At 42.8% G+C, this 72089-nt stretch overlaps 1 protein-coding gene across 2 annotated transcripts; it reads left to right on the forward strand.

Annotated features, from left to right (window-relative positions):
- Positions 1-27841: 27841 nt before the first annotated feature.
- kcng4a (potassium voltage-gated channel, subfamily G, member 4a) lies at positions 27842-51111 on the forward strand. 2 transcript variants are annotated; one of them, XM_080188077.1, is made up of 3 exons: positions 27842-28302; positions 29541-30332; positions 47696-51111. In XM_080188077.1, the coding sequence occupies exons 2-3, from the start codon at positions 29577-29579 to the stop codon at positions 48449-48451; spliced, it is 1512 nt and encodes a 503-aa protein (XP_080044203.1). In that variant the 5' UTR covers positions 27842-28302; positions 29541-29576; the 3' UTR covers positions 48452-51111. The 2 variants fall into 2 exon arrangements, with proteins under 2 accessions (XP_080044203.1, XP_080044204.1); XM_080188078.1 differs by lacking the exon at positions 27842-28302 and adding an exon at positions 29111-29173.
- The last annotated feature ends 20978 nt before the right edge of the window (positions 51112-72089 follow it).

Raw genomic sequence — 72089 nt, forward strand, 5'->3', positions numbered from 1 at the left:
GTAGCGAGACCCCAAAGGAAACACGCAATGCTGCTCGTTTGTACCTTTGATTCAGTTTAGATTGAATGGGCCTGAGGTTACTGAGTTGAGGAGAGCTCTCCTGCCGTGGGGCTGGGGTGCCACAGATTCACTGAGTTTCTACCTCATTTGTCCTTGTGATAACCCCCAGGACTTGCATGGGGAGTCAGTGATTGAACTCCCTCTAGGGCTCATTGAATATGAACTCCCTGGGGATTGGTAATTAACTCACAAAGTGGAGTTTATGTACTGACCCTGTATAAAGCAGGCCCCTGAGTGGATCCATTGTCCCGGTTGCAACCAGTTTGTTTTCACCACAGGCTTGTGGTTTTGTTTTACTTTATTTTGTGCAATAAAACATCGTTCCTTTACAGCTGACCCCTGGAATTAATATAGTCCTCCCTCAAAATTTCCAGAGTGAATGACTGAGTCCAGCTTCCATTTTTCATTCCCTTCCCCAAACCCAATGGCCAGAACTCTGCCACCAGCCCACCACGGAATTGGAGTGGGCGAGGGTCTGACAACGGAAATCTCGGTTGAACTCAGTAGGGAATTTCCAGTCTCGCCCGAGTGAGGCCGTAAAACCCAATGCAACATCTCAATTTTGGAAACCCACCCAGCTTATATATTTCATGATGAGTTGATTACATGTCTGCTCATCTCATGCATAGATTCTGTTTTGAGCCTGCTAAATGTCCCTTACGTGGTGAAATTAAGATAATTAATTTCAAATGCATTCATTGATGATACATGCTACTGACAGGCTGCTGAGCATTCTGAATAGGGAGGGTTGACAGACAGCACTTATAAGTTCATAAGGTATAGGAACAGAATTAGTCCATTTGGCCCATCGAGTCCGCTCCATCATTCCCATTTTCCTGCCTTCTCCCCATAACTGTTCAACCCATTACCAATTAAAAATCTGCCTAACTTCTCCTTAAATTTAATCACAGTTGTCAGCGTCCACTGCATTTTGGGGTAGCAAATTCCACAGATTCACTGTCCTTTGGGAGAAGTAGTTTTTCCTCAACTGTGTTTTAAATTTGGTACCCCCTATCCTAAGACTAGGACCTCTCATCCTAGAATGTCCTACAAGAGGAAGAACCCACTCCATGTCTACTTTATCCATACCTTTTATCATCTTGTATGCCTCAATTTGATCTCCCCATATTCTTCTAAATTTCAGAGAGTATAGGCTTACAGTGATACCAGTGACATAGGTAGGAAGAAAGATGTATCATGCAGTCAGAATTTAGGGAGCTAGATAGAAAATCAGTAAGCAGGATCTCAAATATGTGACCTCCAGATTATGCCTTGTGCTAGGTGCAAGTGAGTACAGAACTCAGGAGTGAAAGCAGGTGAATGCATGTCTGAAAAGATGGAGCAGGAGTGAGAGTTTAACGTTCTTGGGATATTGCGACCACTTCCGTGGAAGCTGAAATCTGTGAAGACTGAACAGATTGCACCTGAACAGAGCTGCAACTGAGTTTCTTGTGAGGCGTTTTGCTTTTGGGGACATTTAAAATTAACTTGGTCGGGGTGTGAGAACCAGGAGATAATATCTGAGAGGAGTACCATGGTGCGCAAAATACCGGGAGAGAGAGTCTGGTGAACTGGAGCGATGACAATAATCCCTCCCTCAATGTCAGTAAAACAAAGGAGATAGTCATCAACTTCAGGAAACATAGTGGAGGACATGCCCTTGTCTACGTCAACAGAGATGAAGTGGAGATGATCGAGAGCGTTAGGTTTCAAGGTGTTCCAACAATCTGTACTTGTCGCTCCACACTGACACTATAGTTAAGAAAGTTCACTAACTTTCTCAGAAAGCTAAAGAAATTCAGAATGTCCACTACAGCTCTCACCAATTTTTACAAATTCACCATAGAAAGCGTCCTTTCTGGTTTTATCACATCTTGGTATGGCTCCTGCTCTGTCTAAGACCGCAAGAAACTACAAAGGGTTATGAACTTAGTTCAGTTCATCACACAATGTAGCCTCCTATCCAATGACTCCATCTACATTTCCCGCTGCCTTGGGAAAGCAGCCAGCAGGATCATTGACCTCCCCGCAACCCATATTCTCTTCTACCTTCTTCAGTCAAGAAAAAGATGCAAAAATCTGCAAGCATCTACCAACAGACTCAAGAACTCTGATGGCAGCTTTTTCCCTGCTGCCATCAGACTTTTGAATGGTCTTATCATATATTAAGTTGATCTTTCCTTCACCCTGCCTGTAACTGCAACATTACATTCTGCACCCTCTCCTTTCCTTTGCCCCAATGTACTCTATGAACAGTATGTTTTGTCTGTGTAGCACGCAAGAAACAATACTTTTCGCTGTATCTCACTTCATGTGACAATAATATATCAAATCAAATCAAATCAAAGTCAGAAAGCAGAAAAGGAAAGGATAGCAAGTTGGATGGGTCAGAGCAAAAGTGAAAATAATAGAATATAAATCTGGGTTGCTGTGTATGTATACGCATGCACAGAGTGTGGTGAATGAGATTGGTGATTATATGCGCAGATTGCATTGTGGAAATATAATGTTGTGGTTATAACAGAGACATGGCTAAAGAAGGGCAGGACAAACTGTTAAATATTCATGGATAGATGTTTGGGCAAAATGGGAAAGGAGGAAAATGGGATGGGTGGCAGTATTGATTCAGGAGGGCATTGCAGTGCTAAATAAAGAGGGGTCCCATAGGAGTAGAGATGGCAACAATTTGACCAGAGCTAAAGAACAAAAAATGGTGTAATTACATTGCTTAGTGTAGTCTACAGGCCACCAAGTAGTGGGAAAGACATACAGGAACAAAACTGCAAGGAAATTACAGAGACGTGCGAAAATAATAAAGTATTTTTAATGGGAGTCTTTAATTATCTAAAACTAGATTAGTATAATAAAGATGCTATACAAACCAGCCTCCCATCCGTTGACTCTGTCTACACTTCCTGCTGTCTTGACAAAGCAGCCAGCATAATTAAGGACCCCACACACCCTGGACACTCTTTCTTCCACCTTCTTCCATCAGGAAAAAGATACAAAAGTCTGAGGTCATGTGCCAACCATCAGTTTCTTCCCTGCTGCTGTCAGACTTTTGAATGGAACTATCTTGCATTAAGTTGATCTTTTTCTACACTCTAGCTATGACTGTAACACTACATTCTACACTCTCGCTTCCTTCTCTTTGAATGGTATGCTTTGTCTGTAATAGCGCGCAAGGAACAATACTGAATGTTAATACATGTGACAATAATAAATCAACCCAAAATCAAATCAAAATCAAAGTGCAAAGGGTAAAGAGAGGCAAGGGTTCCTGAAGTATGTTGGAATCAAATGTTGGCTGATATGTGGGCTATCTTCAATAAGGAGCAATTTCAGGCACTATCAAGGTATATTCCCTTCAAATGGAAAGGTAGGGAAAACAAAACAATGCTCGCTGAATGGCAAAGGGACAGAAATTAAGATAAGGAAGAAAGAGTGTCAGGTAGAAACTACAATTGAGAACCAGGCTGAATATAAAAGGCTCAGAGTGGAGGTGAAGAAACAAGTAAGAGACCCAACAAGGGAGTATGAAAAGAGACTGGAAAGTAACATAAAAGGGAATCCTAATATTGTCTATAGGCACATAAATACTAAAATGGTGGTAAAAGAGGAATAGGGATGATAACGGACCAATAAGTGAATTTACATATCAAGGCAGAGGATATAGCTGAGCTATCAAATGAATATTTAGCAACTATCTTTATCAATGAAGAAAATACTACCCAGGCCATGGTAAAAGAGGAGGTGATTCAAAAACTGCAACAGTTTAAAATTGTATAAGAGGAGGTATTAATAGGTTATCTGTACTTAAAGCTGATTAGACACCAGCACCGGAATTTTACCGCCCGCCACGGAATCAGAGGGGGCGAGGGGTTGACAACCAAAATGTTTGTTGACTTCGGGTGGGAGTTTCCGGTCTTGCTCGAGCGAGGCTGTATAATCCCACCCCAGAACCGACTACAATGCACCCAAGGATATTGTAAGGAGAATGGAAATTGCAGAGGCACAGGCCATCATTTTTCAGCCTTGTTTAGGCAGAGGGAAGGTGCCAGAGGAATGGGGAATGGCAAACATAGAAACATAGAAAAACTACAGTACAAACAGGGCCTTCGAACCACAAGTTGCACCGAACATGTCCCTACCTTCTAGGCTTACCTATAACCCTCTATCTTACTAAGTTCCATGTACACTTCCAAAAGTCTCTTAAAAGACCCTATCGAATCCACCTCCACTACCATTGCTGGCGACCGATTCCATGCACCCACCACCCTCTGAGCGAAAAACTTACCCCTGACATCTCCTCTGTACCTACTTCTCAGCACCCTAAACCTGTGTCCTCCTGTGGCTCCCATTTCACCCCCGGGGAAAAAGCCTCTGAAAGAATGAGAGGTGGTCTCAGTGAAACATATAGGATTCTTAAGGTGCTTGACAGGGTAAATGCTGAGAGGATGTTTCCCGTCATGGGAGATTCTAGGGCCAGAGGGCATCAGAATAAAGGGGCAACAATTTAAGACAGAGATGAGGAGGAATTTCTTCTCTCAGAGGGTTGTGAGTCTTTGGAACTCCTTGCCACAGAGAGCTGTGGGGGTTGTGTACTTGCGTGCAGTTAAGGCTGAGATAGATGGATTTTTGATCAGTAAGGGAATCAAGAGTTATGAGGAAAAGGCAGGAAAGTGGACCTGAGGAATGTTGTCAGAACAGCCCTGGTCCTATTGAATGATGGAACAGGCTGGGGGTGATGGTGGTGGTGGTGGGGGCGGGTGGGGGTGGGTGGGGGCGGGGTGAATCATCTACTCCTGTTCCTATACCTTATGGTCTAAGACCCATGGGTTCTGAGACTATGGGTTCAAATCCCACCATTGCCTGGTAGAATTTAATTTCAATGAGTACTTCGGGAATTTAAAGCTAGTCTCAGTAATGGTGATTATATCATTATCATGAATTGTTTTAAACACCCTCTGGTTCACTAATGCCTTTTTGGAGAGGAAATCTGCCATCCTTACATGGCCTGGCCTACATGTAACTCCAGACCAACTGCAACGTGGTTGACTCTTTGCTACCTCCTGAACTAACCCAGCAAGCCACTCGCTCCAAGAGCATTTAGGGATGGGCAACAAATGCCGCCTTGGCCGGTGGCACCCCAGGGCATAAAATAATACAATAATACAAACAAATACAGGCAATTCTGCTTTTGGACAAACTATGCAACATGCAGCATTCGTTGTATTCCAGTGATTTAGTTACTTCAGCACAAATTAAAGACAAATCCTGGTATTCACTGCAAAGTTCCACCGGCACAACCAGTAATACACAAAATGCACTCAATTGGCTTTAACAAGCTGGAACTCAGCGGAAGTAAATCCCCGTAACAAGATGAGGAGTCCAGCTGGAGCTGGCACGGAATGCACTGTTGTCTGCAGCGGCAATTGCTGCTGCCATCTCAATTTTTGATGTGCTCTATTAAGATTAATGCCTTTGGCAATGGCAACCAGCCAAAAGCCCAGTGGAGAAATGAGCCTTGATGTAATCCTCATTCCTACTTTTGTGACCAAATTGCTGTCCTTTGAAATGTCCCCAAAGGCTCAGTGAATTGCGAGGGATTTTACAGAGCAGAGCTTGTGTACGCTCTTTCTCAGAAACCACTGATCATCCTTTTTAATTTTGTTTAAGACATTGACATTGCTGACTCGAAAGCAGAAATTATCTTTGCAACGAGGTGTTAATTAAAATGAGTCCCTGCCACTTTCCATCGTAAATAATGTTTAGCAACACTGCCATTTTTCTTTTATATTGGAGCTGTTCTGTTTTCCTGCATTCGTTGATTGCAATTGGATTAGTCAGAAATTAAAAAGCCAGTTATTAATTCAGCCGGAACGTTATTCTTGGTGTGGCATTTTGTCATGTTTATTAATTACTATCATCTCACAGGAGAACAAACCATTACTATTGTCGCGTGAAATAAATCAGTGAATATGAAGGCAAAGTTTGTGTGCATTGGTGTAAAGAGATTTTACATGCACTTAAACCCTCATTAATGGCTGCAGTCTGCAAGCAGCATAGCTCCAACCCTGTGAAAAGCTGCATTTTATGAGCACCTGGGCATTTGAATTCCCAAACACTTTATACTTCTGGCACTTTTTAACCTTTGGTGAAAGTGGATACTTCCATTTTTGTGCTCTATGTTGTGACCGGTGCCCAGATGAAGTTTTCAAAATTTGTTAACCTGGGTAAGATCCCTCAAATTGTTACTGCCTGGCTGGGATATTCCCAAATTGTTCTGCCCCAGGTGAGGTTAGATGAATTGACTCCGTCCCTTTCTTCAACCTGGTCTGCTGGTCACAACAAGATATGATTTCGATTTGACTTGATTTATTGTCACATGCATTGGGATACAGTGAAAATTATTGTTTCTTGCGTGCTATACAGACAAAGCTTACCATTCATAGAGTACATCAGGCAGTAGGAAGGAAGAGAGTGCAGACTGTAGTGTTCCAGTCATAGCTAGGGTGTAGAGAAAGATCAACTTAATATATTGTAGGTCCATTCAAAAGTCTGATGGCAGCCGGGAAGAAGCTGTTCTTGAGTCGGTTGGTACGTGACCTCAGAATTTTGTATCTTTTTCCTGACGGAAGAAGATGGAAGAGAGAACGTCTGGGTTACATGGTGTCCTTAATTATGCTAGCTGCTTTTCCAAGACAGCGGGAAGTGTAGTTGGAGGCTGCTAGTGTGATCAACTTGATTACGTTCACAACCCTTCATAGTTTCTTGTGGTCTTGGTTAGAGCAGGAGCCATACCAAGCTGTGATACAACCAGAAAGGATGCGTTCTACAGTGCATCAGTAAAAATTGGTGAGAGTCGTAGCAGACGTGCTGAATTTCCTTAGCTTCCTGAGAAAGTAAAGGCATTGGTGAGCTGATTAATCCAAAAAGCATTTCTCCCTTTACATTTTTCCCAGTCACAGTATTTATGTTTTAAAAGGGGCTAATTTAACCAGATTTTCTTGAGTTAAAGACAGAGCGAGTTTATTAACTAAAGACAAGAACATAACACAATTCATGCTAATACATTTATACAGGTTAGAAATGAGAATTGAGTAAGTAAACAAAAAGGTAAATAAAATGATCTGTGATTGTGAGGAGCAGAGCATTGAGCGTTGCAGACCTTGTGATTGGAGAATCACTAGCACTGATTCAGCAGATGACTATCAATTTCAAGCTTCCAGTGTTCCACAGTTTGGTGGAGATGCTTCCCTGTTTTTGTCTTTCCTGACTTGTGAAGAATTACCCTTGAAGAATTGTAAAACTGTTTTCGAGGGCTGCATCTGCTGGTCAGCTTCTTCTTTGGTGTCACACACATTCCGACACCTCAGCACCATGGTCATCTGGATTCGAAACAGCAGCTCTTTTCTCTCATCACAGATGCTGCCAGATCTGCTGAGATTTTCAAGCACTTTCTCTTTTGGTTTCATACTTACACAGACCTGGGGCAGCTCTTCAGCTGGCTTTTATCCCAGTCTTCGAACATTCCTGTACATTTCTCACAGGATATCTCCTTGATGAGATGATATCCATTTCCCATTATGTCCCATTGTCTTCATCATAGAATCCTACACTGCAGAAGGAGGCTAATCAGCCCACTGAGTCTGCACCGACCACAATCCCAGCCAGGCCCTATCCCCATAATCCCATGCATTTACCGTAGCTAATGACATTTATCTCTGACATTAAGGGTGCACTTTAGCATGACCAATCCATCTAACATCTACATCTTTAGAATGTTGGAGGAAACCGGAGCACCCAGAGAAAACCCACGCAGACACGGGGAGAATGTGCAAACTCCATACAGGCAGTGACCCAAGCCGGGAATCGAACCCAGGTCCCTGGCGCTGTGAAGCAGCAGTGCTAACCACAGGGCTGTTCTGCTGCCCCATCAGAGATGGTAATTGGTTTCTGGATGTATTCGAAGTATCAGGTCTGGAAACAGGGTGGGATTCCATTGTCTCACACCAGCATTCAGCCAGTGACTGACTTTACATCCTTAGCCATCCCTGGTTGTATGCCATTAAAAAAATTACAGGCTGCATTTAAAGTTCAATTTCCAGAAATTGATATTTTTCCTTAATTATTATGACATTGACAATCAGTTAACTTTCATTGTCTTAGCGCAGAGCTCTGTCCGAACACAAATTGACAGAGCTCTTCTACTTTTGATCTCAGTCAACAATGTAACTCAAGGTCTGATGGCTGGAAATCACACATATCAGATGGTAGACGTAGGCTATTAATGTCTAGCTAAATACTGTGCTGTTGAAGTTAAAGATTTACTCAGTATATTGCACATTGAGTTACATCAATTCTACAGTACAGAAAGAGGCCATTGAGCTCATCATACTTTCTTCTCTTTATATCCTCATGTACTGATCTAGTTTCCCTTTTGATACCTTTGATTTATTATTGTCACATGTATTCGTCTACAGTGAAAAGTATTATTTTTTGTGCCAGATACAGACAAGGCATACCATTCATAGAGAAGGAAAGGCGAGAGTGCAGAATGTAGTGTTACAGTCATAGCTAGGAAAGATCAACTTAGTGCAAGGTAAGTCTATTCAAAAGGCTGGTGGCAGCCTGGAAGAAGCAGTTCTTGAGTTGTTTGATAATTCTTGTTTCTTTTTCCCAACAGAACAAGGTGGAAGAAAAAATGTCCGGGGTGTGTGGGATCCTTGATCATGCTGGCTGCTTTGCCGAGGCAGCGGGAAGTGTAGACAGAGTCAATGGATGGGAGGTTGGTTTGCGTGATGGATTGGGCTACATTCATTACCTTTTATAGTTTTATTGTATTGTTAAAACTAGAAAAGGAAAGAACTGGTATTTATATAGGGCCCTTTCAAGATCTCGATGCACTGCAAAATGTTGTATTTACTACTTTAGAAATATTGAAAATGTGCACAAAGCAAGATCCAAAAGTGAGGCAGATGACCAGATCATTTATCTGAGGAATTAGCTGAGGGATAACTGTGGTCTAGGACAAACTCCCTGCTTTTCTTCAAACAATGACGTGTTGGCCAGATTTTCTGGCCCGCTCGCTCCAAGACTGGAAAATCCCATCCAAATGTAATGGACCATAATCTACCCTGTCCCACCCTAGTCACAAGTAAGGCTTACATTAACACTGCAACGAAATAATTGTGAAGTTCCCTTAGGCACCACACTCCAGCGCCTGTTAGGGTCAATGCACCTAACCAGCACATCTTTCAGGTTGTGGAAGGAAACCGGAGCACTCGGAGGAAACCCACGCAAACACGTATAGGCTCCACACAGGCAGTGACCCAAGTCAGGAATCAAATCGGGGTTCCTGGCACTGTGAAGCAGCAGTACTAACTACTGCGCCATCGTGCCACCCATGAAACTGAGGGTGCTATTGTTTAATATTTCAATTGAAAGATGCACCTCTAACAGTGTAGGACTCTCTCAGTACTGAGCTGTGGTACCAGCCTTGATTATGTACCCAAGTCTACAGCCTTGAAGCCATGACTCCGATGTAGAAAAAAGAGTTTGATCCCTCCTGTACATTACCCTACATGGCACTTCTTACTAGGTCCTATTTTCTGGAACTGCATCCCGAAATCTTTTTGCACTTTTGCTTACCATCATCAACTTTCCCAATTCTTCCTGTTTGCCCTTGCTTTTATTAATTACATTAAAAGCATTGTAGAAATACAAGCTGGTGACATCACTACTACCAATTTGTCAATACCACCATTGATCATAGTTGTAATAACAAGTGGATTCTGTTATGTACTTTGAATCATGCGATGAGAAAATAAGGAAACGAGGTCAGTAAGGTGGCATAGTGGTGACTCCTGCTGTCTCACAGTGCCAGGGACCCGGGTTCAATTCCGGTCTGTCTGTGACTGTGTGGAGTTTGCACATTTTCCCCATGTCTCCATGGGTTTTCTCTGGGTGCTCCTGTTTCCTTCCACAGTCCAATGATGCGCAGGTTAAGTGGATTGGCTATGCTAAGTTGCCCCTTAGTGTCCAAAGATGTGTAGGTTCGGTGGATTGGCTGTGGCAAATACATGGGGTTATGGGAATAGGGCAAAGAAGGAGGGTTTGGGTAACAGGCTCTTTCAGAGAGTCAATGCAGGCTCAATCAGCTGGATAGCCTCTTTCTGCACTGGAAGGATTCTATGGTTGATAAGACGCTGACCCTATTTTGTGAGGAAACAACTATTTTTTCATGTGACTGCATGATTCCCCTGTGAAAACATAACACTCCTCCTTTTACTGCTTTAATGGAATCAGAGTTAAGAATCAGCATAACGACAGCCTCTTGGCTACCAATGCTTTAGCTGCAGCATCACTTGAAGCTGCATTTTTCTACATCTAGGATGTGTGCAATAACAGCAGAAATTTGATTGATGCTACCCTGGGCAAAGAGAAGGAACGTATCTCGGCACAGCTGAGCTGATTTCCCAGAAAGCCAACTTGGCCAGTTTAATTGCCCTGACGTTATTCTGCACATAATTTGCAAGTTGAAGTCAGTCTTGACTACAAAATATTACTCATCAGTTTCAGCTGAATAAGTCTCATTTTAGCATAGCAATGACTAATCTATGCAGGAAAAGATCTCAGGATAACAATGTTCTGTAAAAGCTCTCAAATTCATCCTGGGATCAAAAATATTTTTTGTGTGCAGGCCATTTAGTAAATGGGAGTTAATGTTTTGTACTTTTTCTACACTTACAAACATACATACGAGTTAGGGACAGGAATAGGATCCTCGGCCTTTCCAGCTTGCCTCCGCCAATCAATAAGATCATGGCTGAGCTGACATTATTCTCCAGCCTATCCCCGATAATCTTTCACCCCTTGTTCATCAACAATCTACCTAACTCTGCTATAAAAATGTTTAAAAAACTCTGCTTCTTCTGCCTTTTGAAGAAGAGGGTTCCAAAGACTCACAACCCTCTGAGAGAAAAAAAGTTCTCCCTTCTGTTTTAAATGGGTGACCATTTTGCCAGAATGTTATGGCCGTTCACACCAGGTGGGATTTTCCTATCTGACTTGATGTTTTGTTGCAGTGAACTGAGTTTTGGCTGGGTGCCAACTTGTCCAACCTCACTGCAGTGGCAGCTTGCCCTGAACGGCCGGCAAGATCGTGCCCTTTATTTTTAAACAGTGATCCCTGTTTCTAGATTCTCTTACAAGAGCAAACATCTCCACATCCACCCTGCCAAGACCCTCAGCGGTCTCATATGCAGGAACGCTTTGCTCTGTGAACATTTTATAAGTTTTGGTGCATTGAGAAATTGATAGTTGCAGTTTGGGAGGTATATGTTGGAGTGCTGCTCAGCTAATGAAACAGCTAGTATAAATACCATTATAGCTAAACTGGCGCAAATAGTGCCTGCAGCCTATTCTAGCTTTAGAGTATGCAGCCTCTATGAGAAATGCAGGAAGAGTGCAACAAAACATCAAGCAAGATTTACAGATAGAGATGTATATGTGTAAAGTTTATTTGTTAGTCACAAGTAAAGCTTTCATTAACACTGCAATGAAGTTATTGTGAAATTCCCCTAGTTGCCACAGTCCAGCGCTTGTTCGGGTCAATGTACCTAACCTGCACATCTTTCAGAATGTGGGAGGAAACCCACGCAAACAAGGGGACAATGTGCAAACTGCACACAGAAAGTGACCCAAGCTCAGAACTGAACCCAAGCCCCTGGTGCTGTGAAGCAGTAACCACTGTGCCACCGTGCCACCTGCATAATAACATGGTGAATTGTTCCCTACAGGGCAAAGTCAAACAGCTACAACAACCAGGAAGAATATGAAGCTATCACACAGGAGAACAACATACACCAATACATGCTGGAAAGATACTTGGAACAAATTGCCCATCTTGAAGTATCACAGTGAGTATTTAAAACATGAGTATGTAAAGGAAGCATGCATAGGTTGCTATTATGTAGCCACTGATGACAATCAAAGAAAGTTATCAGATGTTAAAAAGGTTTGCTTCAACATCCAACTAAATATGTAACACAAAGGGAAATAATGAACTAGCACTACAGAAGTAACAATGAACCCAGAATTATACAGCTAATAGACATTGAAATCTGGCTTTAGTCATTCACCGACAATTACAATGCATTAAGTCAGCTACTAAACATACATAAACTTTTTTATAAGCAGACAACTTCAGAATGAAAACCTCTATGCCTAAGGCCATAAAACTGCAATGCTGCCTAAATTGCATAGCAGAATTTAGCCCTTCATTGGAGACACATTTATCACCTTCTTAAAGAAAAGATCACTGCCAACAGAAGACACAGAGCACATATGGTGAAAGTCTTAACAGATCAAATGTCCTACACCCAATGAAGACATAAGCTTACAGGTCATTAGTTACATATGAATTAGGAGCAGCAGTCCCTTGATCCTTGCTCCACTAATTGATAAGACCTCAAGCCTGCCATTTGATAAGTTGGAAGGCAGCATATTGTACTGGTGAATTCCAAGCTAGAGTAGTGGAGTATGCTTGTGGTTAGCATAGGTACAGTTATGTACCTTCTTATGCAAGTGCCTTACAGTGGCTGTGTGCTGTACAATGTGGTTTGCATATTGGCTCTATAACAACAATAACATGGCTAACGATGGATATTGGGGTTCTCACATTGCACTGGAAGGAGTGCAGAGGAGATTCACCAGGATGCTGCCTGGGTTGGAACATTTAAGTTATGAAGAGAGGTTGGATAGACTTGAGTTGTTTTCATTGGAGCAGAGAAGATTGAGCGACAGCCTGATCGAGGTGTACAAGACAATGAGAGACATGGACAGAGTGGATAAGGAGCAGCTGTTTCCCTTAGTTGAAGGGTCAGCCACAAGGGAACAAAGGTTCAAGGTGAGGAGCAGGAGATTTAGGGGCATATGAGGAAAAGCTTTTTTTACTCAGAGGGTGGTGATGGTCTGTAATGCGCTGCCTGGGAGAGTACTAGAGGCAGGTTACCTCACATCCTTTAAAAAGTATCTGGATGAGCACTTGGCATGTCATAACATTCAAGGCTATGGGCCAAGTGCTGGTAAATGGTGGGAGTTCAGGTGTTTCTAATGTTTCTGTGTGGACATGATGGGCCGAAAGGTCTCTTCTTCACTGTATGATTCTATGATTCCATAACAACAACAACTTGCATTCCTAACATGGTTTTGTTAAACATACCAACCTTTGGCTCTTCTTATCACACGCCAGAAGTTTGCTAACCACTTTTGACAAAAAGCTGAATATTCAGCCTCATCACCATCAAGCAGGCAACACCCAGAACTCATGCCTTGGAGGATTTATCTTATTTAAAGAGAAAATAGTAATGGGTCAGGCACACGGGTGTATAAGGTGCAACAATGGCTGTTATATGGAGATGTGAAACAGCCTTGGGCATCTTGAAGCTCCTTTGCGGCTCTAACCCCCTTGTATAAAATGGAGGGTGCGTTGGAAGTAAAATGGATGCAATAGCTACTTGTCTTCTTGCAGATCATTTTGCCAAACATGTTGCTATTAACGTCCAGATGTGCATTATCTCACAGCAAAAATTGACTGACAACTCAATTCACAATAATGGCAAGCTTCAACTTCTGGAACAAATGATTTAGTGAGCCGTGAGTGAGGAATTCAAAGACCTTGCGACAGTGCGGCATGAACAGAGCTGTGTGTGGTCAAGACATTTATCCATTATAGGGGCATGTAGCCAGAAGGACAGGAACAATTTGCCAATGGCCTCTTGTCAAGTATTCAGAGATACCGCGAAAGCAAGCAGAGCCCTACAGCCATAACAGGCTATCTCTGTATCTATGTCACAATGGCACAACCACCTGTGTCCGCTACACAAGGGTTAGTAGCCAGCTGAACCTCAAGCAGATTCATGACACATCTTTCAGACAGACTTTACACATGATACATCAAGCACAGTGGAAATAGCTGATTTGTGAGCATTACATTAAAGACACTTTCATTGTATTTTTAATAAAGATTCAACACATAACGCTAAATCTTGCTGACAGTGTTCACTTACAAAATTAATATTTTCCACATAAGTAGTAGGTTTTTTCTAAAATCAAAAATCATTCAATGAAATATAGTGAAACCTTAAAGATAGAATTGTTCATTCAAAACATAATGAACGCATGCTTTCTGCAGTAGCTTCTGGGCTAGTCCTTCAGCAACATCCTCTGTCTCTCTCTTCTAACCCTGTGATCTGGCTTATAGTTGTTCATATTTCTGAAATGTGCCTCATTTAATAGCTATCTTTTTTTGTCATTGTTACGTTACTATTATTCCATCAATTTATTCTGAGACATCAGAACCATTGTGTGCCCACTCGCTTTTTGATATTCACAAACAATTAACTCCCTGTTTCTTAAACATGTAACATTGTTTGATGTGCTGGGTAGGATACTGGGATTACGTAGTGCTGTCATGAGTCAGACATCGAGTGTATCCTATAACATGAAGGATTTAATCGTCCGATGTGTTTTAACCGGGGAACACATGGGAATCCATGAATTCAACAACATCCATATAGATAAAGATAGTGATGTCTCCAAGACACCTCACAGAAGTTAAATTCGACGACTTAACAACAAGCCAAAAAAAAATTAAGAGGGATGATGAAAAGCTTTGTCAAATAGTTGTTTAAGGAGACTTTGAAAGGAGGAGGCAGAAGTAGAGAGGTGCAAAGGTTTAGCAGGGGAATTTTATAACTTAGGCAGCTAGACAGCTGAAGGCATGGAAACCAATGGTGAGGCAAAAGAAGTGGGGGATATGTAAAAGGTTAGAGTTGGAAGAATGTAAAGTTTTCAGACAGGTTGTAGGATTATTACACATCTCATTACACAGCCTGCAAAAGATAACACTGAAGTGATTTAAACATGGTGATGGAGGAACTGTGAATCTTTTTATATTCTCTGTCCTTTTATAGTTTTTGTATCTGTTATATCTTTTTACATAGTGTGATATAAATTCTTTTTATATGCATTTTGTACATGAAGGATTAATTCTAAATATATGCTTTCCTGAGGAAGCTTGGACTGTGTGACTTGGATTTAAATCACAGTCACACTATAACAAGGATTGCTTGTCCAAACTGATAGTGTATAGACAGGAAAGGAAGTAGGGATAGATATCCAAACTGTGTGGCCAGCTGTGATCAAATGGTATATTTTGAAATGTATAACTGTCTGGACTTTGAAACTATAACTAAATAAGTGTAAAGCTTAATAAGCAGGTCAATGGGTTACATGGGAAAATGGGTTATTTTATGTTAATGATATCCTTTTGTATTGTGACCATTACAAAAGGAATAATAAAATCAAAGTATGGCAGCAATATGAGAACACAGTAAGAGCCCCAGTTACCGGAGATAAAAGAAAACAACTAAGAAAATCTTATAGCTCAGATACGAAAAAGGTTAGAGGCAAGAGGCAAATCTTATAGCTCAGATACGAAAAAGATTAGAGGCAAGGTTATAGGCAAGTGCGAGGTGGTCCACTTTGGTAGGAATAATGGTAGGAAGGACTATTACTTATGGGGCGAAAAACTGCAGCAGGCGACAGTGCAGAGGGACCTCGGGGTCCTTGTGCATGAGTCGCAAAAACCCAGCCTGCAGGTGGTCAGGAAGGCTAATGGGATGCTGGCCTTCATAGCGAGGGGGATTGAATATAAAAGTAGGGAGGTCTTGCTGCGGCTGTATAGGGCATTGGTGAGGCCGCAGCTGGAGTACTGTGTGCAGTTTTGATCACCGTACTTACGCAAGGATATTTTGGCCTTGGAGGGAGTGCAGAGGAGGTTTACTAGGTTGATACCGGAGTTGAGGGGGTTGAGCTGTGAGGAGAGGCTGAATAAACTAGGCTTGTACTCGTTAGAGTTTAGAAGAATGAGGGGAGATCTCATTGAGACATATAAGATGATGAATGGGATGGATAGGATAGAGGTGGAGAGGCTCTTCCTGCTCAGAAAGGACAGTAGGACTAGGGGGCACAGCCTCAAGATAAAGGGGGGGCGGTTTAGAACGGAGTTGAGGAGGAACTTCTTCACTCAAAGGGTGGTGAATCTCTGGAACTCTCTGCCTGTTGAAGTGGTGGAGGCTGCCTCGCTAAATATTTTTAAGACGCGGGTTGATGGGTTTTTGATAAGCGAGGGGATTAAGGGTTATGGGGAAAGGGCGGGAATGTGGAACTGAGACATGACAGATCAGCCATGATCTTATTGAATGGCGGGGCAGGCTTGAAGGGCTGGATGGCCTACTCTTGCTCCTATTTCTTATGTTCTTATGTTCTTATTTCAAAAAGATTTGAGGAGAGAAAAAGGGAACAGGACTTTTGAGCTGTTTGGACCACTGGAAGTCAGTAGGAAGCAAGAACCATCTAAACTCATGTTTATTTATTAGTGTCACAGGTTGGCTTACATTAACACTGCAATGAAGCTACGATGAAAATCCCCTAGTCACCACACTCTGGTGCCTGTTCGGGTACACTGAAGAAGAATTTAGCATGTCCAACTGGAGCACCCAGAGGCAACTCATGCAGATACGTGGAGAATGTGCAGGTGCTGCACAGACAGTGACCCAAGCCAGGAATCGAATCTGGGGTCCCTAGCTCTATGAGGCAGCAGTGCTAATCACAATGTCATCGTGCCACCTTAGGATATCAACTGTCTTTGTTTGTTAAGTAGGACTTCTGTCGCTTAATAAATTGTCCTGAAATCACTGTGTTAAGTGTCTGAAATATGTCCCTGTCTGAAATTTATTGGCTAGATTCTGAGCCAGTGGTGGATTTACACTCTGTGGGCCCCTGCGCTCACCTTCAAATCTTCCCCCCCACCCCCACTGACTTCATGTCCCTCTCCCCAATGATGGAATGCCTCTACCAACCTTGCCCATCTTCACCCCACAGAACGTAACTGCGTTAGTGCCTTCTTAGTTTGTAAAAACATGCTTTTAATTGCTGAATTGAAATCCAAGATATCCTCTTGACAGTAAAGATGATCACTATTTTGTGTGTTTTGAGACGAGCAAACATGGAATTTGCTGATGAGCAACGAGATGGAAGTATCAATCAATGACATCTCTGCAGCACAAGCCAGTGCAGAACAGAGTGAACCAGTCCAGTACAGGAGCAAAAACTCCAATCAATAAGATGTATTCGCTACCATTCAGTATACTTCAGAGGCTCATTCCAGTTTCAAATGTTAATTTCCTTACTTCCTCTCACAAAATCAATGGCATTATTGTTGCAAATTCACGTGAGACGTGAATCCAAGTCCAATGTCTGTGACTCCGTCTAGCAGGATTCTCCAATCCCGCTGCAGTAAAGGGAGTTTTGGCCGAGCACCAAGTTTTCTGTCCTCACTAGCAGTGGTGGTGGAGTGAATGAAAACAGAGACTTCCAGCTTCAGTCTGCACTAATGGTAACACACTGAATTATTGCAATACACATGAATATTAACAAAGTGATCAATTCCCTTTCTGTTGTTACACAGCTTTAATTTAAACATTCCAGTTTAATGAGACAAACAAGGATAGTAATTCAATTATTTCTTTATTTAACACTTCTAGTGCCAACTCAGACATAAACAGTTGCAACGCATTATCTCTTTACTGGACTTTAACTCTAATTTAACATCATCTTTCAATTGAAGTTAACTCTTAAACTGCACTTTACCTGAACATCAAATTTTAACTATTTAACTGAAAATAGATACTACCGAGTTTAGGAAAACCTTGGCCAAGAAATATCCTCTATGTAAAATCTATCTTCTCCTTCTCTGAAGCATCCTTTAGGGCATGTCTTCTTGCAGCAGTTGGTCTCTTTGAGTTATCATTGCCAAATAAAGGCTCATGTGACTCTTTATCCACAATTCTCCACTCGCTTCTAGAAGATTCTCTGTCATCCAGCCAATGAATTGCTCAGAAATTGCATCATTTGATTAGGTCAATCAAATGCAGGCAGAACACCGACAGTGGTCACTTCAAGTCTCATCATACCTCAGCCTCTTAAGTGCATATTGTTTACATTCTGATGCCCACATAAGGAATACTGGCTCCCAAAGGTCTGTACAGAACTCATCCCTGCCAAGGACAAGCTGCTGAATCTGACACTTTCTGTCCTTCGACAAATTCAAGGCCGCTGGCCACAAGAAATCCCAACATAGTGAAAAAACAACTTTCAAGCCACTATTGCCAATATTGTTGTTAATTCATTGTTGCAGCCTTTCTTTCTCCATCCACACTGTTTATAATTAGCACTCTTCTGGAACTAAGCTTGTATTGATTTTCTTTCAATTGGCCCTATGTGGAAAGAAATCAAACAAACAAAGCTCTTGTAGTCTATATTCATCTAGTTGAAGCTTCTACACTTGTAAGAAAAAAAATTGATATGAAAAATATTGGCCTGATAAAAAATAATAATTTAAACTTTATGTTCTAGTTTATAAAGTTATTTTAAGGGAAAAAAATTGTTTTATGGAAAGGCTATGATTTTGATAAACAGCTCAGAAAAATGAACTTACAAATAAGATAGGCTGCTAAATTGTGTTTAAAAATGTCTTGCACCTTTTGCTTTTAGCTAATTAGTGTAAAAGTTTCATGTTACCAAAGGTCTTACATCATTTTTCAATGTTGCCTTAGAAGCGCCTGTCTGAAAACAAATGATTCGCTTTTTCTGAAGAAGACTCATATTCAAGTCGAAATATTAACTCAGTTTCTCTCTCCACAGATGCTGCCAGACTGCTGAGTTTTTCTGTTTTTATTTCAGATTTGCAGTGTCTGCAGCATTTTGCCTTTATGATGGCTTGCTTCTCTTTTGGAGTACAAATAGTTCTATACATCAATGTTTTTGTTATTGAACACTACTTTTTAAGAGCTTTTCCTAAGTTGAAGAGCCACTTCCTTGATGCTAGTCTGGAATATAATTCTGCTTTTGGATATTATTAAAAAACATGCTCCCCAACTTAGGCTTGTTCCAACTATATTCCAATCTTTACTCTATCAGGAGACACTTAACTTAATAAAATAGCTTCAGAAAATGTCTTAGTTGCAATTTGAATATTGATATTCAAATATTATTAGTCTGATTAAAAGAAGTTGGAACGTTTTTGATCTCCCTAGGTTGTAAACCTGAATAATAAGTCTCACAGCACCTGGTTAAAGTCCAATGGATTTATTTGGAATCACGAGCTTTCAGAGTGTTGCTCCTTCAGTCACTCACCTGATGAAGGAGCAGCACTCCAAAAGCTTGTCAATCCAAATAAACCTGTTGGACTTTAATCTGGTTGTGAGACTTCTTATTGTGCCCACCCCAGTCCAATGCCAGCATTTCCACATCATGGTGAACCTGAATGGTTCCTTTGCCTATAGCACTGGAGCTTAACTCCACCTGTGTCTTTTAGGAATGTAATTAAATAAGTTAGTTGTTGAATAGATAAAGACTAAATGATTTATGATCAGAAGTTTCGGGTTTCTACTGAATCATAGTCAATATTGTTGGCTAATGGAATATTAGTGCTTATACTTTGTCGATATGAAAGGTAGTAATTTAATTATACCTGGTATGATATTCCATTCAGTTATATAATAAATGATTTGGCACACAGCAATATCTCATTAGAAACTATTTCTCTATCAGCTGATTCCACATCCTATGGTAATATCAATGTCTTCCACTGCATATCAATAGATGCAGTGGAATGTTATTTCTGAGATGTGTCCAAGAGAATCTGTACAACATCAAACAATCTTCAATTTGACAATGTAGTCTTTAATCTCATGGGTTGCTGAAGGGTATCTGGAGTAATAAATGTTTAATTGTCTTTCAGATTAAAACATTTATAACTTGATAACATTGTAAGATTAAGAGTAAAACATCATTCTTGCATGTTGAAATTTAATTATTAATCAAAAGTTCTGTGGAACGTATCTAGGATATTCTAGTACATTACTATCGACAGTTTTCATTTGCTACATTTTGATGAATTCCTGCACTTTTCAAGGTGAGCGATATCAGAGTTGGAAATGGAAAATCTTTTCCTTTTTGCCCTCCTGTCTCAGTATCAAAAACCTCCAAGGTATCAAGGGTCAAATATTATAGATGTACAGTGGGCGGCATGTTGACAGATAGGTTAGCACTGCTGCCTCACAGCTACAGAAACCTGGGATCGATTCCCAGCTTGGGTCACTGCTTGTGTGAAGTTTGCACAGTTTCCCCTTGTCTGCGTGGGTTTCCTCCAGGTGCTCCGGTTTCCTTCCACCGTCCGTAGTTGCATGGGTTAGGTGCATTTTGCATGTTCTCCCCTTGCCTGCGTGGGTTTCCTCCAGGTGCTTCGGTTTCCTCCCACAGTCTATAGGGGCGCAGGTTAGGTGCATTGGCCATGCTAAATTGCCTATAGTGCATAGAACAGGGGGATTAACAGGGTAAATATGTGGGGTTACAGAGATAGGGCCTAGGTGGGATTGTGGTCAGTGCAGACTCGATGGGCCAAATGGCCTCCTTCTGCACTGTAGGGATTCTATGGATTCTGTGACATATTAGAAATCTATAACAGCAAATAATAGAATAATAGGTTGCATTAGACTTCTGAAAACTCAAAGATATATAACTATGGTCAACATGATTTTGTGCAAAGGAATTCTTGTTTAACCCATTTATTTGGATATTTTTCATGAGGTGACATGTGCTGTGGATACAGGGGAACTGATTAATGTAATGTATTGAAATTTCCAGGCGACATTTGATGGAGTGTCACATCAAAGGTTATTGTGGAAAATAAAAGATTATAGTGGAAGGGGTAACATAGTGACACAGATAGAAACTGCTGCTTAACAGGAAGCAAAGAATGGGCATAATTCTTTTTTTTAAGTTTGGGAAAATGTAATAAGTGATGTGCCACAGGAATCAATGCTGGGAGCTCAACTGTTTACAATTTCTATAAATGACTTTGGAGGAAAGGATTGAAGAGATGGTTGCCAAATTTTCTGATGACACAAAGATAGGTCAGAAAATTTGGCAACTATCTCTTCAATCCCTTCCCCTAAGTCATGAAGAGTTGTGAAAAAGACATAAGGAAGCTATAAAAACACATAGGTAGGTTAAGGGAGTGAACAAAGATCTGGTAAATGCAGTATAAAGTGGGAAAATGTAAAATTATCCATTTTAGCAGAAATAATTAAAAAAGCATATTCTTTAAAGAGTGAGAGCTCTAAGTGCAAAGGGCTTTGGGATCCTAGTCCAGAAATAACAAAGGACCAGTATGCAGATAAAGCAAGGAATTGGGGAAGTTAATGGAATGTCCTTATTATGAGGGGAATTGAATATAAAAGTAGAGAGGTTGGGCTTCAGATGTAGAGGGCACTGGTGAGACCACATTTGGAGTACTGTGTGCAGTATTACAGAGTCTTAGAGATTTACAGAATGGAAGCAGGCCCTTCAGCCCAACTTGTCCATGCCGCCCTTTTTTTAAACCCCTAAGCTAGTCCCAATTGTCTACATTTGGCCCATATCCCTCTATACCCAATTTAGCCATGTAACTGTCTAAATGCTTTTTAAAATTCACAATTGTATCTGCCTCTAATACTACCTCTGGCAGCTTGCTCCAGACACTCATCACCCTCTGTATGTAAAAATTGCCCCTCTGGACCCTTTTGTATCTCTCCCGTCTCACCTTATACCTATGCCCTCTAGGTTTAGACTCCCCTACCTTTGGGAAAATATATTATCTAGCTGATCTATGGCCCTCATTATTTTATAGACCTCTATAAAATCACCCCTTCTATGCTCCAGGGAAAAAAGTCCCAGTCTATCCAGTCTCTCCTTACAACTCAAACTTTCATCAAGTCCCGGTAGCATCCTAGTAAATCTCCTCTGTGCTCTTTCCAGTTTAATAATATCCTTTCCATAATAGGGTGACCAGAACTGTGCACAATATTCCAACTGTGGCCTTACCAATGTCTTGTCCACTTTCAATAAGACGTCCCAACTCCAGTATTCAATATTATGACCAATGAAACCAAGCATGCGGAATACCTTCTTCACCCCTCTGTCCACCTGTGACTCCAATTTCAAGGAGCTATGAACCTATATCCCGAGATCTCTTTGGTCTACATCTCTCTCCAGTGCCCTACCATTAACTGAGTAAGTCCTGCCCTACTTCAATCTACCAAAACGCATCACCTTACATTTATCTAAATTAAATTCCATCTGCCATTCATCAACTCACTGGCCCAATTAATTAAGATCCTGTTGCAATCTGAGATAACCTTCTTCACTGTTCAGTATGCCACAAATCTTGGTGTCATCTGCAAACTTACTAACGATGCCTCTTATTTCCTCATCCAAATCATAAATATAAATGACAAATAGCAGTGGATCCAGCACCGATCCCTGAGGCACACTGCGGGTCACAGGTCTCCAGTTTGAAAAACAACCCTCAACAACCACTCTCTGGCTTCTGTCATCAAGTGAATTTTGTATCCATTTAGCTACCTCACCCTGGATCCCGTGAGATTTAACCTTATGCAACAATCTACTGTGTGGTACCTTGTCAAAGGCCTTGCTAAAGTCCATATAGATAACATCAACTGCACTGCCGTCAACTACCTTTTTAGTTGCCCTTCAAAAAGGTCACCTTACTCAAGGATGTAAATGCATTGGAAGCAATTCAGAAAATGCTTACCAGAATAATATCTGGAATTGGCATGTTGCCTTATGAAGAAAGATTGGACAGGCTAGACTTATATCCACTGGAGTTTAGAAGAGTAAGAGGCAACTTGATTGAAAGATATAAGTTCCTGAGGGGTCTTGACTAGATGGATGTGGAGCGGATGTTTCCTCTTGTGAGAGAATCAAGTACAAGGATGTCACTTTTTAAAAATAAGGTTTTGCCCATTTGAAATGGAGATGAGGTGAAATTCTTTCACTCAGAGGATCATGAGTCTTTGGAACCCTGAACAGAGTTCAGTGGAATCAGAGTCTTTGAAGTGTTTAAGGCAGAGGTGGATAGATTCTTGATAATCAAGGGGGTGATAGGGATTGATCAGGGGTTGGTGGAATACAGAGTTGAAGTTACTATTGGATCACCCGTAATTGTATCAAATGGTGAAGCAGGTTCAAGGGACCCAATGACCTATTCTTGCTCCTTGTTTGTATGTCCATATAGACCAGTTGATTTATCTATTTCTGACTATATATTGTAAAAAGCGAGTGGTTTCTGAAATTTTAGTGGGTTTAGTTTTCATTTGAAAATTCTAGATTTAAATAATATGATACTAAGCAATGGTAGCTTGAATTCTAACAAGAGGAAATATACAATTTATTTACAAAAGTATAAAACCCTGCTGTACCATTCCTCACCCCCGCCTTCCCATTGTCCAACCATTGTTTCAGATCTTTATAAATCCTTACACCCAGGCAAATTAACTGTCTTAACTGTGACAATTGGCTTCGGCTTGCTATGGCAACCTTGACCTCTGATTTCTACCTTTAACCTTTGAGGCCCTGTGGGCAGCAATAACATATCTTCACTACCGCATAACATCTATGGGCATTTGAGACCGATGGGGTCTTTCTCTCTGGCTTTCAGAGCACAATTGCATCTCAATCATCATGGTTTTACTGTCCTCACTTCAAGACTGTGACCACCTGACTCAGTGGAGTATTTCTGCCCTTGAGTCAGAACACAAGTGATAGAAGCAGGAGTAGGCCACCAGGCCATTCAAACCTACTCCACCATTCAATACAATCAGGGCTGATCTATACTTCAACTCCTTTTCTGTGCCATTACCCCATAACCCTCTATCCATGATTTATCAAATATTTATTCACCTCCACTTTAAATACTTCCAATGTTTCAACCTCCACTACCCTTTGGGGCAAAGAATTCCAGAGATTCACCACTCTCTGCAAGAAATTTCAAGCACCACAGTTTTAAATGACCAGCCCTTTGTAGCTATGTCCCCTTGTTCGAGACTCACCCACTAGTGAAAACATCTCACCATCTACCATGCCAAGCCCCCTCTTATATGTTTGAATACAGTCACACCTGTCTCTTTAAGCATTGGTGTGGTATAGTGGCATTGTGATTAGCACTGCTGCCTCATAGCGCCAGGGACCCAAGTTCAATTCCGGTCTCTACGTGTCTGTGTGGGTTTCTTTCAGGTGCTCTTGTTTCCACACACAGTCCAAAGATGCGCAGGTTAGATGAATTGGCCATGCTAAATTGGACTTTCGTATCAAGGCATTAGGAGGGTAAATATGTGGGGTTGTGGATGGGATTGTGGTCAGTGCAGACTCAATGGGCCTAGTGGCCTCCTTTTACTCTGCAGGAACTTGATGATTCTAAACTTCAAGGAATAAAGACCCAGAATATTTAGTTTCTCTTGATAGGGCAACTTACTCATCCTAGGAATAAGTGAATCTCCTTTGGACTGCCTCCAATGTTACTATATCCTTATTAGAGGTTCGGTACAGGTCTCATGCCAAACAATCTCATATATTGTGTCTGTTAGTTGTGGGTATCTTGCTGTATTGTAAAAGGAAAGATGGATCATGGTTGCAGCCTCGCAAGAGAAGGTCCCCCTAGGATAAAAATATCATAAGGGAAATGGCAGTTACTTTAACTTAGCAAAGGGCATGAAGATCTCACATGTCAATCTTCAGTTAGGACCTGCCCTAAGGGGCAGAACACAACACGCAGAGTGATATTTTGAAACCTGGAATGCTCTTAGTCTGAGTTTGGTTGACATTTTTGTTCCTGTGGCTCAGGTTCAATAAAAGCTGCAATTTCTGCCTATTTAAATATCCATTTAGTGAAAGGGCAAAGGCATGTCTACATTAGGTCAATATGGTGACTCTTTGGAATCAATGTTGCTGCACTTCCTCTCATAAATAGGCTTCAAAATGAGAAAGCAACACAATTTAATTCAAGGTTAACTGAAGTGTTGCAATGTGGCACAGTGTTAGCACTGCTGCCTCACAGCGCCAGGAACCTGGGTTCAATTCCAGCCTTGGGTGATTGTCTGTGTGGGGTTGCTCTCTCTGTGTTTGCATGGGTTTCCTCCAGGTGCTCTGGTTTCTTCCCATAGTCCAAAGATGTGCGGGTTAGGTTGATTGACCATGTAAAATTGCCCCTTGGTGTTGAGGGATTAGCAGACTAAATATGTGGGGTTATAGGGATAGGGCCTGGGCAGCATTGTTATCAATGCAGTCATGATGGGCTGGATGGCTTGATGGAGGGGAGATCTCATTGAGACATATAAGATGATGAATGGGATGAATAGGATAGAGGTGGAGAGACTCTTCCCGCTCAAAAAAGACAGTAGGACTAGGGGGCACAGCCTCAAGATAAAGGGGAGGCGGTTTAGAACGGAGTTGAGGAGGAACTTCTTCACTCAAAGGGTGGTGAATCTCTGGAATTCTCTGCCCGTTGAAGTGGTGGAGGCTGCCTTGCTAAATATTTTTAAGAAGCGGGTTGATGGGTTCTTGATAAGAGAGGGGATTAAGGGTTATGGGGAGAGGGCGGGAAAGTGGAACTGAGCCACGACAGATCAGCCATGATCTTATTGAATGGCGGGGCAGGCTCGAAGGGCTAGATGGCCTACTCCTGCTCCTATTTCTTATGTTCTTATGGCTTCTTCCTACACTGTAGGGATTCTATGATTCTATAAGTCTCCAGGAGGCCAGTTGAAAATATATACATGTTTGGCTTTAATATGTCACACAGATCCAGGATAAAAATTGTAGAAATTTCATCAGGTTATACAAATTTAGTGCTTAATTCTAATTTACTATTTTAATACGCCAAGGTTAGATGGGATATTGGAAACATTGGTGCTTTCCTGAAATTGGGTTAAAATACTCCGGACACATTCTGGAGATAAAGATGCAACTTCTTCAGAAAACGAAGTCATAATGAATGAAACTTCATCTTGTGTGTATTTAGCCCTTGTGCGTGGGTTGCTGCTTTCAGTATCGATTTCCATAAGATTACAATCATTTGTTTTAATTAAGAATCGCGGTACATATATCTGCACGATTGGCTTTCTTAATAAGTTTACATTGACTGAATACTCTGACTGTCATTCCCAACTCTTTAGCTTATGCTAATGGACAACTTTGACATGTACAAGTTTCATGTTTGCTGTTCAATAAATGGAAGCGTACATCTCTCCACGTGAAAGCCCATCCTTCAATCGTCCACTTAATTTGTACAAAACACCTTGAATGCTATCGATCTCTCCTTCTCGGTTTACTGTCGGAAAATATGGCTGGACGCAAATTAGGCCTGGAATCTGGCCAAGGCTTTTGTTTCTGGAGGGCGAATAATGAGGTTGTAATTCTACTGAAGCCAAAGCATCTCTGTAAAAGTGCTCCCACAATTGACTGCAGGGACAGTGAAGATACAGGACGTGTCCTGAGAACGGTTCTAATCCCTCTCTGGAGACCAGCAGAGTCACCCAGTGGGGGAACTATGTTAGATATACCTTCATTCTAACAACCACTGCATTTCAAGTCTACTTTGGACGGGTTATTGTGGCAGGGGGACTTTCTAACTGAGAATCTCTCTCTCTCCAGCACCGATTCATAAAAGTGCGGGGGGCAATATTAAATGTGAGTGGAGTTGGTATAAATGTTTTCAGTGTTGATAGACACGTTCGCGATTTTTAAACATTTAACGATATGTGCTGGACGGAATTTCAGCAGAAAAACCTGGGAATGGGCACTGTAGCTGCCCCTTTGCAGAGGGGTATTATTTCACATCCTTCGCTCCAGCTTAAGTTAAAGCGGTAGTGCTGAAGTTTATTAAAGTTAAAAAGATCAAGAAGTCAGTTTCAATGTGCACTCAGCCTTCTACATTTCGGGGTTTTGTTTTTAAATTTTGTTTTAATGCCTCTGAAGTTTGTTTTTGGAGGAGGGAGTGTGGGGTGAGCACGCTTTCTGTACACAGGAGACAGTGTGCAAGGGGTGCCATTACTCACTGTGTACCCTGCACTGGGAAATTTCCCCAGTCTCACCACAGCCGCCCGAACTAAATTCCCTGGGACCGCTACAGGCACCGTGCTGCTAGATTTCCACGTCTGAAATCAGACCCACAACGCCGCCCCCCCACCACCAAAAAAAAGCACACCCACCGCACCAAACTCAACCGAGAGTCAAAATTCTTACAAAGTAGCTCATGGCTAAAACTCCACCTGCCATTTCTCGCCCAGCCCTGTGTAAACGATACTACCAGGAAAAAAAGAACAAAAAGCTTTGACAAAGGGTCATCCGGACTCGAAACGTCAGTTCTTGTCTCTCCTCACAGATGCTGCCAGACCTGCTGAGATTTTCCAGCATTTTCTCTTTTGGTTTCAGCTTCCAGCATCCGCACTAATTTGCTTTTTATCTCACGTAAAAACAGACTCGAGTGATAGGGAAGTGCCCCGAGTTGGAATGCTGCGATCACTGAGGTTTATGAGAAGGAGGTCGTTCGGCCCATTCTGCCTGTACTGGCTCCTTATAAGATCAAAAAAGCAAAACATTGAATCTGAAACAAAAACAAAAAAAAGCTGGAAAACCTCAGCAGATGTGATAGCATCGGTGGAGAGAATAGAGCCGACGTCTCGGGTCTGGGTGACCCTTAGTCAGAGCTGCTGAGATTTTCCGGCATTTCTGTATTCGTTCTCCACAGGAACTCACTCCCTGCTGCCTCTTGCCACGTTGTTAGGACCGCGCAGCCTTCACAGAGAGAGAACGGAGGCAAAGTTTGGGCACTCTGACTAGCTGCACGAACTGTCAATCCCTTTTCCTTTCCACTGGAACCGCTAGCCCAGCCTGTGTGTGTGTATTTGGAGTCAGTGTGAGCGAGATGTGCAGCTCTGGGTACTTTCCCGGCAAAGAAAGAGTGAGGAGCTTTTCCATCGTCCCCCCCTCTCTCTACTGGGACCCCGCTAAACTGGGCTGAATACTGCAGTCGCTGTGTGACAAAGCTACCCCTGCCTGCTGGGGGAAATCTGCGTCACATTTTGAATTATTTGGTGTCTTTTCCACCAAAATTGTGAAGAAGCAGCAAGCCAAGAAACACTGGAGAGAGGGAGGATTACATCCTGTGAACCCAGGCTAGATGGGGTGCCAGGCGGGTACTCTGTACTGCGGATCCTGCAAGTGATCGACCCTGTCTATTTTCACACCGATTCTGCTACTTTCAAAGTGACGGTAAGTTTGGTGTAGCGTTCCCGAAAGCAAATCCCTCCTGGGCTCTTTGCGCACTGTCCCTGCGCCTTTGCATTTTAACCTCAGCGCAATTCAAATGTTGGTGGCTTGCTTTTTCCAAGTCGCTCTCGGAGCTCCCAACACTGGTATTGATCCATTCGCTTCTCAAGACTTGCCGTAAGATGTTAAGTACATGGTATTGATATCGGAGTGTGTGAACATGTGTATGTGTGTGTGTGCGCGCTGGGGGGGATAGGAAAGCGAGCAATCCACTTCTTTGTGTGAAACGTGTTAATTAGCAATTGCTAAATTATTTTTAATTGCGTCCGGGTAAGGAGTATTTAAACGGGAAAGTATCCCAACCTGTCCCCGGTTCTCACTGCGTCTACACTCTCAAAAAAAGACCCCTAAATTCCAGTTTTGGGTCCGAGGATGTGAGAGGCGCAAGGTTGAGGCGCAGCCCGGGGTCAGGCAAGGGTGAGGAAGCCTGATACCACACTTCAGTCGGATTTTATTACTATTCCCGATGATTAGAGTAGGAGGCGATCCAAAAAATAAATAAAACAAGACGCAGGCACAAATCCCTTGAAAACAGGATTTGTTTTGAAAACAGAAGTTGTGCAAGAGAAGACTGCTTCTCTTGCGCAAACACCAGGAAAATTGGTAACTCTGTAAACAAAATGCTGGAGGAAAAATCAATACAAAACAATGTTGCAACTGATCAGTAGGGAAGAGAGAGAGAGAGAGAACTCCACTTTTCAGGTCAGTGACCTTTTTCGTATTTCTGGCGATTTGTCTTGTGAGGTTGGATCTTGCCTGGTTCCCTTGTGGGGACCTTGAGTTGCATTCAACTGGAATTTGGTTTTTGGGGCAAGTAAGGAACTTTAAATTTATTTTTCTTGGGGCAAGTAAGGAATTTTGAATTTGTTCTTTTAAAGGAATTTTAAATTTGTTTTTTGGGGCTAATAAGGAATTTTGAATTTTTTAAAGCGACTTTTAATTTTTTTGGAGCAAGTAAGGGATTCAAAAGTTGTTTCTTTAAGGAATTTTCAGCTTGGAGCAAGTAAGGAATGGATTTGAGTTTGCCTTTGAGCACTGGCTTTGTAACTTTAAGGATGTTCTGTAGGACACTTGTGTCGATGTGAGATCTGGCTACTCACATGTCTCCCGTTATTACTAAGTACCCTTCCCCTGGGGTCTGACTATTGATTTTTTTTTCCCCAATCTTTTTCCTTGTGCAGATGACCTTGCCACCGTTTGGGACTCACTGATTCACAATGCCCATCATTTCCCGGAGCAGCGAGAACGACTACAGTAATCTGAGCGACTCCTCGTCCAGCTCCCTCAATTACCTGGTGCCCAGGAGCCTGGCGGAGAGCCCGCCCGCCAAAGGAGCCTTCTACCGGCGGAGCAGGCGGGTCTCCCGGGCACCTCCGGCGGGCAGCCCCGCCGAGGCGGCAGCCCACATCATCGTGAACGTGGGGGGTGCCAAGTACTGGGTGCCCTGGCGCACGCTGGACGACTTCCCGCTCACCAGGCTGGGCAGGCTGAAGTTTTGCGCCAGCCCCGAGGAGATAGCGCAAGTCTGCGACGACTACGACGAGTCCGCCAACGAGTTCTTCTTCGACCGCAACCCGTGCGCCTTCCGCATGATCATCACCTTCGTGTCGGCCGGCAAGCTGCGCCTGCTGCGGGAGATGTGCGCCGTGTCCTTCCGGGACGAGCTGCTGTACTGGGGGGTGGAGGAGGCTGAGCTGGAGTGGTGCTGCCGCAGGAAACTGCTGCGCAAAGTCCGGGAGCTCGCCGACATCAGGAGGGCAGAGGAGCTGGAAGCAGACAGGGACAGTGCCAGTGACAGCGCTGACAGCACCAGGCTGGGACACTGCATGGACAAGCTGAGAGACATGGTGGAAAACCCCCAGTCAGGAATCCCTGGCAAAGTGTTTGCCTGCCTCTCCATCACATTTGTCACCATAACAGTCATTAGTATTTGCATTAGTACAATGCCAGAATTGAGGGCAGAGGACGAGAGGGTAAGTGTCCTTATTTCATTGTTAAATACACATCTCCAAACCCCCACTGGAGTCTTTCACAGTCATTGCTGGGCCAGAAGGAGGCAAGTTTATACTTTGACTCCATTCTTAAAGTTACAAAGCCAATGCTGAAAGTGGACCTGGCAAACCCAGATCCGTTCCTTGCTTGCTCCAAAAACCAAGGGCAGCACAGTGATTGGCACTGCTGCCTCACAGCACCAGGGACAGGAGTTCAGTTCCCTGCTTGGGTTACCGTCTGTGTGCGGTCTGCATGTTCTTCCCATGTCTGCGTAGGTTTCCTCCGAGTACTCTGATTTCCTCCCACAGTCAAAAAGATGTGCTGGTTAGGTGCATTGGCCATGCTAAATTCTCCCCCTCGTACCCGAACAGGTGACGGAGTGTGGCGACTAGGGGATTTTCACAGTAACTTTATTAACAGTGTTAATGTAAGCCTACTTGTGACTAATAAATAAACTTTTTAAAAAAATTCAAAAACCAATTGATCTAATTTAAGGTCCCCACAAAGAAGACAGACAGATCCAAGCTGACACAATAAAGCATCTTGGACTTGATCTGACACTTGGGATGGAATTTTCCTGTGCCACCCATCATGGGAATTGTAGTGGGCAGGATACGGGCCATGCAAATGTCCGTTGATCTTGGGTGGTATTTTCTGGCATCGAAACGCGCACAGCCAGAAAATCCCACCCTCGATCTTATTGAGTCGATGATTTGATTTGTTATTGTTACATGCACTGGAATACAGTGTAAAAGCATTGTTTCTTGTGCACAAAACAGAGAAAGCATACCATTCACAAAGTACGTGGGGAGAAGGAAAGCTGAGGTTGCAAAATATAGTGTTACAGTTGTAGCTAGGGTGTAGAGAAATATCAGCTTAATATATAATAAGTCCATTCAAAAGTCTGGTGGCAGCAGGGAAGATGTTCTTGAGTCTGACTTGCTTTTTGTAGAACAATCCAATCACGCTCATTCTCCACTCTAACCTCCTGGCTTTAGTTTAACCTTCATTACCAACAACATTTGTCATGAGAAAGTTTTACACTAATGCAATCTCTACATTTTAATTGGTTTCCTCCTATTGGTGTCTGTCTTTGCTTCCAATACATTTATTTGATTTATTAATTTGATATTCCATGGTTTTGTTGGGGGCAGTGGTTAGCACTGCTGCCTCATAGTGCCAGGGACCGGAGTTCAACTTCTAGCTTGGGTCACGTGCAGAGTCTGCGCGTTCTCTCCGTGCCTGTGTGGGTTTCTTCTGAGTGCTCCAGTTTCCTCCTACAGTCCAAAAGACGTACTGGTCAGGTGCATTGGCCATGCTAAATTCTCCCTCAGTGTACTCAAACTGGTGCTGGAGTATGGCAACTAGGGGATTTTCACTGTAACTTCATTGCAGTGTTAATGCAAGTTTATTTGTGACGCTAATGAATAAATAAACTTGTTAAGAATTGTACTAACAGATATCAATGTTGATTGCCAGTAAAAGTGTAATTAGTCTGTTTGAGTTATTTCCCAGGCAAAGATGTTAATTGTTGAAAATAAGGTTGCCAGTGTGATCAAAACGAACATGACATGCCGATTGAAATGTAGAATTCTAATCTGGTGTATTAATTACTTTGATAAGAAACTTTCCACTCTGAATTTAAAGGTGTGGGTCCTGGTGCCACTATGGAGACTTGAGCACATAATCCAGGTAGAGGTTTCAGTGCAGTGTTTTGGGAGTGAGACCCCATAAGATCCTTTTATTATCTTCACCAATCATCTATTTAATTGCTGTTTGAAGGGCCCTGTTATGCAACATTTCAATGCACTGCAACAGAACTACTTCATTAGCTGTGAACCCTTACGGATGTTTCATGGCCAAGCAAGATGCTATATATATACTCCTGCTCATTGCAAAGTTTACAAAAGCTTTAAGCAGCTGCTTGGTGTTACATAACTTGGATATCACTGAACAGAGTGGCATTCCATCAAAAATTTCCACCTTGTACTCATCAGAACAAATGCAAGAACACCAATTACAACATTTTACAATACAGGCGGAAAGGAACGTTGATTCGTTGGCAAGTCAAACATGCTGTTTGATTCAAACAATTGAGCAACACTGTATGAACATCATCATCTGTGTCAAAGTGATGCCAGTTACATAGGCCACACACCCCAATGACTGGTGATCGAATCAAATATATTCCTCTGTCTGTTCAAAATAATCAGAGTATAGGCAGCACTCAACAATGCTCACAAAACGTCTGTTGCTAGCTATGATTCTGTGATTAGGGAGCACTTGCTGAGCAATCCTGGGTGCGTAAATAGCTCCACTAAAAAGCAATTTAAGATAACCAAGAAATGCAAAAAAAAATCTGACAGCACTATTTCAAAGAAGTGTATCAAAGTTATCCTTATTTATCACTTATTCTACACCACACAAACAATTCTTACCTTGTAGTATATGAGATCTTGCTGTGTACAAATTGACTGCCTAAATCACAACAGTTAATACACTTCAATAGTACTTCATTGCCTCTGAATTTGAAACATCCAGAGGTCATGTAAAGTCCTATATGAGGCTTCTGGCAAATTGTTCTAACAAACCTCCATTCTGAATTTCAGATCCAACCAGGTGGGTTTCAGAATATTCATTCAAAGTTAATCCTGTTATAAAATGTTCACCTTGGATTAAACTCATTTTTCTAGTTCTCATTTCACTTATCCTTTGTCAGATTAGTGTCAACCACATTATCGTTGGAGGCAGATTTATCGAACCTGTAGTGGGAGTTTGTTTGACATTGGTCAAATTGTTTTGTCTTGGGATCCTTCACATCTGCCAGAGATCAAGCACTTCAATCCCACCTTTCTATGATGGTTCTGAACCCAGCTTTGAGAAGGGGAAAAAAACAATCACTTGTTCTGAGTATTTTCATTCCTGGATAATTCAGGTTAAACCTGGAAGAATGAGGACACTGTTTTGTTTCTCATTCATTTAAGCCTGCAGATAATGGAGCATAAATCTGACAGTAGTGCCCGATACAAATTGTACAGGGAATGTGAATGATTGCAGCAAATGCTGCCAACGAGAGGCTTGTCTGTCTCATCCAGGCTGTCTCAAAATACAGGCACATTTGCTAAAGTGTATTGGTTTTGATAATTACACTACTTAGCTTGATCATGGAATCCCTGCAGTGCAGAAAGAGGCCAATTGGCCCATTGAGCCTGCACTGACCCTCTGTTGGTAGGTCTTACCAGAGCATCTTACCCAGGCCCATCCCGTGCTCCAACCACGTAACCCCATGCATTTACCCCACTAATCCACCAAATCTACACATCTTGAGACACTTAAAGGACAATTTAGCAAAGCCAACCCTCCTAATCCATGCTTCTTTGGATTGTGGTGAGGGGGGAAACTGGAGCACCTAGAGAAAACCTATACTGACATGGGAAGAATGTGTAAACTCCACACAGACAGCATCCAAGATCAGAATCAAACCTGGGTCCTTGGTGTTGGGAAGCAGCAGTGCTAACCACTGTGCCACTGTGTCAAATACCTCTTCATGCAAATATAAATTGATTCAAAGATCCTTCCAAAGGTTGCTCAACTTTATTTTCGCACAGACGACAGAATCTTGTGGCTCACCCTTCCTGACCCCACTAGCACACTTGATAGTGTTGTTGAGGGCATTTAAATCAAGTGAAAGGAGGGTGTGTGGAGACCCTGCCAATTCCTTGCCTCCATCTCGATTAAATCCATGGCAGGAGTGCCCATGGACGTCTTTCCTGTCACACTGTAACTGAAGCCCTTAAATAGGCAATTGATGCCTACGTAGAGGCCTCAAATCAACCCCGTTAGTATTGACTCCACGGTGGACAGGGGACTCGCCATGTGGGGAGCATGACAAGCAAACCCATACGGGGTTGTTTGCATCTTGGAGGTGAAGACTAGTAGACTGCTGCGGGTGTCCCAAAGGCACTCAGCGTCTTACTGAGAACCACATCAGGAGAGTAGAGGGCCATCCCCTTGACCTTGCTATCGAACTCCTCCCCTGCCCTCCCAGCAACACCTCAGCCTCATAATCCCTCTCCTGCCATCAATGACCTCTGGCCTGGATTCCAGTGACAATCCTAGGCTTCAGCTGGATGTCACGGTGACAATTGTCACTGCTTCCCCTGTGGCAGTGCTGTTCAATACAGTTCCTGGCTTCTGTTTGGCCAGCAGTTCTTGGTGGGCCATGCTTCCACCCACCCTCCCTCGCCCTGGGGTCCTTTTCCAAGGGGAAGGCCCACTGCTAGCCTGTCAAGTGCCTGAGTGAAAGAAAATGCACCAGGTTTTCCCTAAAGGAGGAGATGTGGGACTCTTGCTGGCTCCCCAGCTGCCTGCCTTGTTGCCTTCACAAGATTCTACTCAAAGTCTTGGAATGTTTAAAATCTCATAACAAGGGGAGGCAATGATCTAGTGGTAGTATTGCTAGACCATTAATCCAGAAACTCAGCTAATGTCCTGGGGACCCAGATTCGAATCCTGCCAGGACAGATAGTGGAATTTGAATTCAGTAAAAAAATCTGGAATTAAGAATCTACTGATGACCATGAAACCATTGTCGCTTGTTGGAAAAACCCATCTGGTTTACTGATGTCCTTTAGGGAAGGAAATCTGCCATCCTTATCCAGTATGGCCTACATGTGACTCCAGAGCTACAGCAATGTGACTGAATCTCAACTGCCCTCTGAAATGGCCAAACAAACCATTCAGTTCAAGGGCAACTAGGGAAGAGTAATAAATGCTGGCCAGCCAGTGATGCCCATGTCCCATGAATGAATAAAAAAACACAGTCAAGAAGCTTTCCTAATGGTGAAATAATACTGCAAGCATTTATTTGGTCTTCCTTCCAGTTATAGCAGGAATCATACAGGGTTCTGATGAATTAAGATTTGCAGATACCAAAATTTGAACATAAAAGCCAAACGTTACATACTGGTCCTTAAATTTTAATGATCATTTAATACTGATTAGCATGCTAACAGTTTTGTACATTAAATGATCTAGCATTAAACCTCAAGACATTTTCATCTTTTCTGCACGTGAAACATTGAATGTAAGCACAGACTCCTTAAAGACTCCTTTTAAGGAGTCTTAAAAGGTATCAGTCTTTTCACTTAGAACTCACTTCTATGTCAGAAGGTTATGCATTCAGTCTTCAAAAAATGCACAGAAACTTAGAGTGGAATTTTTCTGCCCCGCCCACCACGGGAATCATAGTAGGCAGGACAGGACAGGAGAAAACCCATTGACTTCAGGTGGGATTTTCTAGTCTTGGGATGAGGAAATTCTCTCTCCTAAGGTGGCACATCAGTGCAGTATTGAGGGCTTGCTGCAATGTTAGGGGGTCTTTCCGGTCAAACCAAGTAGACAAACTCAAATTACATTAGGACAAAGTAAAAGGGGCAGCTCCCCAAAAAGAAAGGGAACAGCCTGAACAGAAACAAAAGTACAAAGGAACTGCAATGTTAGAGGCCCTACCTTTTAGCTGAGACATTAATCTGGGGTCTCATCCCCTATCTCCAAGTGGGCATAAACGATTTCATGACATGATCTGAAGATTAGTAGCAGACATGTCCTAACCAACCTTGTACCTCAACCAATACCACTAATCCTGCTTAGCTGATTGTTTATTGGGGCCATCTTTTATGCAAATCATATGCCTATCAATTACAAAAAGGTGACTTTTAAAACTGCTTCACAGGTTGTGAAGCAGTTAAGGATGTCCTGAGGTTCTGAAAGACACCATATAAATGCAATCTTTTTTTCAAAGAACAGCACCTGTCATCAGCCACTGATGCATATGCCACTTCAGAGCCAACCACTACAGTGGCCCTTCATCTTGGATGGATGAATATTGGAGAATTCTGTCTCTCCTTTTCTTTGACATTGCTGATGACATTAGTCACCATGGCAGCCAGCATTGCTATGACGAAGGGTCATCCAGACGCTAAACTTTGGCTCCATTCTCTCTCCACAGATGTCGTCAGACCTGCTGAGATTTTCCAGCATTTTCTACTTTTGTTTCAGGTTCCAGCATCCGTAGTATTTTGCCTTTAGCCTTACTATGAGATTCATCCCATAATCTGAGTATTTAATTAACAGTATTCTGGAGTCTTAAACAGCAATCCTGCATCCCAAGATCATTTGGGAATACAGTACCATATTCCTCATTGAAGATGTACAAGATTGGTCCTTTTCTACCAACTTGAAAATCTCAGCATTGTGCCCACAAGGTCTGGCATGGCACAGATCATGAACCAAATTTCCCTGCTTCACTTTGTTGCCATTTGGGAGTTCAAGCCTCAAGTCCCCACAGCTGCTTCAGTGGACAGTGTCACTTTCTCATTATTTACAACATAAAAGGCACTTAACTGATGCCAAACAATCTGGAATTTTTTTTGCTCCTAATTTTCTCTTTGACTTTTTTTTCCTTTTTAGTATTGGCAAGATGTGCACATTCAGGGACTGACAATGGTCACACAGTCCAGAATAGCTTTGTTAACTGCCACTCAGTTTTACAGCAATCAGCACAATGGATACCCATTTTACCTCAGGCAGGGAGCCAAGTCCTTGAAGTCAAGGAATGATGCTTTTTGGTTCTATACACTTACTTCACCAATTAACTAACTTTCCATGGATTTCTGATGTGTACTTAGATGCCAGGATCATGGGGTCATGGCCACTTGCTCTTTGAATTTCTCTCTCTTACTGGTGGCCTTTGTTCTGAAATAAAGAATGGAAACCCGTCATGTAAAATACTGTCAATGTGAACCCACATTCTGTCACCATCTGGCAAAGCTGACTGGAGCTTTAAGATATTCAATTTGATTTGATTTATTATTGACGCATGTACTGGGATACAGTGAAACGTATTGTTTTTTGTGTTCTATACAGACAAAACATACCGTTCACAGTGTACATAGGGGAGAAAGAAAGGGGAGAGTGCAGAATATAGTGTTATAGTCATAGCCAGAGTGTAGAGAAAGATCAACTTAATATAAGGTAGGTCCATTCAAATGTCTGATGGCAACAGGGAAGAAGCTGTTCTTGACGCAGTTTGTACGTGATCTCAGACTTTTATATCTTCTCTCCGACTGAAAGAAGATGAAAGAGAGTATGTGCAGAGTCCTTGCTTATGCTGGCTGTTTTTTCTGAGGCAGCGGGAAGTGTAGACAGAATCAATGGATTGGAGGCTAGTTTGCTTGATGGACTGGGCACTGAGACTGGAGCAGTTACTGCACTCCCAGTGCATTTTGAAACCAAAGCTAGATGATCTCAAAATAATGTTTCTCAATTTGTAAGTAATTGTTCTTTTGGATCCCCATGTCTTGCATCAACTTCAGTTGTGAGGGAAGGCTGACAGCGATAGGTTTCGAACAATGTTACTATTCACACAGCTTCTAGGAGAGTTACCCGAATTCTGCACAGATCAGCACTTTGATTGTTCCTTCTGTTTCTGTAATGAAGGACATAGCTTGTTTCAGTAAAGTGCTGAATAACTTTGCAAATTACAAAGCAAATAATGTCAGGAGTTTGGAGTGTTTTGAAAAGGTCAATTCTTGTACTTGCACCAGAATTCTTTATTTAACCACTTTGTGGAATTTTTGAAGTTTCATACAAATAAGCAGACTTTCGCAGTGCCTGGGTAATGATAGAGCAAGAGGCTTTGATAAGTGAAGCGTTGTTATTTCACATGGTTGGGTTACATGACTACTGTTGTGATCAAAGGAAAAGCCTAGAAGAGAAAACAGTTTCATTTCTGAAATATTTCCGTGAATGCCAGAACATCGATGCATTTACAGGCATTTCTGCACATTACTTTTCTCTTAAGAATTGTTAGGAACATGTAAAGATTATTCAGCACAGACATCTATGCATTTATACTGATACAGGGTTTAACAACAATCACATCTTGCAGTTATATTATGCCTTTGGTATAGTACAATGCCTCAAACTTTTTCACAAGAGAGATTATCAAAACAAACTGACAGGTTTTATTCTATCATGGGATACTGGATGTCACTGGTTAGGCCAGCATTTATTGCCCATCCCTAAATACCCTTCAGAAGGCTAAGCTGCCTCATAAACCACTGCAGGTGTAGGTAATACCCACAGTGCTACTGCGAAGCCAGTTCCAGGATTTGACCCAGTGATAGTGACAAAATGGCGATATCATTCCAAGTCTGGATAGTGTGTAGCTTGGAGGGAAACTTGCCTTTTATACAGAATAATTCCAAATGATGCTTCTTGGCTCCAGATCTTTCAGTTCCCTCTCATTCCAAGAAATATTTTTGATTGGTTTGCTAACATACATTGACGCCAATTTCAACAAATCTCAATCTCATTTTCAAATCACTCCATGGTTTTGCCTTACCCTGACTGTGTAATGTACTCCTATCTACCACCCTCAAATTGCACATTCCATTATTCTCCCATTTGCAGCCACACCTTCAGCTGCCTAGTTTATAAGCTCTGTAATTCCCTCACTAAACCTCTTCATCTCCCCACCTTTCCACCTTTATTATTGCTCCTTAACATCCATAGCTTTGACTAAGTTTTGGTCACTTGTCCTTATTTCTCTTTATGTGGCTCAAATCCACAAAAAAAAGGACAAAACCAACCTGGCCAATTACATCTGATAGTCTGCCCTCAATCCTCAGCCTAATACTGGAAGGTGCTGTTACTGTGCTATTAAGTGATATTTAACTGCTCATTGAGGCTCAGTTTGGATTTTGCCAGGGCTGCTCAGCTCCTGGCCTCATCACAGCCTTGGCCAAAACATGGACAAAAGAGCTAAGCTCAAAGGTGGAGGTGAGAGTGAAAGCTCTTGACATCAAGGGTGCTGTGGTGGCACAGTGGTTAGCACTGCTGCCTCACAGCAGCAGGGACCCAGGTTCAATTCTGGCCTCGGATCTGTGTGGAGTTTGCACATTCTCCCCATGTCTGCTGCAGGCACTCTGGTTTCCTCCCACAGTCCAAAGATGTGTGGGTTAGGTTGATTGGCCATGCTAAATTGTCCCTTACTGTCAAGGGGATTAGCAGCGTAAATATGTGGGGTTACAGGAATAGGACCTGGGTGGGATTGTGATCGGTGTAGACTCGATGGGTCAAATAACCTCCTCCTGCACTGTAGGGATTCTATTATTTTATGATCAAAGCATCATTTGATCAGCACTGCCACTTGCAAGTTCCCGTCCTAGCCACACACCATCCAGAATTTATATAGTTTCTAATTCAGATGATGGGAGAGGGGTTTTGATTTGTGATCATTAATCCATTTGAAAAGGGATCATCCAAACAAAAAAAAACCACCAATATGGTGGCACTACAAATAAATCCAATCCCATTCTCATTCAACTTACATGCAAGTGAACTGGATAATACTTAACAGAAAGAAACCATCAAAAACCATGACACCTCACTGAAATTGGCTAATTCAACACAGTTCAGGGATCAAGTGTGTAACTGTCCTCATCTATATAGTTCAGCAACGCACAACAGTATACTTATCCAATATATCACCATTTCTTCACTGTCACTGGGTCAAATCCTGGAACTGCCTTCCTTGCAGCACTGTGGGTATACCTACACCTGCAGTGGTTCATGAAGGCAGCTCAGCCTTCTCAAGGGCTTTTAGGGATGGTCAAGGAATGCTGGCCTACCCAGTGACATCTATATCTTATAATAGAATAAAAAAGTTGTCAGATTCTGCTTGATAATCTCTCTTAGAAGGCTGTTTAAAACATTATATATCTAAAGGCGGTACATAAATGCGAGACGTGATTGTTGTTAAACTCTCACATACACTTCAGTATGTTAGAATGTGACTCTGTCACTATTTGGGGAACACTTTTCAACGAACAATCTCTCTCACATTTACTTAAGGGTTTTTATTTTATTCATGATCTTTATTATATTCAAGATTTTTATTAGTTTCGGGCACGATACAGATTGGATGTTCAAAATCCTGGAAAATCTGAAATCGACAGGACCTCGGTCCCAAAGGCGTCAGATTTGGCACAATGTATCGCTGTCCTTCTAGCTTCCTAAATATTAACTCATACCTCCTGGTATTTATGATCTCTTTTGTCATCCTCTTTCATACTCTTGAGCAGTCTTGTTGAGTTGCCTTGAAAGTCTTTTGCAATGATATTAAGTCCAAGCTCTTTCACCTCTCCTGATACCTTATATTCCTGATACCCAGAATCATCCATATTTATTTAATGAAATGTCAGTGAGCAAAGCTGAATTGAAGTGTCTCCACAGCCATTAGTTGCACAATATGAGTCATGGCACCGGTGGTCCTATATATAAACTTTACTGTATTTCAAAGTAACTATTCGACACGTAGAAACATCAAAGCTGGAAAGTTGTTGGGAAAATATACCATGTTATGATCTTTAGTTTCATGAAGACAACATTGTACTTCACTCTTACATTTCACTTTTTTCTGCTTGATAAAATTCCTTGATAATTTAGTTAATAATGATCATTTTTTTTTGGAGTAATAATTGTTCTTACTTATTACATGGAAAAGCCAGCATTTACCCCTGACAGATTTACACTTGGAGCAAGCTATTTTCTATCTAGTTTATTTCAAACAAAACAAACCTACGACCTCCACCATCTTGAAGGGCAAAAGCAGCAGATGGATGGGAACTATAGTTCCCCTCCAGGTCACACGCACCATCCTAACTTGGAACTATACCGCTGTTCCTTCACTGGGTCAGAGTTCTAGAACTCCATTCCTCACAGCATTGTGCTGTGTTTCTACAACACCTGGACTGCAGCAGCTCAAGAAGGCAGCTCACCACAACCTTCTCAAGGTCAGTTAGGGATGGACGATAAATATTGGCCTCATCAGCAATGCCCACATCCTGTGAAAGAGTTTTAAAACCTTGGCTGGAATTTTGCCATCCTGCCTGCCACGGGAATCAGAGCAGGCGAACGGCAGACCATGGAAGGGCCTGTTGACGTCAGGCAAATTTTTATGGTTTCGGGAAGAGCAAGGCTGTAAAATCCTGCCTGTAATAAAAGCTAAAACAAGCCAAAATTGTTCAATATTTTGCCAGAATAAATCAACTTGTGGAACATTTGCCGTATCAAGTATACTAAACTTGAATACAATAAACAGCGCACAGAAGCTACTTCCATTTATGTGCTGCAGAAAGACTGGGTTTGCTCATTCCATCATTCAACAAAAGTATAATAAAAGAGGTCAATTTGGGATGGGCAATAGACGCTGGCCTAGCCAGTGATGAATTTGATCCACTGAAACTCCTCTGTCATATTGTTCGCCATGGTAGTTCTTTGATTATTGTAATCCAAATTCCACATCTGGTCTCTTTATCCTTTAATAACCTAGCTTCACAACTAAGTATCCATCTCATTTTTAAGCATGACAATTGAGTCTGCATCTGTCTCCTTCTGAGGCAGCACAGATGCAGAGTCCCTCTGTTTGGAAGTATTTTTTAATGGATTCAATTCAAGCCTTCTTCACTCAGATTTCGTAATATATACCCAAGGCTTTCTCATGCCACACATTTGAGAATCTTTGTTGCTTTACAGTAGACAAATTTTAATTGAAGTGTCCTGTTGGGTTAGATGTTTCGCTACTTTGAACTGACGAAGTATCAATCTTTAAATTTCCACTGACACGTCCCCTTTATTTCTGAAAAAATAAACCCAGTGAGCAGCAGGAGACAAACCTTTTTGAATCTATGGAATAAAAACACACCTGAGATACAGAAACCGCTTTCAAAGTGCCTCCAGTTCCTAGACACAAGATATAAACAATTTATGAGTTAATATTTAGGAAGCTAGAAGGACAGCGATACATTGTGCCAAATCTGACGCCTTTGGGACCGAGGTCCTGTCGATTTCAGATTTTCCAGGATTTTGAACATCCAATCTGTATCGTGCCCGAAACTAATAAAAATCTTGAATATAATAAAGATCATGAATAAAATAAAGACTCTTAAGTAAATGTGAGAGAGATTGTTCGTTGAAAAGTGTTCCCCCAAATAGTGACAGTCACTAAATTTCCACTTCCAGGTAGACTTGGAATACTCTGGAAAATGAGATTAATTTTCTGAGATTTGTCATTCACATTGATACTCTTGCCTTTAACACACAGCTAATGTGTCATGTTGAGATCATGCTAGCAGATACTTCAGATAGATCCATCGCATAATACAGCTGACAAGTTCAATTATTAAATGGCCTGCATAGTCTAAGTAAGATAACATTTTCATTTCGGAGTCATTTGAACTGGGGAAATAATGTCATTTAATTTCCATGTGGATCTTTTCAGGCTTCTCAGTCATGCAACGAGAATAGGGCCTGGATGGAATTGTGGTCCGTACAGACTCGATGGGCAGAATGGCCCCCTTCTGTACTGTAGGGATTCCATGATTCTATAACGTGCCACCGAAAATGCTTTTTAAAATAAGCCAGTTTATTGTTAGGGTCCCTATTCAATGTTCCTCTTTCAAAGTAAGCTCTAAGCACAGTAGTTAACTCGACACAATAAGAATGTGACACATGACATGCCCGCACAAATCTGTTACGTGCAAGTCGAACTGTCACTTCTTTGACAGCACAAAATCCGCATTGATCTCCAGATGGTGAAATGGGAGCTGATTTCAATTGATTTTTACTCTTTGGAAATCTGTCATTACTGTGAAATCATAGTCATTCCAATCCCCAAAAGACATGAACTATATTTCAGGATACACATTCATATATGAATTGCTCTATCTGCTATTTTAGTGGAGGTGTAATTCCATTTGTTGTTGTTATTAAGATGTCTAATGTCTCCATTAGGATATCATACAGAGAAATGTTATCTGAAAATATTAAGAGCTTGTCCTCTAATATCATTCTAAAATGTATTACTTTGATGGTAATCTTTGAATTCTCCGCACAATTGAATGTGCAGTTTGGGGGAAACTGGAATATTTAAAATGCAATTGCATTTGTATAATGCATTTCAGAGCCTTCGGATTCTCAAAGTAATTTGCTGGCAACAAGGTACTTTTGAAATGTTTTCTCTGGAAAACACAGCAGCTGATTCACACACAGGATGGCCCACATGCAGTTTTGATATAAATGACTGGATAATCTCTTCAGGTGCTATTGCTTGAGGCTTAGATTTTAACTCATATACAATGTGCTTTGGAATTTTTATATTCATCTGTCAGAACAAATAGATCTTACTGATATCTCTATCCTCAATGATGGAGGAGCCCGGCACGTCAGTGCAAAAGACGCAATTGAAGCATTTGCAACCATCTTCAGTCAGAAGTGCTGATTGGATGATTCATCTCGGCCTCCTCCAGAGATCCCGAGCATCACAGGTGCCAGTTTTCAGCCAATTTGATTCACATGTGATATCAAGAAACAGTTGGAGGTACTGGATACTGAAAAAGGAACGGGCCCTGACAATATTTCGGCAATAATACTGAAGGCTTGTGCTCCAGAACTAGCCGCGCCCCTATCTATGGCGCTGTGATACAGCTACTGCACTGGCATCCATCCGGCAATATGGAAAATTGCCCACGTATGTCCTGTGCAGGATAAATCTAACCCAGCTAATTGGGGCAGCATGGTGGCACAGCGGTTATCGCTGCTGTCTCACACTGCCAGGGAGCCAGGTTCGATTCCCAATTTGGGTCACGGTTTGTATGGAGTTTGCCCATTCTCCCCGTGTCTGTGTGAGGGTGCTCCAGTTTCCCTCCACAGTCTGAAAGACGTGCCGGTTAAGTGCGTTGACCCGAACAGGCACCATAGTGTGGCAACTAAGGGAATTTCACAGTAACTTCATTGCGGTGTCAATGTAAATCTTACTTGTGACGAATAAATAAACTTTACTTCTGGGCCTAGGCTCTGACAAAGGGTCATCTAGACATCTAGACTTGAAATGTTGGCTGTACTACCCCCCCCCCCCCCCCCCCCCCGCAACAGATGCTGTCAGACCTGCTGAGAATTTCCCGCATTTTCTGTTTTTGTTTCAGATTCCAGCATCCACAGTATTTCGCTTTTTTCTGAGCGTACTCTTGATCATTAGCAAAGTGATGGAAAGGGTTGTCAACAGTGCTGTCAAGTGGCACTTACTCAGGAATTACCTGCTTACTGATGCTCAGTTTGGATTCCACCAGGGTTACTCAGCTCCTGGTCTCATAACAGCCTAGGCCCAAACATGGGCAACAAAGCTGAACTCAGCTTTGTTGTCCATGTTTGGGCGGCATGGTAGCACAGTGCTTAGCACTGCTGCTTCACAGCTCCAGGGTCCTGGATTCGATTCCCGGCTTGGGTCACTGCCTGTGTGGACTTTGCACATTCTCCTCGTGTTTGTGTGGGTTTCCTCCCACAGTCCAAAGATGTGCAGGTTAGGTTGATTGGCCTTGCTAAGAAATTGCCCCTTAGTGTCCACGGATGCGTAGGCTAGTGGGATTAGTGGGTATAATATGTAGGGATATTGGGGTAGGGCCTGGGCAGGATTGTGTTTGGTGCAGACTCGATAGGCCGAAGGGCCTCTTTCTGCACTGTAGGGTTCTATGATTCAAAGGGGGCAGTGAAAATGATTGCCCTTTACATCAGGTTAACATTTTACTAAGTGTGGCATCATGAAGCCTTAGAAAAACTTGAGTCAATGGGAATTAAGGGGAATCTCACAACTGGTTGGAATTACATCTGTCACAAAGGGAGATTGTTGTAGTAGTTGGAGGTCTATCATCTCAGTCCTGGAATATCACTGCAGGAGCTCCTTAGGGTAGTGTCCTGGGCCCAACCAATTTCATCTGCTTCATCAATGACCTTCATAAAATCAGAAGTGGGGATGTTTACTGATGATTGCACAATATCCAGCAGCATTTATGATTCCTCAGATATGGAAGCTGCCCATGTCCATATTCAGTAAGACCAGAACAAATTCAGGCCTAGGCTGATATCTGGCAAGTAACATTCATGCCACACAAAGGCAATGACCATCTCCAAGAAAGAATCTAATCATCTCCCCTCAACATTCAATGGAATTGCCATCACTGAATATCTGATTGTCAACATCCTAGTGTTTACCATTGATCAGACACAGAACTGGACCAGCCATGTAAATACCCTGGCTATTAGAGTGGGTCAGGCACCCAAAAACCTGCAGTGAGTAACTCACATCTGACTTCTCAAAACCTGTTCACCATTTGCAGCACACAAGTCAGGTGTAATGAAATATTTTTCACTTGCTTGAATCAGTGCAAGTCCATCAACACTCACAGAAACTCAACACCAGATAGTACAAAGCAGCCTGCTTGATTGAGACCTCATCCATCACCTTACACATTTATTCCCAGCCACCTCCAACACACAGTGTGTACCATCCACAAGATGCACTGGAACAACTCATCAAGGCTCCTACAACTGCATCTTTGCACCTTCCCCTGCTTTCTCTATCACTTAGAAGGGCAAGGGTAGGCGATGTGTGGGGGAGCAGTATCACCTTCAAGTTCTCCTCCAAGCCACACACCATCTTGACTTGGGGAATTATATCACCCCTTCACTGTTACTGGATCAAGGGCAGCTCGGTGGTTAGTACTGCTGCCTCATAGCACCAGGGACCCGAGTTCGATTCCCGGATTGAGTCACTGTCTGTCTGGAGTTTGCACAGTCTCCCCCATGTCTGCATGGGTTTCCTCCGGGTGCTCCAGTTTCCTCCCACACTCCAAAGATGTGTTTGATTGGCCATGCTAAATTGCCCCTTAGTGTCAGGGGTATTAGCAGGGTAAATACATGGAGCTACAGGGATAAGGGCTGGGTGGCATTGTGGTCGGTGCAAACTCGATGCGCTGAATGGCCTCCTTCTACACTGTAGGAATTCTATGAAATCCTGGAACTCCCTTCTTACAAGTGCCTTGGTCGCACCTGCACCGCATAGACAGCAGCGATTGGAGAGGCAGCTCACCTTGACAAGGGCAGTTAGAAATAGCAGTAACAACCACATCCCATGAAAAATTAAATAAAACACAAGATACTGCGATTGCTGGAAATCTGAATGGAAATTTTTAGAAGATCCTACTTTAATATTTCAATTAAAATATAATCCCTCTAAGAGGGAGATGTTTCTTCTGAGGTGCACTTAGATTTCAACCTCGGCCATGTGCTCAAGTGTCTTAATGTGGCCTGAACCCATAGATTTTTGTCATCAGAAACTGTGCTATCACTGAGTTAATGTATTGAGTTTGGTATTATGTTTTTGATTACAGTTTGCAATGTATTTGCCACATATCTTTAAACAATCGTAATGTAAGTCTTAATCAGTAATCAGCAAGTTGAATAAATGATTGTTAGATTTATTATTTCTCAAGTGAAAAATGAGGAAGTATTTGGATTTTTGAACTTAAATTAATGGTTAGCTGTGAAACAATGCCCACCACTGCCCTTGAAGAAAGCTATTTTTGATTGTTTAGCAGCCTGCATGGTTAATATGTAACTGCTTCTAAATCAAGGGGAACCCAATACCATCCAGCAAGGTCCCCAGCAATCATATTGGAGAATTCTGACAGATTGCAAACAAGAAAGTATAACTCACTAATTACCCTTCACTTTTAATTTTCAATGTTAAGGTGAGCGAAATAAAGATTGGGGCATATACATTTGAAGCTGAACTGTCATACTGTTTTATTAAAAACCTGGAATTTTTTTACCATGAAAAATTGACAATATATAAATATAAAATTAGCTTGCCAGCGCCAGAGAGGTTGTTCGTGAGTAGTCATGACTTTGTGTACTGTTAAAAACACCCACTTCCCTAACAAAGGGTCACTTTTTCTGAAGGTTTTAATAGTGATATTACAGCACAAACAGAGGAGATTCTCATCAGTCGGTTCATCCATATGTTGGAATTTTACCACCTTGCCTGCCCAAGGCTCGTAAGATCCTACCCGAGGCCAACGGAGAATGCCGTTCTGCGAGCCTCGCCCATCCCGATTCTGGGGCAGACGAGGCGGTAAAATGCTGGCCTGAGTGTCATTGTTTATGGGGAGCTCAACAATGCACCCTCTGGAGGAAGAGGAAACCACAAACAGTAATGTGGGATTTCCACATTCACCTGCTCGTGTGTGCATGCCAGAGGCTGCTGTCAGTATCACAGGGTAATGACAGCAAATATTCCCAGTATCCCTGTCAATGCAATTGCAAAATCCGGGCCAATGTCTGCGTGGAATTTATTTTTTAAACTGTTGACTGAAGGCTGATTAAGTAAGACATATGTGTTACTAATGCTGTATAATTTTTATTTTTGCATTTTTTTTGTCTGCAGGATAAATGCTCGCAGAGGTGCTATAATATGTTTATAATAGAAACCACCTGTGTGGCCTGGTTCTCCTTGGAGTTTATCCTTCGGTTCATACAGGCACGAAGCAAATGGCAGTTTTTGAGAGGCCCTTTGAATATTATTGACATATTGGCAATTCTCCCATATTATGTCGCACTTGTGGTTGACAAAGGACCTGCAGACAGCAACAATCTTTCAACAAGTAACATCTATTTGGAAAAATTGGGCCTGGTCCTCCGAATATTGCGCGCCCTGAGAATTCTGTATGTCATGCGTCTTGCTAGGCATTCTCTTGGACTTCAGACGTTGGGCCTCACAGTGCACCGCAGTATCCGTGAGTTTGGGCTCCTGCTCCTTTTCCTCTGTGTGTCTGTCACTCTCTTCGCACCACTGGTATTCCTTGCAGAGAATGAGATGGGCAAAGGACAAGACTTTAGCAGCATTCCCGCTTCGTACTGGTGGGCCATCATCTCCATGACGACAGTTGGATATGGTGACATGGTACCTCGAACTATTCCTGGTCAGGTGGTAGCTCTAAGTAGCATCCTTAGCGGAATCCTAATAATGGCATTCCCTGCGACGTCCATTTTCCATGCTTTTTCCCGTGCATACCTGGAGCTCAAACAAGAGCAAGAGAGAGCAGAAGCCCGTCTGAAGTGCATCCAAAAGGCAGCAAAGCAGACACAGAACCAAGATTCAAGTGACACAAAAAAAACAGTTTTTGAGGACCCAGATTGCTAATGAATTTAGTGATGCCAAGAAAATATTCTTTTAATTACTTGTAATTTTATCAATTGATTCAGTGATGTTTCTTACCTGTGCTGTATTGCATAGAATGTACAGCACAAAAACAGGCCATTTGGCCCAACGAGTATGTGCTGGTACTTATAGCCACATAAGTCTCCTCCCATTTCATCTACCTCAACTCAGCCTTTCAATACAGTATCTCTTTCTACTCAATTTTCTCCCAAGGTACTCAATCCCTTTTGATAGAGGTTTGTCTCAACCACTTCCTGTGGCAGTGAGTAAAGATTCGAACTACTCTCTACATAAAGACATTTCACATTATCCTTTTGGATTGATTAGTAATTATCTTTTATCTTTGGCCCATAGCTTTGGATTCCCCCACAAGTGGGAAAGGGTGGACTTGCATGGGGTAAGAAGTTGAAATCTTAAAAATCTGAAAGATAAATTCAACCTACCTCGAAACTGTTGCTTCCACTTTTACCATAGATGGGATAAGTGACTAATCCTCTTGTAGGAGGTGAGGGAGTGAGAAAAAAACCTTCAAAGGAATGCTTCCATTTTAACAACTCATGTTGACCAGGTTTCCCAAGCCTCAGAAAATCCAGCAGGTAAAGGAAAGTAAGTAAAAGGAAGTGAGATGGACTGGCTCTACCAGGTACGTGCCTCTACAGCCCTGCTTGTGGGTCAGGAGGAGCATGAATGTTTCCTTCCAGTTCAGTGAGCTTACTCTGTGAACTATCTGATCCCTCTGCGATCAGACCACACCCCTGACCACCATTTCTACCCCTCCGCATTTGGAACATTCAAGAACCGTAGAATCCCTACAGTGTAGAAGGAGGCCATTCAGCCCATCGAGTCTGCACCGACCACAATCCCACCTAGGCCCCAAGCCTGTAACCCCACATATTTACCCCGCTAATCCCTCTAACCTACACATCCCGGGATGTGCACTTTAGCATGGCCAAGGCACCTAACCCGCACATCTTGCGGACTGTGGGAGGAAACCAGAACACCCGGAGAAAACCCATGCTGACATGGGGAGAATGTGCAAATTCCACACAGACAGTGACACAAGCTGGGAATCAAATGCAGGTCTCTGGAGCTGTGAGGCAGCAGTGTAAATCACTGTGCCACCATGCTGCCTGCCCACTGCTGCCCACTCAACTCCAAACTAGGCTGTGTTTACCCTCCTCTGTACTGCAAAGTCCAAAACCTAACCATCAACTCCACTCCCTGCTGGGACGTTTTGACCCTTCCTACTGGTAGGATCCTCCACTCCCACTAAAAGCAGCATCGCCCCCCCACCCCCCCCCGATTGGGAGTGCCCTGGCAGCATGACCTGCGAACAACATAAATGGCCATTGACCTCAGTGGGACCAGAAGATCCCTCCAGCAGCCAATGGCGAGCTACCTCCATTACTGGAACAAAAATCATGGGGGGCAGAAAATTGTGACCCCTGTCAACAATCTCTCACACCAACCACCATCGCCACATCCCCAACCCCTGACCTCAATTCCAAGGTTTCCCCCACTGCCTAGTAGAACCCTGTAAGAAGTCTCATAACACCAGGTTAAAGCCCAGCAGATTTATTTGATAGTAAATGACGCAAGCTTTCGGAACGCTGTCCCTTTGTCAGGTGAGTGGAGAGTTCTGATCAGAAACAGGGCACATAAAGGCACACACAGTTTACAGAATACTGATTAGAATGTGAGTCTTTACAGCTAATCTGCCATAGTAGAACCCTAACATTGATATTTCTCTGTCTCCCTACCTGGTCTTCCTGCTGCTTACTGCAGGAACCCACTGGCTGGTAGGAATCCTGGAAAAACAAATTAAAATACATCCTCCAACATGATCTTCGGGAAACCAATACTTCCAGACTTCCCATCCTAACTCCTCCCCACACTCCGAAAATGCAACTCCACAAATATCAGGAGATTCTCTCCATACGTAACCTGCCCAATCCATTCATAATTTGAAAAATCTCTCTGATGAGTTCTCTAGGACATCTCTGTTGTAAAGAAAAAGCCCCAACCATTTCAAACTTTCCCATAATCCCTCAGTCTTGGCACCAGCCCTGGAAATATTTTTGCCCTTTCTGTAGGTCCTCTATGTCTGAGGACCAGATCTGTGCGGATGGGTTGTCTGGGATCCTATACAAGTACAATATAACTTCACTACTTTTGAATTCTACACCCCTAGAAATAAATCCACGGGTTTTAATACCATACTTACTTGTTATGCTAACTGATAATGTGAATTTTAATGATTTGTCCACTTGCAGCCCTTTGCTCTTTCACCCCATTTATTTTCTAAAGATGTAGGTGATCTTTCTATTTTTTCTAATAAAGTGCATCACCATGTAAAAGTTCATTTGTTGCTTAACAGCCCTTTATACAAGATTGGCAATGTCTTGTCAGTTTGATATCATCCACATTTCATATTGAGTTACTTAGAAATCATAGAAACCCTACAGTACAGAAAGAGGCCATTCAGCACATTGAGTCTGTACACCCATATTCCTACATATTTACCGACTAATCCCTCTAACCTATGCATCTCAGGACATTAAGGGCAATTTTTCTAATGGCCAATCAATCTAACCTATACATCTTTGGACTGTGGGAGGAAATCAGAGCAAACCCATACAGACACGAGGAGAATGTGCAAACTCCACACAGACAGTGACCCAAGCCAGGAATCGAACCCAGGTTCCTGGAGCTGTGAAGCAGCACTGCTAACATAAGAACATAAGAAATAGGAGCAGGAGTAGGCCATCTAGCCCTTCGAGCCTGCCCCGCCATTCAATAAGATTATGGCTGATCTGTCGTGGCTCAGTTCCACATTCCCGCCCTCTCCCCATAACTCTTAATCCCCTCTCTTATCAAAAACCCATCAACCCGCGTCTTAAAAATATTTAGCGAGGTAGCCTCCACCACTTCAACGGGCAGAGAATTCCAGAGATTCACCACCCTTTGAGTGAAGAAGTTCCTCCTCAACTCCGTTCTAAACCGCACCCCCCCCCTTTATCTTGAGGCTGTGCCCCCTAGTCCTACTATACTTTCTGAGCGGGAAGAGTCTCTCCACCTCTATCCTATCCATCCCATTCATCATCTTATACGTCTCAATGAGATCTCCCCTCATTCTTCTAAACTCTAACGAGTACAAGCCTAGTTTATTCAGCCTCTCCTCATAGCTCAACCCCCTCAACTCCGGCATCAGCCTAGTAAACCTCCTCTGCACTCCCTCCAAGGCCAAAATATCCTTGCGTAAGTACGGCGACCAAAACTGCACACAGTACTCCAGCTGCGGCCTCACCAATGCCCTATACAGCCGCAGCAAGACCTCCCTACTTTTATATTCAATCCCCCTCGCTATGAAGGCCAGCATCCCATTCGCCTTCCTGACCACCTGCAAGCTGGGTTTTTGCGACTCATGCACAAGGACCCCAAGGTCCCTCTGCACCGTCGCCTGCTGCAGTTTTTCGCCACGTAAATGATAATCCTTCCTACCATTATTCCTACCAAAGTGGACCACCTCGCACTTGCCAACATTAAATTCCATTTGCCATTTCCTGGCCCATTCGCCCAGCCTATCTAGATCCTTCTGTAGAATCTCCACACCCTCTGCACAATTTGCCGTTCCACCAATCTTGGTGTCATCAGCAAATTTCGACACCCTACACTCGGTTCCCTCCTCCAGATCATCTATATAAATGGTAAATAGCTGAGGCCCCAGCACCGACCCCTGGGGCACTCCACTAGTCACCATCCGCCAATCCGAATAGCACCCACTGACCCCCACTCTCTGCCTCCTATTTGACAACCAATCCTCTATCCACGCTAACACCCTACCCCCAACTCCATGTCCCCTGACCTTCTGCAATAACCTCCTGTGAGGTACCTTGTCAAAGGCCTTCTGAAAATCCAGAAAGACCACATCCACCGGCTCTCCTCTATCCACTGCCCTAGACACATCCTCATAGAACTCCAGTAAATTTGTCAGACACGACTTCCCTTTAACAAAACCATGCTGCGTCTGCTCTATCAAGCAATTCCTCTCAAGATGCCTCGCTATTTCCTCCTTGATGACGGATTCTCACATTTTACCTACAACAGACGTTAAACTAACTGGCCTATAATTCCCTGCCTTTTGCCTGGCACCCTTCTTAAACAACGGCGTAACATTAGCCGTTTTCCAATCTTCCGGCACTTCCCCGGAATCCAGCGACGTCTGGAAAATAACCACCAAGGCATCCACTATCACCTCCGCCATTTTCAGAATCCACTGTGCTACCGTGCCGCCCAATTCTTGAGTCCAATTCTTTTGTGTAAATTGGGAATAATGGTGGTCCCAGCACTGTTGGAATGTCACTAATGTACTCTCTAACTCTTAGCCTGTCTGTTCTTGTTCATTACCCACTTAAAGATTCAAATTATTATTTTTTCCGGTTGGAATGTTTAACGTGCTGTAAAAGTTCAATTCTCTTTTCTCATTTCCATAGAATCCCTAAAGTGCAGAAGGAGGCCTTTCAGCCCATTGACCCTGCATTACTCCTACTTGCCATTTTTTTTATGGTCATTACTCAATGCTTGCTGCTCACTTCATAAATCAGCCTTCACATTTCTTCCTTCAGTTCCCTTCCACCATTTGGAATACAGCTACTACAATAATGGATTTCTTATCTTTCAATGTAACCATCCAGATTCTCTATATATCTTATTACCAGCTATACCCCATTTATTACTCTCATTATGCTCTCTTTAACTAGGAAGCCACTCCATCTCCCTTTCTACCCTCCCTTTCCTTGCTAAGCTTGTTATATCTTGCAATATTTAATGCCAATCTCGTTATCTATGTAGCCATGTTTCAGTTATCCCTCATTTTTCCAGGCCTCTTGCACGAATTGTTGTTGTCAGTTCAACAATGCAGCTGAAGCTCTGTTTTTTTATATAAGGAATGTCCTCATTCCTCCCTTTTTTCCCCCTCTTCTAAATTCAGCTGTGATTGCATCAAAGGAGAGGCAGATTTGTCTTCATGTAGCTCTAGTTATCCAAAAATTTCTATTCAAATTTGATATCATGGCAAAGAGGTTTCTTTGTGAACTATTTAATGAACTATCCCAGGGGAAAGGCATGGTTATGTCTCAACATTAATGATGCTGAATGTGAGGATGTAAAACCAGGTTCAAGATGGGTGATGTGAAATTCTCTTTAACATATAGTATTGTGCTGTGCAGATTGAACTGAGAACCAGCTTCAGAAACAAACTAAAAGTCACTTTGACATCCCAGTATCAATATAAAGGTAAAGTTTCCATAGTCCCAGATGACCATAGACCACAGGGGAGAGCTGACTAGTGGTGATTTAACCTGAGGATCACCACAGCTGAGGCAAGGGGCAAGGTTGAGAAGTTCATGAATCACCTCAGCCAGTACGGGAATTGAATCTGTGCTGTTAGCATCGCTCTGCAGCATGAACCAGCCATCCAGCCAACTGAACTAACCAACTCTCCATTGCACCCTAAAGCACTCTATCTAAGCTACATCACTGAAATATATAATTCCACTCAAAATTACAGCCCAGTTAAAAATCCATGTCTTTGGTGGACACTTCAGTATTGTTCCAGTTTCTATTCTAACTGGTGAATCCTCCAGTTCACAGTACTATCCTCCCATTAAACCTTCAGTTTCTTTGTGAGCTAATTATCCTTCTTGAAAACAGATGAGAAAACACTGATTAAATACTCTTCAACAAAACAAGAACTGTAGCAAATTGGAAGTGATTGCTCCAAATTTAAAACAGTTTGGTTCTCTTCCTGTTTTCACCATTGCCAATCAACTCCAGACCAATCAACATGCAGCCCAGTGATTGTTTACAAATTTACATTTTATCCTTCCTCAAACCAGGTGATTATTTGCAATTTACACAGTGTTGTCTAATTTAAATATCTCAAAGCAACAGTTTGTTTATGAAGTTAAGAGTTGATTTGTATCATTAATTCCCAACTGTTGGGTAGTCAGCAGTGATTAGCACTCCTGGTTCCCCAGTGATGTAGCTCTTTTAAGGTACCAAACAAGTAAACAAACTCAAATTAACTAAGAGACAAATTAAAAGGGGCAGGCCCCCAAAAAGGAAGAGTGGGGGAGGGGGGGGGGGCGAACTAAAAATAAACCAAAGGGAACTTAAAACATTAAATCAAAATGTGATTGTCAGGGTCTATAACGTACCCCAGCCCCTGTGGTGCCCAGCGGGTGCGGAAGGCCACTAGTGATGTACTGAGGCTCAATGTTTCAACATTGAACAAGATAAACATTGGCACCTGTATCCTTTTTGTACAAGAAACACGAAACAATTACACATTTTTGATACTAAGGGAAAGCAAAAACGATAGCCTGAGTTATACAACGTAACAGTTCCTGGTGTATTGCCGATACAGCGAAACATGTCAACATTTGGTACTTTCTTGGAATGTGCTGACCTTTGTCAAAATAGAAATTTTCAGTGCTTTCACTTCCTTTAAGTTGCACAAGTAAAAGCTTCATTATAAGTACCTAGCCACGCTCCTTTGTGACATTGTAGCATGTAATCAACACACACCCACAGTGGAGTAATTCAGTGCCGACTCACTTAAGCTGAACATCGAAAAAAACGGATCTTTAGAGTGATATTAAAGGTTGCCGCAGGGGTTAAGTGCCTAAAAATACTGCAGTTGTCATTAATTTTGAATACCAAAAGCACATTTCTGAGATTTGCACGTTTAGACCCGTGCTTTGTCACCCAGAACAGGATGAAAAACTTTAAATGGAGGGAGGAGCGCCCACCCGTGGGCTTTAGTCGACAAACCTGTTCTCATTGTTGCAGGTGTGCTGTCAATCTGCCAAAGCTCCTCCCAGACTCTCCCCTTGAGCCAACAGCCTTTGGCAGAGTCAGTGCCAGTGTTCATCAATAGAGCTGCTAAGATTATGCCTTAACAGATTCCGAGCTGGGATGTACAATTACCTTGATGAATCCTGTGGTTGAACGTATCAAACACAATGTTTTTGACCTAAGCAATTTTACCACGCGTCATATTTTCTATTATGGATTTTTTTAACAATGGGGAGCGTACCCAGTAGACACCAAATTGGACCTTACATCCATTTTTCAACATGAGAAACGCAGGCGGAGTGTTACATGGTTAATGTGAATGGAACTGATTCCTAAATTTAAGCACACAACTATTTAAGTCAGCTGTACAAAGGGAAATCATCTTTAGCATCCCAATTTTGTTGGCTTGAATAATACAGGGGTATTATAAGAGTACGGGAGCAATTAACTAATCCTTACTGCAAAAGGAGTTGTAATCTCTGCTAGAGATTACAAAGGAAATATAGAAGACACAAGGTTCAAAGAAGAAACTACTCCCAGCAGTAAATCTGCCAAAGGCAAATGGCTATTGTGGTTATAAACTGCGAGCAAGTTATCCAATACTCCATGTGATTTTCTGTCCGATGTATCAAAGAGTTTTACAGCACAGAGAGAGGCCCTTTGGCCCATTGTGTCATCGATGGCCATCTATTCTAATCCCATTTTCCAACACTTGGTCTATAGCCTTGTATGTTACAGCATTTCAAACACTTATCTAAATCTTGTTAAATGTTTATTTATTTCATTTATTTAGTGGTCACAAGTAAGGCTTACATTAACACCGCAATGAAGTTACTGTGAAATTCCCCTAGTCGCCACAGTCCGGGTTAATGCCCCTAACCAGCACATCTTTCAGAATGTAGGAGGAAATCGGAGCACCCAGAGGAAACCCATGCAGATATGGGGAGAACATGCCAACTCCACACAGACAGTGACCCAAGCCGGGAATTGAACCCGGGTCCCTGGTGCTGCGAAACAACAGTGCTAACCACTGTGCTCCCATGTTGTGAGGATTTCCACCTCTACTACTCTTTCAGACAGTGACCAGAAAGTTATGGCTGTTCACGCTGGCGGGATTTTCCCAGCCCACTGTAATGAATGGAGATTTGGCTGGCTGCCAAATACTCCGACTTCGCTGCAGCAGGAGTGTTGCATGTTCGGCTGGTAAGATCACACCCAGTGAGTTCCAGATCCCCACCACCCTCTTGGTGAAAAGGTTTTTCTTTAAATCCCCTCTAAATCTCGTACCCTTTGCCTTAAAACTATGCCATCTGGTTATCAATCCCCCTGCTAAGGCGAAAGGTTTCTTCCTAATTACCCAATCTATGTCCCTCATAATTTTGTGCATTGTACGGTTATGGGTTTTTTTTTGATTAAGTACCTGCTGCATGGGGAGACTCAGTCAGTGGTGGGGAGCTGATGTGGGTTTGGATAAAGTATTCTACATAAAGAAAATGCATGAAAACCACAGAGTGTCAGAATGAAACTCAGGCTCAACACAGGGGCCAGAACTGAGGTGTGTGTCCACAAAGGTCTGGAAGGATGTGTTACCCAATTTCTCTCCATAACCCAGCAAATCACGTCTCTTCAAGTATATCTCCAACTTGCCTGTTTAAAGTTACCAGGGAATTTGATTCCACCATCCATTCCGATAGCGTGTTCCAGATCTTAATAATCCTCTGGAAGAAAAAATTCTAATTTCCCTCTAATACTTTTGCCAATTATTTTAAATCCCTGACTTCTGGTTATCAATCCACTTCCCCTGCTTATTCAGTCAAACTCCTCTTAATTATTAGATCTATATTTAACCTTTTTTTTTAACTCGGGGAGATTAATCCCAACTTCTCCAATCTTGTGACATAATTGACGATCCCTAATCTCATTCTGCCAGACCTCCTTTATACCCTCCACAGGGCCTTGGCGCCTTTCCTGTGAGGTGCAGAATTGTATAAAATACTTAAGTGAGTCCTAATTAGAGATATGCAAAGGTTTAGTGTGACTTTTTTGGTTTTGTATTCAATGCCCCTGTTTTCCAACTCAAGTATCCGATATGTTTCCCTAAATGCCTTATCAGCTTGCCTTGAAACCTTCATAGCTTTGTGAACAAAGCCAGTGGCATTTTGCATGGCTTGTCCACACCGTTATTGGGGAACCTGTTGTGAGGGTCAACTTTGGTGGGACCAGAAAATCCCACCAGCACGAAGGGCCAGAAAACCCCTCCTTGTCTTTAAGGCAGAGATAGATAAGTTCTTGATCAATAAGGGGATCAAGAATTATGGGGAGAAGGGAGAAGAGTAGGGGTGAGAATCATACCAGCCATGATTGAATGGCGGAGCAGACTCGATGGGCTGAGTGGCCTAATTCTTCTCCTATATCTTATGGTTTATGTCACCCTGAAGTCTGCCATTATCCTGTTCACTATTTATTATTTGTGAGTCAAACGAAGGTACTAGAAATTGTTTTCAAGAATAAAATTAATTCTCATTGGGAGAAAGATCATCTCTTAAAGGCAAATCATCTCTGACCAACCTTATTAAGCTGCTTTGATGAAGTAATTGGGAAGTCTGATGAAGAAAATGTAGTGCATATTGTACAGACTGACATTTAACAGGCACTTAATAAAGTTTAACATTACAGACTTAGTTGACAAATGGACACATACTGGTATGCAATTTTATGGTTCCCCTCCAGTGGGTTTACAGACAGGGAGGATTTGTAAAACTCTGCCAGTGTCCTTCTCACTACCTGTCCTCTGCCCTAAGCCTGGTAGCCATTTTATGGAGGGACTGGGGAGATCTAGTCCTATCCTCCCTTGCCCCAGTTGACGCCCTCTGACATTTCCTCTGTGCTTACCATCCTTTAATATTTAATGCCAATTACTTTGAATTGTAGGCTCTGTGTCGCAGTCTCTTAGATAAATGACTCAAATATATTTCACTTAGGGCTAATACAGAATGTAAGTGTAAGACTTCCATCCTACCATTTGGATGGGTTTCAACTCTGGAGATGTAAGTGGTAAGTAACAGTGGTGCCCAGTTTCTTTTTTTCCATTATATTTTTGTTCATGAGCTGCTTCCAACCAGAATTTGTGACAATTCTTTGGGCTTTTTTGAATGCAATTCGTAATTCTGATTATGTGTGCTAATTTAAAAAAAAACAAGCTGGAATGCAGCTAACTAAACTGCTTAGCAAAACATATGCATTATGATTTGTGAAGACACACCAACATTAAAATCAAATATCTTTCTGGCTTAGAAATTCTTAAAAGCACTCAATCCAAAATGTACACATAGTCAGAAACAAGTACCATTTGATAAGCTGAAAGGACTTAAAATCAACTGTACTATATTTATCATGCCTTGTGCATGGCTTTTGAATAGAACAAATGTATCAATAATCCACAAGTAGGACTAAATATAGATCATTTTTCTAGCTAAATAACTTGGGATTCAAAGCAATATGCCACACCACTGACATCTTCAACCGATCTACTTAAATGGATTGTTGTTCAGGTAGTTGCTAAAATAATGCACAACTTATTGAAAGCCATCCAGGTCCAAAGATCATGCTCATATCTAGACTTCCTTGAGATTTCTTGCGAAAAGATTTATTCAAAATTCCAATATTTGTACAACACATTAAGCACCATTCAGTCCTCCTAAGAGTGGATTGAGAATTGAGTTCAATATTAGATTATGAATATATGGAGTTTTGTTTATTTTCAATAAAATTTTTGAATTTGCTTACGTAGTTTTCTGCTGGTCCTTTGATTTCGTATTATCACTTGGATGGGTAAAAAAATGAAAGCTTCCAAGACCAAATTCAATTGTGATTTCCCCCTCTTCATAATCTTCCTCTGTGATGCATGAACATATTTGTTCATTTATTTTATTTTTCTTTAAAATAATTTTAAAAACAATAACTTTTTGTTGTATAAATATTACATCACATGTTGCAGTAGCGTACTTAAGCGATGGCTGACTCCATTGTCATAATCTCCAGCCCTGCAATCTTTAAGAACTCTGTGTACTCCAACCCTGACATCCTGAGCATCCCTTACTTCCTTCATCATTCTACTGGTGGTTGTTCCTTTAGCTAGCCAAACTTGAAGCTCTGAATATTCATTCCTCAATCTCTCTGTCTTGCTCCTCTTTTGATGTAGAGATGCCGGCGTTGGACTGGGGTAAACACAGTAAGAAGTCCGACAACACCAGGTTTAAGTCCAACCGATTTATTTGATAGTAAACTCACAAGCTTGTGAGTTTACTACCAAATAAATCGGTTGGACTTAAACCTGGTGTTGTCAGACTTCTTACTGTGTTTGCTCCTCTTTTAACATGCTCCATAAAATGTGAGCAAGCTTTTGATCACCAGACCACACTGAGGCATTTAATGTGATGGGAGCTGGGAATGAGATAGAACAAAGCTAAAAAGTTCTCTGCTTGGAATCAGTGATAACTGCAGGGGTGAGGAATGGTGATATGGTGGTGAGGTGGGGGGCAACGGTGGCAGAGCAGGAAGCTCCATCCACAGGAAAAACAAACTTTTGTCAGCATCTGTGGCGAGAGAGTAGAGCCAATGTTTCAAGTTTAGGTGAGCCTTCAGCAGAGCTCTCTTCTGCTCTGACAAAGGGTCATCCTGACTCAGAACGTTGGCTCTACTCTCTCCAGAGATGCTGTCAGACCTGCTGAGATTAGATTCTTCCCGCTTAGAAAGGATAGCAGAACTAGAGGGCACAGCCTCAAAATAAGGGAGGGGCAGTTTAGACCAGAGTTGAGGAGGAACTTCTTCACTCAAAGGGCGGTGAATCTCTGGAATTCTCTGCCCATTGAAGTGGTGGAGGCTACGTCGCTGAATATATTTAAGTCACGGGTAGATAGATTTCTGATAGACAAGGGAATTAAGGGTTATGGGGAGAAAGCAGGAAAGTGGAACTGATCCACTTCAGATCAGCCATGATCTTATTGAATGGTAGGGCAGGCTCAAAGGGCTAGATGGCCTACTCCTGCTCCTATTTCTTATGTTCTTATTTTCTGTTTTTATTTCAGATTCCAGCATCTGTAGTATTTTACATTGAAACAAACTTTCGTATAAGCCTTTGATCAGGTTGCACATAGATTTTTATATCCTGTTCTGGTTCCCTATCTTGATGGGAGATAGACATTCTCTGGAAAAGGTTCATTGGAGGATTACTGAATTTGCACTTAGTGTAACCTGAGTTACGCAAATAGGCTAACAAGAGTTGGGGCTTTTTTAACTTTGGGAGAATTCAAAAAGAGTTGACTGAGTTCTTTAAATGAATAAAGGGACTAGACCCAGTCCAGATGCATAGGCTATTTAAGCTAGCTGAGAAAAGTAAGTTACAGAAGCAGAGGACAAGGTTAGATGCTGGAGGTTATTTCTTGCTGCAGGATAATTCAACCTCTGACAAGGTGCTGGCATGTGTTTTTACTATAAGCAGAAGAGATTTCTGAAAGGAGCTAATATATCTGCCAATGGAAGGCAAGTGAGTCATTGGCAGTTGAATCACACAAAGTGATCACGCTGTCCTAGCTTACTTGATCTCTTTAGGAGTTAGGAAGAAATTCACCCATAACCTTGTGCCTGCTGTCCTGAAATTGAATCACATCAGAATGGACTAGGCATGAGGGACAAACTCATCCTTATCTGAGAAAGGATGTCCTAACTATAGAGGGAGTTCAGCAAAGGTTTATCAGGCTGACTCCTGGGATGGCAAGTCTGTCATATGAGGAGAGACTAAGTCAGTTAGGATTATATTCACTGGAGTTTAGAAGAGTGAGAGGAGATCTTATAACATTCTGACAGGGTTAGGCATCATAGATTCAAAAAGAATGTTCCCAAAGGTGGAGGTGTCCAGAACTCGGGGGTCATAGTTTCAGGATAAGGGGTAAATCTTTTAGAACTGAGGTGAGAAGAATTTCTTCACCCAGAGAGCGACAAATCTGTGGAATTCACTAACACAGAAAGTAGTTGAGGCCAAAATATTGTCTATTTCAAGAAGAAATTAGATGTAGGTCTTGGGGCTAAAGGGATCAAGGGATATAGGAGGAAGGGGAAATCAGGATATTGGATTTGATGATCAGCCAGGACCAAGATGAATGGCAGAGCAAGCTCAAAGGGCCGAATGGCTTACTCCTGCTTCTAATTTCTATTTTTCTATCTTTACAGGGAAGGCAGGTATTATCACTGGACCAGTAATCCAGAGACCCAAGTTATTGCTCTGGGCACCCAGACTCGAATCCCACCCTGGCAGATGGTGAAACTTGAATTCCATAAACATCTGGAATTGAAAGTCTAACTATGACCATGAAACCATTGTTGATTGTCATTAAAAAAAAAACCCACCTGGTTCACTAACATCTTTTAGGGAAGAAAATCTGTGTCCTTCTCTAGTCTGGCCTACATGTGACTCCAGACCCATGCCCATGACTCATGAATGAATAGATTTAAAAAAAAATTGTCTTTTTTGTATGCTCACAGACTATCAAAGAAAAGGATTATAATACTGATAGCAGGTGGTGATTAAAAACCACTCAAAGATAATCCAATGTGAATGAATATGTCAATGTATTCAAGAGGTGGCTCAATAAAGCACTTGGGACAAATGGGATCAAAGGTTATGGAAAGAAACAGGATTAGGCTTTTGAGTTGGATGATCAGCCATGATCGTAATGAATGGCAGAGCAGGCTTGAAGGGCCAAATGGTCTCCTCCTGCTCCTATCTTCTATGTTTCTATGTAACACAGATTCTAGGTAAAATAATGGAAGAAACTGAGGATACGTTTCACTGCAGAAAGGGTTGCCCTTGGTAAAACATTGAAATTTCAACAGAGTAATGTAGAGAAATAACCAATTAGTATTTCACAACATCACATTATTTATGGATCTTCAGGCCTTTTCTTGCTTAAACTTGTATATTTTTTATTATTATTAGTCCCAGAATTGGAGTTGCATTTCTGTTAATTTCCTTGGAGACTTTTGTCCTTTTTTTTCCTGCATGCAGTTGCTTTTTTTTAAACAGAGGGAAGCCAAACACTTAACTTGCATTCCATTTTGTAGGAATCTTATTTCCTTTCCAGCAATTTCCGTTTTTGAACTTTGGATACAGCGGTGAAACATACAGGGCCCGATTTTACCATAGCGTCGTGCCCGTTTTCGAGCGCGAAAATGTGGTAAAGTCGGGTGAGAGGCCATTAATGCGATCCGCGCCTGCATCCACACAGATTGCCACTTTACCAAAACTGGGGAATGGCAGCGATCCGATTCGTGCCCAAAATGGGCGCAACGGTGATTTAAATGCGTTTGCATGCATTTCAATCAAATTAATGAACTGCCCGCCCAACTTAATCAGCATTTCCCCCTTTACCATTGCGTTTGCCAACCCTGGACCGCGCTGTAATGGACCTGCTCAATAAAAGTCTGAATCGGGCGCTCCAGCTGCTGAAGAGTGAGTTCAGAGCTTCCAATGGCTCTCTGACTCAGATCAGTGGTGGGGGTGGGGGAAAGAGGTGGGCCTGATCATTCTCTGGTTGGGGGGGAGGGGACTGAGGCCAGATCATTCTCTGAGGGGGCGGGGGGGGGGGGGGCTGTGCGGGGATGAGTGAGGCCAGATCATTGTTGGTGGGGGTTGGGGGGGGTTGGGGGGGGGGGGGGGGAGGAAGGAGGGAGATGGATAAGATGTACCTCAGGCATAGGGGGGCAGATGGATCTCTGGTGGGAGCATGGGGGGTTGGGGGGCTGGGTCTGCCACTTTGTGGACGATCAGTGGCGGGGAAGGGGCAGGGGTGCCGATCGGTCTGGATAGTTGGGGGGGTGGGTAAGAGGGACAGTGATGTGTGTGGGTAGTGGGGGGTGGATAAGGGGGACAGTGATGTCTGTGGGTGGTGGGGAATGGATAAGGGGGACCGTGATGTCTGTGGGTAGTGGGGGGTGGATAAGGGGGGCTATGTGTGTAGGTAGTGGAGGGGGTGGATATAGAGGACAGTGATGTGTGTGGGTAGTGGGGGTGGTTGATAAGGGGAACAGTGATGTGTATGGGTAGTGGGTGGGTCGATAAGGGGGACAGTGATGTGTATGGGTAGTGGGGGGAGTGGATAAGGGGGGCAATGATGTGTGTGGGTAGTTGGGGGGTGGATAAGGAGGACAGTGATGTTTGTGGGTAGTGAGTGGGTGAATTAGGGGGACGGTGATGTGTGTGGACAGTGGGGGGAGTGGATAAGGGGGGCAATGATATGCATGGGTAATGAGGGGGTGGATAAGGGGGACAGTGGTGTGTGTGGGTAGTGGGGGTGGTTGATAAGGGGGACAGTGATGTGTGTGGGTGGTGGGGGTGGTTGATAAGGGGGACAGTGGTGTGTGTGGGTATTGGGGGGTGGATAAGGGGGACAGTGATGTGTGTGGATATTGGGGGGTGGATAAGAGGGACAGTAGTGTCTGTGAGTAACGGGGAGGGTGGACAAGGGGGACAGTGGTGTGTGGGGGCCATCACTCCCGCTTTTTGTTCTCAGGCCGCTTTCTGTGGCCCGGGAGCGATCTGACACAGGCGCGCTTTTTCAGATTTTTTTCCAACTGTGCACGTGCAGTTCAGAGCTCTGATCGTTTCAGCCGCACTAAGACCCACCCAGAGCGCGAACGGGACTGGAGATGGCTGTGTGCGTATGGGGGCGCCTGGAAGCAGATTTCTAAGTTGGATCTGCATTACGCCCAGATTCAGCACTTAGAATGAAAATGGTAAGATCCGGCCCACAGTGTATATTTCTGACCTTGTAGATAACTGCCCAAGTTCAGTGGCACAGATTTGACCTTTCTCCCTATTAATTTGATTCTGACACCAGTCATAAGAATCTCTTGTGTCCAGCAACAGTAATGTTGTCAAGCTGACCAGAGAGCAAATCACACTGAAGCATTCTCACAGACAACAAACCAGGAAATATAAAGCATTGATTATCTTTTGCTTTTTAATCATTTTAAAGAGTCAAATGAAGGTTAGAACACTGACGTGGGATTAAAATAGAAGCTTAGAAACATCAGGCTGGAATTTCTGGCCTATCTCACCAGTGGGATCTTGTGGTCTTACCAAGATCAACTGAGATTTGAATGGCTTGCCACATCCGCCATGGGAAAACTGCAGTGGTGGGGCCAGAAAATCCCAGCCATAGTTTTTTGTTATAATGGAGATTTTTAATATTTCACAATCAATTTGTCAGGGCCAGAGAGATTGTCCATCGATTAATATGACTTGGTACACCACTGACTGCCCATGTGTGGAGCTTATATATTCTCCATGAGTCTCCCTGAGGCTGGTTTCCTCCAGATGCTCCGGTTTCCTCCCACAGCCCAAAGACGTGCAAGTTAGGGTGGGTTGGCCATGGTTAATGCATGGGTTACAGGGATAGGGTGAAGGAGAAGGCTTTGGGTGGGATTTTCTTTCAGAGAGCTGGTGCAGATTCCAAGGGCCAAATGGCTTCTTTCTGCACTGTGGGTATTTTGTGGTTCTATGAAGTCCAATTGCGTTTCATTCGGAAAGGTCTAATTTTTTAAAATGGAATAGTTGTTTTTTGCTTCAATCTGGCCCCCAAATTCTTTTTTGAGAAAGATAAACTGAAGATGGCATGTGTTGAGGTGCAGTTGATAGCAATTGAGTGCATGATATTCATCTGGCTATTATATTATGTTGAGTAACCTAGAATTTAGAGGTTTAAGTGAAAGTCCAATCAATTAAGTCAGACTTAAACGGTGAATTAGGAGAGTTCTGCCAATCAATGATTGATGTGCAATTGGCTTCAAACCGGCTTCAATGAATTTTACTTCCTCTTTCATTTCCAAAGGTTGAGGTTGTGTCTCCTGATTCTCCTGTATTATAATTATTCCTCCCTGAGTGTTAAAATTGTGCAGTCTCTGGCAAACACAATTGATTTGAGAAGCAGGGTTGAGGCTGCAGTGCACAAACTTACCTCTTTCAGTCCCTCTAAGTAACGAAATCACTGCTTCTATATGCTGACCAGACAGCAAATCACATTGAAGCATTCTCACAGACAACAAACCAGGAAATAAAAAGCATTGATTATCTTTTGCTTTTTAATCATTTTAAAGAGTCAAATGAAGGTTAGAACACTGACGTGGGATTAAAATTGAAGCTTAGAAAAATCGGACTGGAATTTCTGGCCTATCTCACTGGTGGGATCTTGTGGTCTTGCCAAGGTCTCCTGAGATTTGAATGGCTTGCCACATCCGCCATGGGAAAACTGCAGTGGTGGGGCCAGAAAATCCCAGCCGTAGTTTTTTGTTATAACAGAGATTTTTAATATTTCACTTTGATTGGAAGAGGGAACTTTACTGCATCTGTGCTTTTTCCCACCTGAGTTCTTCATGAGGTTCGAAAGGATTTTGATAGCAAGGCTTGTACTAGGCATTCGGGATGCTTGGTTTCATTGGTCAGAACACTGAACACCAGAGTTGGGATGTCTTGTTGAAGTTGTATAAGAGATTGGTAAGGCCACACTTGGAATACTGTGCACAGTTCTGGTCACCCTATTATAGAAAGGGTATTATTAAACTAGAAAGAGCACAGAAAAGATTTACTAGGATGTTACCAGGACTTGGTGGTTTGAGTTACAAGGAGAGGTTGGATAGACTGGGACCTGTTTTCTCTGGAGCGGAGGAAACTTAGGGGTGATCTTATAGAGGTCTATAAAATAATAAGGGGCGTAGAACAGCTAGATAGTCAACATCTTTTCCCAAAGATAGCAGTTTAAAACTAGAGGGCATAGGTTTAAGGTGAGAGGGGAGAGATACAAAAGGGTCCAGAGGGGCAATTTTCTCACACAGAGGGTACTGAGTGTCTGAAACAAACTGCCAGAGTAGAGACAGGAACGATTTTGTCTTTTAAAAAGCATCTAGACAGTTACATGGGTAAGATAGAAGGATATGGGCCAAATGCAGGCAATTGGGTATAGCTTAGTGGTTTAAAAAAAAGGCAGCGTGGACAAGCTGGACTGAAAGGTCTGTTTTCATACTGTAAACCTCTTCTGACTCTATGATTTAAGATGACCCAGCCACTATTCATCTCTGTCTGTTCCTTTGAATCATATTGATGAAGTCAATGGACACAAAATTAAGACAATCAGATGCAAGATTAAGTTCTAAGAACCTGCACATTAACAGAATGAACAAAAAACAGAGAATGCAGGAAAGTCTCACAAGGTCTGACTGCATTTGTGGAGAGAGAGAGCAGAGCCAACATTTCGACTCAGGATAGCGTGAGTCCAAATGTTGGCTCTATCCTCTCTTAACAGATGCTGTCAGACTTGCTGAGATTTTCCAGCATTTTCTGTTTTTGTTTCAGATTCCAGCTTCAGCAGTATTTTGCCTCTAACAGAATGAAAGGCTTTCTGATGTGTATGAAACGTGTGACTGAAGCAATCTGTGTGCCTTTAGTGATCTCCTGGTCTTTTGCTAAACATGTCATCTGATAAAGAGTACTCTCTCCTCTCAGTTGGTGCCATCTCCTCAAAGATAAAGTGGTGAAAATATTTCCTGTGACAAATAAGGCTTAATTGTGGCGCTAGTGGTTATTAAGTAAAGATTGCTCGTCAGACTTAGTGAGACACAGTCACTAAATTGGCCATTAGGTGCTTCAGTGCCTTTTGATTGACTGAAATTCATCAGGAACTGATTGGAGTGCCTTGTACCCTACAGATCGATTGAAAAAGCAACCATATCTTCCTTAAAGCAAAATACTGCTGATACTGGAAATCTGAATTATGTTGGAAAAACTCTACAGGTCTGGCGGCATGTGTGCAGAGGGGAAAATATGATTTCATCTGAAACTAAACACATTTTTTAGTGCAGTGGGGCTGGGAGAATCCCATGGCGGCCAACTTGTGGGGTTCACTCGAGTGTTCGCACTCTGTTTCCATCTCCCAGGCCTGGATTTCAGGTGGCATCTACTCTGCGCCAGAAATCAGCGGGGAGACGCACAGATCATTTAAATGGTCATTTCAATTTTGTTTCAATGTGATTAGCGGGCCTAGGACTGAAGTGTCTGGGCCCACTGGCGTCTCCCACCCCACCTGAGTATTTCACTTTAGTGAGAATTACACTAGCTCCCCACTCTGGAGTGCAGTTGGGCCCCCTTCCCCAGAAGGTCAGACAGGGCAGCACCCTGGCAGTGCCAGCTTGTGCCCCCGGCACTGCCCAAGTAGCCAAGTGCCAATGCCCAGAGAGCACCTTGGCGCTGCCCATCAGGCATAGAGCTGTACCAAGGGAGCAGGGCGTATGAGGGCACAGCATTGGGGGGGGGGCCTGATGGGTCAAGGCCTAAGGGTGACTAGTGGGGATGGGGGCTCCTGCTGCCACTCTACAGTAGGGATCAGTGGGGGAAGGAGGGAAGTCAGTGATCAGGGCAGGCTGGGGGGGTCAGGGAAAGGCAGGTGGAAAGACGGTGGAAAGTGGTCAGTTTATGGGAGGGGGGTCAGCACTGTGGGGGGGAGTGGCACTGATGTGGGGGTAACTGTCGGGGGGGTGGATTGGTAAGGGGGAGCTGGAGATTGGGGCTGGCCTGGCAAGATCGGGGTTTGGGACTGGGCCTGGGAATGTTTGGGGGTCCAGCGATTGGGCCGTGGGGAGACAGAGAGCTGGTGTTGTAGGGGCCAACAATTGAGAGGCCGACTGTGCGGATCCACTGCGCATGCATCAATTTCAGCACAGACAGATTGGCACATATGCAATGAACCGATCGGTGCGCTGAATTTAGCCTCTTCAACGCAAATAGGCCCCATCCCCTGAAATTTAATGATATTCATCATGATGACCTTTACAATGCACAGAGTGGGAGATTCTAGTCTGAACTCCCATTGAAAAAATAGTTGAGTCACTCCAGTTTTCATGTGAATTCGACACTCAGGGCTGGATTTTGCCGTTGTGTTGCACCATTTGCAGGCACGAAAACTTGGTAAAGTCGGGCGTGAGGTGAGTAGTGTAATCCACGCCTGTCTCCAACCCGGTTTCCCTTTTACCAAGGCCCAAAAATGACCACACAAACGGGACCGCACCCAAAACAGGTGTGACGGCCATTTAAATGCATTTGCCTGCATTTAAATTGGCTTAATGGGCTGCACTTCCCCCTTTACCATCGAGTTCACCCATCCAAAATCGGTGCAAAACAGACATGCTGCATAGAAGTCTGATTCGAGCACTCCAGTTATTGAGGAGGTAGGTGTTTAGTGTCCGATGGCCTTCTGCTTGAAATCCATGGATCCACTGCCACTCTGTCTGAGATCAGTGGGAGGGAAGGGGGGTCCACTGCCATTCTGCCTGAGATCAGTGGGAGGGAAGGGGGGTCCACTGCCATTCTGCCTGAGATCAGTGGGAGGGAAGGGGGGTCCACTGCCATTCTGCCTGAGGTCAGTGGGAGGGAAGGTGGGTCCACTGCCATTCTGCCTGAGGTCAGTGGGAGGGAAGGTAGGTCCACTGCCATTCTGCCTGAGATCAGTGGGAGGGAAGGTAGGTCCACTGCCATTCTGCCTGAGATCAGTGGGAGGGAAGGGGGGTCCACTGCCATTCTGCCTGAGATCAGTGGGAGGGAAGGGGGGTCCACTGCCATTCTGCCTGAGGTCAGTGGGAGGGAAGGTGGGTCCACTGCCATTCTGCCTGAGATCAGTGGGAGGGAAGGTAGGTCCACTGCCATTCTGCCTGAGATCAGTGGGAGGGAAGGGGGGTCCACTGCCATTCTGCCTGAGGTCAGTGGGAGGGAAGGTGGGTCCACTGCCATTCTGCCTGAGGTCAGTGGGAGGGAAGGTAGGTCCACTGCCATTCTGCCTGAGATCAGTGGGAGGGAAGGTAGGTCCACTGCCATTCTGCCTGAGATCAGTGGGAGGGAAGGGGGGTCCACTGCCATTCTGCCTGAGATCAGTGGGAGGGAAGGGGGGTCCACTGCCATTCTGCCTGAGGTCAGTGGGAGGGAAGGTGGGTCCACTGCCATTCTGCCTGAGATCAGTGGGAGGGAAGGTAGGTCCACTGCCATTCTGCCTGAGATCAGTGGGAGGGAAGGGGGGTCCACTGCCATTCTGCCTGAGATAGTTCCCCTTCCATACACCTGACTAAGGAACACCGTTTCCGAAAACTTGTGGGATTACTATCAAATAAACTGGTTGGATTTAAACCTGGTGTTGTGAGACTTCTTACTTTGTCTGAGATCAGTGGGAGGGAGGGGGGTCCACTGCCATTCTGGCTGAGATCAGTGAGGGGAAGGGGAAGGAGGGGCCTGGGATCGGTCTGGGTAATGGGGGTGGGGGATAAGGGGTAATGTTGTGGGGTTGGGGCAATGTCTGTGGGGGCCAGGGGGAGGCATTATCCAGCCCAGGGGAGCAGCATTCTATATTTCTTTTTCTGCATGTGCGCAGAGGAGGCGCCGATTGGAGCTGCAGGGTTTCAGGTGCGTTAAGTCCCACCCACAGGCTTCTGTTGCGCGATTCGGAACCACGGATATTTTTGCATGCAGAATGCGTATGGGAGCGCCTGAGAATGGGTCTAAAAGTCAGATCTGAAACACTTACACATTCAAGTCCACCCAGCACTCGGAATGAAAATAGTAAAATAGGGCCCTTAGAATTTTGTGGGGAGAATTCCGCTCCATATCTGCAATATATTTCTTACTCTTTTTCCCCTATTGACCCACAACAGACAACAAGGAAATATTGTTTGGCACCAACATGTAATAATGACAATTTCATTAACTCAGGGGTTATTAAAAATAGCACTGAAGAGATGAAAGTGCATTGAACTTAATAAAATTAATAAATAACTTCTTTTTAAGACACTGTGTGAAACTAGATGCAGACATTAAATTAGATCACACAGTTTACAGAAAATGGTTAGTATCCTGGACATAGGACAACAGTTTAATTCTGCAAACTATTGTACAATTTGATTTGATTTAATGATTAAAGCTTGGATTCCTGTTTTTGCCAAGTCCAAAATTGAATTGGCGAGTGAGTGATATAAAGTGGGATGGGGCAGGAATGAAAACTCACGACATAAGTTCTAAGAGTTACATTATCTATAAAGGAGATTTATCAAAAACATTAACCTCAGCATCATGAGACACAAAGATAAATGGCCAAAAATATTTTTTTTGGTGTCCAGGCACTTGATTGAAGTTTTCCATAGGCCATCTGATAAGTCATTCCGTGCTGTTTGGGCACCTCAGGGTCTGGGGTGTGTTATTAATCCTTTTAATCATCTTATGATATTTTAAGTTTCATTTGTGCTTAGTTTTTTGTTTCAGGCAGTTCCCCTTTAAGGGCAGCCCTTCTTGCTTTGTCTCTCAGTTTATTTAATTTAGTTTAATTTGTTTAGCCAAAAAGAATGGCTTCGATATAATTGGACTGATTGGTTCAAAATTGTTTAATTTGTAATTCCAATTAATGCTAAAAGTTTACTTGGCCCAGCACGGTTGGTGTGACTTCCACTGGTTAAGGGTTTGATGCAAGACTACATCACATTCTGGAGAAGTGATGGTGTCATGCATTCCAGCCAGAAACAGCAATAAGTCAGAGCTGATTGTCAGCTTAATACCAAGAATGGAAAGGAATCCGTCTCCAACGCACTTGATCATAAATCAAACTGGTTGAACTTATAAATTATTCTTTTCTACACTACATTATACATTCTTTTCTTTTCCACAATTCAAAGGCATACCATTGGTTGTGAGTGCTTTAAGACATCCTGAAGTCTTGAAAGGTACAATATAAATGTCCTCCCTTCCATATAACTTCAATTGAGATCTAAGAACAAAAGGGCTTGAATATAAATATAAGGTTTCACGTCAGGCCCAGGAATGAGGAAGTTCTTTTCCCCAGAGGATGATGGATGTGTGGAATAAATGGCCATCGAAAGCAATTAATGTGATGCCAATTAATTCCATTAGTGTTGCACTAATTAACTCCTTTAAAAACGAATTCTGGGCACATACGTGAATTGAAGTATGATTGAATTTTGAAGTCATTAGTCACAGAGTCAGGGAGGTTTACAGCATGGAAACAGGCCCTTCAGCCCAACTCGTCCGTGGCGTCCTTTTTTTTTACCAGTTGCCTGTGTTTGGCCCATGTCCCTCTGTAACATCTTACCCATGTAACTGTCTAAACACTTCCTAAAAGACAAAATTGTACCTGCCTCAACTGCTACTTCTGGCAGCTTGTTCCAGACACTCACCACTCTGTGTGAAAAATTGCCCCTCCAGACCCTTTTGTATTTTTTCTCTCTTACCTTAAACCTATGCCCTCTAGTTTTAGACTCTCGTTTTAGACCTTTGGGAAAAGATATTGACTATCTAGCTGATCTATGCTCCTCATTATTTTATAGGCCTCTATAAGATCACCCTTAAACCTCCTACGCTTCAGAGAAAAAAGTCTGTCAATCTAGCCTCCCTTTATAACTCAAACCATCAAATCCCCATAGCATCCGAGTAAATCTTTTCTACACTCTTTCTAGTTTAATAATATTCTTTCTATAATAGGGTGATCAGAACTGCACACAGCTCTATCATTGAAATCAACAGGGATTAGAATTACTTGGGCATGTAGAAGAACAGCCAATCCAGTCCTGCCTGTCATCTGTTGAGAGATAAGGTTAGACTGATCCCCTTGTCGATGCCAGGAAACTGTAATTTGTGGACTGAAAGTAGGCTGGGCAACATTGTGCA

Source organism: Carcharhinus amblyrhynchos, chromosome 4, assembly GCF_965287045.1.
Source record: "Carcharhinus amblyrhynchos chromosome 4, sCarAmb.v2.hapA, whole genome shotgun sequence".
Lineage (NCBI taxonomy): Eukaryota > Metazoa > Chordata > Chondrichthyes > Carcharhiniformes > Carcharhinidae > Carcharhinus > Carcharhinus amblyrhynchos.

Bases quoted from the DNA above. Each gene is read 5' to 3' on its own strand.
- kcng4a (XM_080188077.1), top strand. From the start codon at position 29,577: ATGCCCATCATTTCCCGGAGCAGCGAGAACGACTACAGTAATCTGAGC. The intron at 30,333-47,695 runs GTAAGTGTCCTT...TTTTGTCTGCAG, and splicing joins TGAGGGCAGAGGACGAGAGG to GATAAATGCTCGCAGAGGTG.